General features: G+C 39.0%; 1 protein-coding gene and 1 pseudogene across 4 annotated transcripts; both read left to right on the top strand.

The window, feature by feature from the left end:
- The first annotated feature begins 3,888 nt into the window (after positions 1-3,888).
- Positions 3,889-4,588, top strand: LOC125350846 (annotated as a pseudogene).
- Positions 4,589-18,156: 13,568 nt separating this feature from the next.
- On the top strand, positions 18,157-71,435 carry Zdbf2 (zinc finger DBF-type containing 2). Of its 4 annotated transcripts, none has more exons than XM_048344886.1 (8): positions 18,157-18,374; positions 23,376-23,430; positions 24,323-24,399; positions 27,669-27,773; positions 43,542-43,669; positions 57,301-57,560; positions 59,556-66,652; positions 71,083-71,435. In XM_048344886.1, the coding sequence occupies exons 4-8, from the start codon at positions 27,714-27,716 to the stop codon at positions 71,110-71,112; spliced, it is 7,575 nt and encodes a 2,524-aa protein (XP_048200843.1). In that variant the 5' UTR covers positions 18,157-18,374; positions 23,376-23,430; positions 24,323-24,399; positions 27,669-27,713; the 3' UTR covers positions 71,113-71,435. The 4 variants fall into 4 exon arrangements, with proteins under 4 accessions (XP_048200843.1, XP_048200845.1, XP_048200846.1 ...); XM_048344887.1 differs by lacking the exon at positions 18,157-18,374 and adding an exon at positions 19,785-19,901; XM_048344888.1 differs by lacking the exon at positions 71,083-71,435 and having other exon boundaries at positions 59,556-66,661.
- Positions 71,436-72,089: the final 654 nt, after the last annotated feature.

Genomic DNA, 72,089 nt, shown 5'->3' with positions numbered 1-72,089 from the left:
AGGGAAACAGGAGTGCTGATAAACTAGGAACATAATCGAGAATCCGATTTGGATTCTTTTAGCTCCGGCCTCATCTGAGGCTGCTGACCTCTCTCCTGGTTTAAGCTCTCCATTTTCTGCAGGTAAACCTCACTTTTCCTGCTTATCCCCTTCAGCCTGTTTTCCCTTGCTCCTTTTTTTCCCCTCTTCCTTGCATTTGTCTTGTTTAAAGATTTATCCTTTCATGCTGCCTTCTTTGGCTTCACTTCTACTTTTGCAGGAGTGGATTCAGCTGAGAGCCTGCTGGCTTTTTTTTTTTTTTTCAAGTTTCTCCACCACTCACAGTTAAATTGACCTTCAACTTGGGTGTCCAGCGGCAAGGAGGAGGCACAATGTGAGCTCCGAGATCATTTTGTGTTGTTCATTGTTTCATTATTTATTTGTAGTGCTGGGAATTAGACCCAGAACTGTGCACACACGAGGCAAACCCTTTACAACTGAGCTACATCCTCAGCCCTTGTTGCCCTCTCCCCTAAACTTTAGCAGATGTATTAGTTATACAATTCTATCTAGGATATATATTAATTGTACAATAATGGGGTTCACTGTGACATTTTCTTTCTCTTTTAATATCTGCGGCTGAAGCAAGCACACTTGTGACGTTTTCACATACGCATATAACACAACTTGATCAGAGTTACCCTTCCTGTTACCGTCTACAGTTCCTGCTCCCTCCCTTCTCTGTCTCATTCTTTCCGAAGAATCCTCCTATGTTTTTGTATCTTAAAAAGCTTGAGTTTAGTGTATGAGGGGGGAAAACCCACAATCTTTGTCGAAGTGTGGTTTATTTTGCTGCATGTGATCTCGTTCCAGTGGTTTCCTGAAAAATGACACCATTAAATAATATCGAACAATATTCCAGTGCATATATTGCAGATGCCGTGGTTTCATGATCCATTTGTTAGTTGGTGGGCAACTAGGCCGATGCCATAACTTGACTTCTGTGAATAGTGCCACCATAGTAAACAAGCATGGGTTACATATGCACTTTCCTTCCTTCATATACCTAGGGATGGCATACTCAGCCCTTGGTTTTTAAGATGAGGTCTTTCTTTGTATCCCAGGCTATCATTCCCCTGCCTCTGTTCCCAAATACTGGTATTATAGGTGTACACTACCATAATTGACCGAGACTGCTATTGTAGCTGAGTGCCGTGTCTGTAAGGAAAAGGGAGGGAGTAACTGCGGGGGTGGGAGGTAGAAACGAAGAACTGGGGAGTTTGAAAGTTCTACGAGGGGAGTGCATCTAGCTATATTTTTTTGACAGAATAACTGTCCTGGACTAAGTTGTCCACAGCAACTGAACTCAGCGCTTAAGGAGATGTGTGCAATGGGTTCTTTCCATTTTCTGGAGCTCTGCATTGAAAAGAGCTGTTCGGCACAAAACAAATTTCTGTGTCCAAGTTCCTGAGAAGATCCCTTCTGTTCTTCACTGCATCCTCTGATGGGTCCTATTGGCCATCCCTTGATCAGTCCCCTACACCTCTTGGTTTGGCTGACCATCATTTGATCAGTCCTACGCTAATTTGTTTTGGTGACTATAATTCGATCGGTCCTATACAAATCAGTCCTGTTGGCCATTGTCCATTGGCCAGTTGGTTCCATTGCCCATTTGATCCATCAATTAGCACTGTTAGATTGGTATATTTGACCATCCACCTCTTTGGTTGAACTAGGAAGTTCTTATTTAGGTTCATATCTTGGCTTCAAATTTACAGCAGCATTAGCACTGAAGGGGAAAAAAAGTTGTATAGAGCTAGAAGAGATTTTCTAGAAATGATATGAGGTTTGGAAAGTAGCAAATCATGAAGCAAATGATTAAAACCAAGGCCCATTGGTAAAGTTGGAAATGAGTTGGAGGAACTGAAAAAAAAAGGTATCAATCACTCCATTATGAGTATCTATAACAGATGTGGTGGGCACCCTTCAGTTGTGCATGTTCTGTCTTTGTTTGCATTTAGCAGCAATTCTGGGACCTATTTGTGTGGGATCTCAAGGTTTTCCCCTACTCTTGAGGATAGCAATTAAAAAATAATAATATTGACAAGTGTCTGGATCAGTTGAAGCACACAGTTCTGGAGCTCACTATTAACATTTAAGGTTTTAGAAGTTGCTTTTAATTGCCTACATTTTGTATTGTCCACTAGTTTGTAAATACTGTACTGTACAGATGATGTATTAACTGACCCTCTGACACGTCTGCATTTTATCAGTCAATATTTTTTTGTGTGTGTGACATGAGCTCTGATTTCAAGCCCATTTATGAAGGTTGTTTTAGAAATCAATTCTAACTCTAAATGCCCTTTCCCTGTTTGCTTCAATCGATCATGACAAGTAGGGACAACTTCATTTGAATACATGACCAATCAGCTTGGTTAGGTTAGATATGAATCATTCCTCTCATGAGTCTTTTTTTTTTCTTATTTCCTTCAATCTTCCTCAGGAATCAGGGATAATTTGAGACCCTTAGAGTTCCTTCGATACAGCAGCGTATTTGACCTTTTCAAGCCAGATGACAGCACCTCTAGGTCCCACCAATTGGTGGATAAGTTTAATATTGGTCAGACAATCTTGAAAAATTTTGCTCTCAGAACAACTCAGTTAAAATGCTTGGTAACATTTTACCCCCTTTCCTTTGGGGGCTTTGAAGAAGTCTTTGGTGATACAATGTCTAGCAGACCAAGAGGAAGTGAAAGTGTTATTTCTTCTGTTCATCTAGTGTGCGTCTGGGTGCCTGTGGTACCTGGGGCTTCCTCTGTATGAGGCAGGAGTCTGACAACGAATCCTTACGAGTGAGGATGAAGGGGGAGATTGAAGTGGAGAGGGAGAAGGGTTAAAATGGAGTTACTCTAAGGCTTATTAGGTCAGAAAAATGTTTCTGAAGTTTGAAAGCCTTGATAATTTGCATGAGGCTTGAATTATATAGCTACTTATTTTTTCATACCAGGTAAAATAAAAAAAAATTGTGTCTCAGATTTTTGTTTGTTGTGCTAAAGGAATCTCTTTTGGTGAATTTATTCTGGGGTTCTCAGAAACCCCATAAGGATAGGTATAATTTGAAGTTTCGCCAAACAGAAAAGAAAATGAAAGATATTAGGACCATATTAGTGAAGTGATAGCAGGGGTTTGAATTGAAAAAAAATTTGAATTGACGGAAGTTCTCATGAGAGCAACTGAATTACATAGAAAGTCCTTATAAGGAATCGGGTAGGGGAGAGGATCTCTAGCTTATTATTATTCAGGGAATTAACCCAACTCAACACACAGAACCCCAAGGAGAATTTCAGCCCAGCAAACACTTTTGGGGAGAAGCCTGTTATTCAAACCTAACCTGAGAGCGGGAGGACACTCAAAATGTTAAGAATCAAAACCATTCTTATCAGATGCTTTTCCATCGAGAACACTGGATTGAGAGTTGGATGCATTACCAGACACTCAAGACACCCAAGTGAGTACCACAATTAGTTCCCCTAACTATCATTCCATTGGTCTTGCTCAATCAGTCCAGTTAACCATCCACCATTAGTGGTTCTGATTTAGATCATTGTGGTTATTTGGATCATTTAGATCCAGACTGTTTAGGTCACTTAGTCATATCACCAGTTACTGTGATAGATTAAACATCGGATGGAGTGCTAGTTGGAGGAGGTAGGGCAAGTAGGGAGCTGATCTCAGCAGGCTCCTTAGCTACCTACCCTATCACAGTCTCTCTGCCCTGGTTACAGAAGAGATAGAATAGGTGCATGAAGTCTCTTGCCTTGGGTACAGGGTCCTGGTTGGCCAAGCTATGGGTCCTAGTCATCACAGCTGATGGCTGCCAGTGATTGAGAGCAGAGTACTCCTTTAGAAATGAGTTGCATAATTGAGAAGGCACTTGCTGATCCTAAAGCCCTTGTTGAAAGATTGAGAGATCATGCCGATGCAGCAGAATCTCTGATTGAGCCGACTACAGCTAGCTCTCTACAAGCTAGCAGAAGCAATAAAGCAGTACCAGGAAGAAATTCAAAGAACTTAATGAAGTTGCAAGACATCAGTCATAGTCCACATTAGTTCTGGAAATCCAGTAAAAACAACAACAACAACAACAAAAACAAACAAACAAACCAAAAACAAAAAAAACCCACCACAGACAAATCAGAGAATTGCATCAAGAGAAAAAAAAAATCATGAACATCCCTCGGAGAGCATCAGTCTGCCTTGGAGCTTATAATGAGCAAGTATCGAGAACAAATGTTTAGATTGCTAATGGCTAGCAAAAAAAAAAAATGTGATCCAGGTACACTAATGAAGTTAAAAGAGCAGCATTCCAAGGAGTTGCAAGCACATGTTGACCAGCTAATGGAAATGGAAGCAATAATGAGGAAAGCCATTAAAACTGACAAGCAGCTAGGTTGCAAGGACTAGGAACAAATATTTCGATTTCAATAAGAAAACAAAGGCTTGAGAGATTCTTCAGATGACTGGAGAATCATTTTTGAACCTTAGGATAGAGGATGCATCATCCTCAGCATTAGGGAAGAAGAGTGACCCAAGTCGGAGGAAAAGCTGAAGCACTTCCAAATCTGGGGCTTTGTACATGTCTCCGCGTAGTCGCTAGGACCAGCCTATAGTGAATGAAGAGATGAACACAAAACTCCATTTCAAGTTATCTTTGCTTCCCTTCTATAAGGGGTGATAAACCTATTTTTTTTTCCTGCCAAAGGCCATTTGGATACTTATAACATCATTTGAGGGTCATACAAAATTGTCAGTAAAGGCTGACAGACTGCAAGTAGCTGATGAGAAACATGTTTATGTCCAGTCATGTACCAAGCAATTTTAAGGGTCTCCCACACTGACGTCTGTAATGTAACATACCCTGGCTAAGAGGCAGCAATGAAAAAATATATATAGTTAATGGCCATAAACTTTATTCCAAGATAATTGAAAAGTAGAAAATTGGGCCACTTGAGTTGGTGAACAAATGAAAGTTTTTTCTACCAATACTTCTAACTTAACAAGATTTTTCTGCAGTGGTATTGGATGGTATGTAGATAAACTTAAATGTTCCCAATACATGTTCATGAATTTATAGAATTATCCCAATTTTAAAATGAATTTGAATGGAAGATCCTCATATTGGAATCTATCCCGGTTTTGCATCAGAAGTAACAAATGGCTTATGTACTGTGAAACTTTACTTTTAGTGATTGTTTATTTCTCTGTGAATTAAAATTTTTGGTTAAAGAAAATTCAGGTTAACAGCTGCAGGAATGTCTTATATGTACTGCAAACAAGAGGTAATTTAATTATAACTAATTTACCATATGTAATATTTAGCTCACAACAGACCATGCCTCATTTAAGAAGGAAACTATCATTTCAAGAAGGAAAGAAAACGAATGCTACTTTTTAATGAAAAATACAATGAATTATATAAGAAATACATAAAAGAAATTATAATAAATATACCTTATAACAGACATCTAGTAGGTCAAACTCCTCTGTTGGTAGAATAATTTTTGGTTCACAGTCAGTAATGAAAACAAGACTTTTCTTTTCTCTGGTCAATATCTAAGTATGTTACATGCTTAATTTATCCAACAGAGTAGACATGTTTGATATAGCAACTTAAGTATGATCATTTAAAGACAATTCATAACTCAACTGGCCATGGAATATTAAAAAAATTAGCTGCATTAGTCATACAAAGAGGTTTCATTGTTACCTTTTCCACACCTTTACAGTATATTCCAATCAGTCTCACCCCTCTATCACTCTCCCTGTCTGCCTTCCCCTTCTCAAAGCAGTTTCAACAGGTTTCATTATTTATTTTCATAGTTGCCAATTGATGATCTTATTCAACCTTCCTCCCTCATCCTCCTTTGTTAGCACAACTCCCGTCTGCTGGAACCCCCCCCTTTTTTTTTTAAAGTAATTACTCTTGAGATAGAGAAAAAGTAGATTCAAGTTTCAAAAAAAACAATCACTTGATCTTTTTTAAAGCCCCATCTGGTCCACATAACCTGTAAGCTTTTTCTTATTGCCTTTCATTTGGAAAGGGAGGTAGAAAGCTGTAGATTTACAATATGTGTATTTAAAAATATGTATACACAAAATGAATTATTTATAAAAAAAAACAAACCCACCAGATACAGAAATGTGTTTTGGTACCTTATTGAAACCTGGTTTTTAAATTTCATAGCAATTAGGATAAGATGATGTGTAGAAAATATGATTAAATACTCATTTATAATTAAATACTCATTTATATTTATTACACATTCAACTGAACACAAATAGAAAATACTACTTTGGGGTATATAATTTGTTCACTAAGATGTTTCTCAACATGGTGACTTTTCGGTATAAGTTTAGATTGGTAAAACTTAAACGAGTTTTTACATTAGCAATTTTCTAAAGTTTGAGCTGTGCGACTGATTGATTTTAATCATTAAATAGATTTCCCACTCAGAGGCCTTAATGAAGATTTATAAATCAATGAGGCTTTTTATTTTTAAATGTTTCTATTGGTTTTTAGTATTTTTCCATTTAATGGCATGTTCATTTAAATTTTAGTTTTTATTCCAAGTGAGAATTAAGGAGAATAAACTACATGTCAAGACTAAATCTGACACAATTCACACGGCGGCTCTATTATAAAACATCACTTGGTAATTATTTTTGTAAACAAATAGGTTGAGTGGATTTATTCTTGGTCCTTTTACTTGGATATAATTTTGACGTCTTGCATGTTTAGACATTTTCTTTGTTTTTAGCAAATTTTCCATTTCATTAAAAAAAAAAAAGAAAAGAACCGTAGATTTCAATTGGAGAGTATGTAGGAACTTATTTTATCAATAAAGATAAGTGATGAAAATTGAAAAGAAAAAAGAACACCCGCAGTGGTTCACTAGTTAAAGCGGTGAAACAGATTTTGTTCAGTTGCTACGGACAGAAGGGGAAAGAGCGAGGCCGTGTTCCGATTTCAGCTGCGTTGGTTTGGGAGTCTGAAAGAGAAGGGAGTAAAGGGCATGTGGGGAGTCTGAAAAGTGAAAAAGGACAAAGGGAGCTTCGGGCCCTGCCTGGAGGGCTTGGAACTTCCACACTCCCCTCTGCATACCCAGTCCAAGGCACTGCGTCCGTCCGTCTAGCGGACTGTTCATTTGTACCCTTTTCCTTTATGATAAACCAGTAAGCAGAAATCTGCAACCGTCATGAAAAACTTTTCCTGAACCCACCTTTGATTTTTTAAAAATGGTGTTTACTTAAATGCTTTGGTTTATAATAACTGAAGGTGAACATAGGATTCCAAGTTCGTTTTGCAGGTTTGGAAACTGAGCTTGGCTTTGTTGCAGGTATTTCAGAAAAATATGTGAAACAAATGCCATGTATGTGATTTCTCAGGAATATCTATGGAAAATTTATTTCTAACCTTTTAGACATATTGTATGTTAGAAGTTATTTGCCTAGTGAACATGGAATTAGATGGTCCCGAAATTGCTGTAAGAAGATCCGCGATCATGTTGGAAATCTGAGAACTAAGGCAGTGTTGTGCCGCTCACACTGATGTTGCTCGCGCCACTTAATTCAGGTACTCTCAGATCTGATTGTGTACATCCAGCAAGGAATTTCATTTTGCATGATTTCTTGGCTGTCCTTTTCAGAGAGGCCCGTTTTAGTTGCCATGGTAACAGGCACACAGCTACTTGAAACACTTGAAAATGAGGTTTACAAATGTCCAGCTGTAGATGGGAGATTTTCTCAAGTTGCTGGAATAGAATTAGGATTTTTTTTTTTAAGAGCCCAGGTCAATGCACACACTAGGTAAGAGTTCTAATACTGAGCTACATTTGAGCCCTAGAAATTTTTTTTCATATATCTGCAGAACTAGGACATCACATTATACAATATTGTACAAAGTTCAAGAATAAAGTGGAAGCTGGTGATTCTAGCTGTGGTAATCCTAGCTGCGGATCCTAAGACTACAGAGCATTGTGATTTGAAGCCAGTTTGGGCAGAAAAATCCCCAACAAACTAGCAAAAAGCCAGGCAAACATGAGTGCAGCCCCGAGTACAAACAAACAATCTTGTTATTACAGTGCGTTGCCTATAGGAAGAATGATTGTCTTATGCATACAGATTTTACACAGTAACCACGTAGGTTCTTTCTCCTGTTGTCATGAATCGTTTGTAATTAGTGTAATTTTTACAGGGAAGGAAGTACTATTCTTCAGGCCGTTGAATGCGTTTAATTATTTTTACACACATACACATGAGAAGAAAAACCAGACAAAACACCAGTAGTTAGGGTAGCTAGCACTGAGGAGGAGATATTTGCCATGTTTCTTAGGACATTAAAAAACACACACTCCAACTTAGAACCGCAGAAACTGGTTAGAAAACCAGCATTGAGAATTTCCCCAACATTAGTGACAAACTGATAATTCTCCTTCTGATCAAAATAACTGTCAGAGTAATCTGACAAATTAATATACAGCTTTAGCACTGTCAGACGGTCACTCGATGTCTTTTGTATTGTCCTAGAATGTATTTAATTCCAGGAATATCACTCTAATTCAGGCTGGGGAAACATCTGGCCGTATAATACATGCCCGACAAATACGTATGTCCTGCTCTGACTGCCCATGCCCCATCTGCCCATATTAATATTTAAGTTTTAGCCCTAGAATGTTATCAATAGCCAAATGGGAGCCAGATGCCCATGGCCCACACCAATAATAATAAGCATTCAGGAGGCCAAGACTTGGAGGATCGATGTTTGAAGCTAGCTAGGGCAGAAAAGTCTGTGAGGCTTTATCTGCAGTTAGCCAGCAGAGTGCCAGGTTCAAGGCATGGCTGAAAAAAGGAAGAAAAAAAAAAAAAGGAAAAAGTAGCACGCTGACACCCGTTATCTAAGTGATTTGGCTGCCTGTGTTTGCTCCCGGAGATAGGCAGAGTCCTCAGCCTTGGTGATTACATCAGTGACACTCAGGTTTGAGTGAAAGAGAAGCTTTTGAGATACAAGAACTCCCTTCATATTTATTGTTCTGAGTTGCTTTACTAAAAGGCACCCAACAAGAGCAGCTTCCAGGGCTCGTCAGATCAGGTGTATTGATTAGAACAAATCAGTGGGAGACTGAGATCTAGCAGTGACATTCAGGAATCATTCAGGGCCATCTTCATCCGTTAGGCTTTTTGGAACCCTTTGTGGTCAATTTCTCCCCCGTGTTTCTCATTTTGGAACTTAGCATGGCAGTGCGGCCGCGTCTCTCTCCCACCCGGCTGCACAGGTAGCACTCCACATGGCTGAGACGGCGGCACACGGGGATTGTTCTGGATCCTGCAAGAGGCCAGCAGGATCTGTGCAAGGACAAAGCTTTTCGGCTCTCACGAATCCCGTATTTGAGCTTGGGAGATGAGAAACAGTACAAATGGTAGCAGTTAGGCAGCAGGCTTGTCCACACCAGCGGTGCAGTCTCAGGCAGCGGCGGGGTCTGTGGGGCCAGTTATTGAGCCTAGAGCAGCTGACAGACTCATTAGTGCCTTCTGCTTCCAATTATTCTGCTCGCTACACCATTTATCCTAATGTATCATCAGACATGTTGTAAGCAGGTAGAGTAAGATGCAAGCATCAAAGTGATCACCAGGAAGGAAGAGGCATATTATTATTATTATTATTATTATTATTATTATTATTATTATTATTATCAAGGTCCCCAAGACACAGGAGGTTTAGGGCCAGGTTCAGCACAAGGAAGCTCAGTGCCCGCACTGGGACAACGAGGGAAGTGCCTCTTGTGTACTCCGGGAGTAGACAGAGAGCAGATCAAGACTTCCCCATGATTCTCAGCAATGAAGGAGTAAAGTGAGGGAAAGCCGTGTAGCGTTAGGATGGAGTAGTTTGAATCGTTTCAGTAGCCCCGGGGGCGTATCTCCAGGGATCCAAAGTTGTCTGGCACCTGATTCCATTCATTAGGGAAGAGGATAGTGTCCAGGGAGTATAGTGGTCTAATTAAAGGAGAGTTTTGGGAATGGTTGCTTTGCATATCAGAAGTATGCTGGTAGTTAAATTAACAAATTTAATTAAACAAATAAATTCCTCGCTATGTCTAGGAATTAGTTAACCCTGGGAGAAGTGCTTCCTCAGGTCTGGGTGCCTGCAGCTGCATCAAGAATATTTTTTAAAAAATGTTCGCCAAGAATGTAATCAAATCCTAAAAGGTAAATACACAAACCTCGCAACCAGTTTACACATTCCCCCACCCACCCAATGTGAAAAACGAATGACTGACTGATCTGGGCACTGGTGGCTGAAGCTGAGATTTGAGGATGAGTTTCAAGTCTGTCCTGGAGAAGGAAAGTCCTCAAGATCATCTCAATTTAACCAGGAAGAAAGTTGGACTGGAGTATGGCTCAAGCGGTAGAGCACAGGCAGGAAAAGCCAAAGGAAGCTCTGAGTTTAACTCCTGGTTGGGGCAAAAACAAAACCAAGAACAAAATAGAGGAAAAAAGGGACAGGAATATAAAACAGGTTCTGCTTCTGTGTGTGTGTGTGTGTGTGTGTGTGTGTGTGTGTGTGTGTGCACGCGCTCAAGCACATGGGCGCGCGAGGAAAAGAAATTGAGCACAAGTGGGAGGGAGGGAGGGGATGGACACGAGGGAGTATGACAGATGGGGTGAGTGATTAAAGGGTATATTGTATGCATAAATGGATGTGTCAAAACGCAACCCAATTGCACAACTAATTGATGCTAATAAAAATGTGGGGGTGGGAGAAAGAACATAGAACACAGGGTGAGGATGCACTTGCCTAATATTTTCAAGGTGAGAGGTGCTGCAAAGAAAGTTAACAAAAAAAAGGACCCAGTAACATGGCTGATACCTAATACCGTAGCATTAAAAGATATATGCCCTTTGCAAAGCATAATATTGGAACACCATTTACTATTTTTTAAAAATAGGGTATGCAAAAAAAATCAAATGATTGTGTGAGGTTTTTCCTCACAGCAGCGTATATTCAAATGGGATAATCTGCTGTCATGCAAGGTGCTTTGGAGGCAATTAGCTGCTTCCAGATAAGGCTGAGCATTTTTCCCCCCAAACAACCGCCTGAAACTCATTGAGGCAGATGACAAATGCAAAATTTGTACTTTTTTTTTGTTGTTGGGGTTTTCCCCCACATTTTGTTAAAGTGTTTATACAAATTATTCCACATAAATAAAATGTAATCCTCCTCCTCCTCCTCTTCTTTATCTTGGTCAATCGGGAAGTAATGCAATTAATAACTCTCTTTGCCTTTATCATCTATGTATAATCGACCTCATAGATTCCTATTAAAAGGTTTTTTTTTGTTTTTTAGTGGGGTGAGATATTTCAGACAACCTTTTTTGAGGGGCTGGGGGGGGCAAAAGGCATCTCAGACAGACATTACAATAGTTTTAAAACAATCTTTATTTTTTATCATAATGAAAATATTTTAGTTACAAATTTTATTATTTTTAAGTAGTTGTACAAAGGACTTTCAATCCAACATGTAGTTATAGTGATCTTGCCTCTCCTCCTTCAGACTTTCAGCCCCTCCACCAAGATTCCGGGATCACTCGTTCCCTTTGGGTCTATCTTGGAGAAACTGCTCAAAAATTATCTGTAGCTTTTACAGAGTAGGTGCAGTCAAGGGTGAACTTGGAGACCCACTTCTTTTTCAGTTTTGATTCTCCCTATCCTCCTTCCCCAGGCGCTTTGTCAGGGGCCCCTAGCAGCAGTAACAGGAGGCAGAAAGCGAGTTCGTACTTTCCATGTATAGTGTATGGCTGCAGAAGTTGCTGCTGATGCTGAGTGCAGAATGGAAGGGTCTGTGGCCTGGGTTCCAGGTGGTAAGGATGAACAAGGTTTCCCCATAAAACGGGGCCTCCAGCCCCGGCTCCACCCGCCTCCTACTGAGGAGGGTGAGCAATCCAGGTACCCACGGAAGGGAACTTCGGCAAGGGCCAGTGTGCTTGAAGCTATGGTTTGCATGTTCAGTTTGGTTATTGTAAAAATAAAGAAGAGACCTGGGCATCCTGGACTGACTGATATATCCCGATTGTAGTGTGTCCTTGCTTGGAACTGAAAGAGCTAGAAGAATTTTCAGTGTTTCAAAATTTTTTCTCTAATGAAGATGATGTTTGCCAGTAAGTTGTCAGAAAACCCTTAAACGAAGAAGGTAAGAAACCCAGGACCAAAGCACCCAAGATTCGGTTTCTTGTTACTTCATATGTCTTACAATACAAATGCCAGATGTTGCTGTGAAAAAAACAACAACGTACCAAAAAAGAAAAAAAAGATAAGGGAGAGGCTGCAGAATATGTTAAAACTTGTGGCCAAGATCAGCCCTCCAAAAGAGAAGGGAGAATAAGTCTGTATCTTTCTTTTTTTTTTTTTTTTTTGCAAGTTAGCTAGTAAAGGGATTTTAAAGAGTGAGAGACATAAAAAGTAGTTTTCAAGCAGGGCACTGGTAGCTCACACCTGTATTCAGGAGGCTTAGATCCAGAGGATCACAGTTTGAAACCAGCCTGGTAGAGAAGTTCAGTAGAGACCATCTCCAAAATAACTAGCAAAAAGCAGGGCTGGAAGTGTGGTTCAAGTGGTTGAGTGCCAATGAAACCAGCAGAGGCTCTGAGTTTAAACCCCCAGGACTCCCCCCCCCCCGCCAAAAAAAACCCCAAAGAGTTTATGGATGACTTCATTGTATGAAAAGACTGCAGATACGGTGCATTTTTATTTAAAATACATATGGAATCTATGAGCAACTAATAATGCTAAAAGTAACCATTGCTAATCTGCTGCTGGATGGCAATATTGTGTGTGGATAGCAGAGACTTAACCTTATTTAGTCCGGGCCAGAGACTTATTATTCGGAAGGCTACCTATAGGAAATATGTTTAGGGGTTATATTTCTGAAATTATATCTATATCTAGGATCTGGCAAATACTTTCAGACTCTTAAAACATAAATGAAATTTCAATACTTCGTACAAATTCACCGATCTTTCACCATCAGCGTCATTTCCCTATACAGTAAGCCACGGTGATCTTATTACTACCATCGGAGTGGTAACTTACTTTAAAAATCCTTTAGCATAACAAACCTGTGGTATATGTGCTCATTTGCACTGATATGGATAGGTAAGGTGTTTATTTAGCATTAAACAAACTTAGCCATTCATTACTCTCTTAGGTTTAGAGATTTAATGTGTCCAAATTTGATTTTTTTTTTTAATATAAGAAAGGAACAACCTGTCTCATACTTTGTCCTGCCCCAATCTTGAGAGAGAAACAAGTGTATTTTCAGAATAAGACAAAATGTTGTTTCTGGGGGAAAAAAAGAAACAAAGTTTGAGGTTAGTAACTTTTCAGTCTCCATTATCCCCAGAAGTGTAAAGGGCTATTTTGAGGGCTATAGATAGCATTTCTGCTAAAAAACAGCAACATAAAAGGGTGAATGTAAGGCAAAGGAAGAATGAAAACAAAAATGGAAAGGAATAGGGTATGTTAAGAATTGGTGAAGAAGTGTTAGAAACAAACAGCCAAACTATCTTTGTGTAAAGAAAGCCTATTGTACGTAAAAGAAGCCAGGTTCTCTTATGCACAAAGTATCAAAGTGGAAAATGCTAGTTTGAGGAAGAATAAGCATTCAGAGACTATAGCAGGAAAGTTATACATTTACATTGTTCATGCTTTTATATCTATGAAGGAAAAGATATTAGGATGTTAACATTTTAGCTCATTGCCCATCTACGGCTTGCCTTCTCCTTTATGTACATCTGGCATGTTGAAGAAAAATTTTATTTTTTTGGTATTGGGGATTGAAATCCATGCATTATACACTTTTTAGGCAGGTACTCTATCTCTGGCCTTATGCTTCTAAATAACCCTTTCTCCTACATTTGTTTTCAAGTAGGGTCTCACATGTATGCCTGGGCTGTAATTCTCCTATTTATGTTCCCATGTGACAGGTACGCTACCACTCGGACTCTTTCTGAACTGTGATCCATCCTATCTGTGACTCTTGAGTAGCTAAGATTATAGGTGTGAACCACTGGTACATGGCCAGGAAGTACTATACTAAAACTTTTTCATTCAGGAGGATCATCTTTGTCTATAAAGATAAGTTTATATTTAGTGGTTTGCTGACTTTGAGGGTATTAGATATTAAATCTTAAGATAGATCAGGATTTAACTCATTTGCGTGATCACCTGAACATGGCTTTATAATCTTGCCCTCTACTTTGCAAATGGTTTTTGTTTGTTTATAGAGAGAAGCCAAAGAGGGACACATAGGAAAATTATTTACCTGCAAAGAGAACATTCTCTCTCTTTCTTTCTCTCTTCCTTTCCTCCCTCTCTTCTTTTCTTTTGAGTATTTGGGATCAAACCTAGGGCATTCTAGGCTAACACTGAGGTATTTAACATAGCTTGACATCTGCTCTAAAGAGATAAGATGCTAGGCTATTTGGAAAAGGTGTCATAAGGACGTCACCTGAGTATAAGTATGTAAAATAAAATGCCTAGTAATGTAACCTGGGGAAAAACACCCTCTCCCCCAAGTTTGATGGGATCTAAGTTGTTTTATCAATGAGATCTAAGTTTTCGCTACAACTGTTTCTTTACAACATTATTAGTTTAGTGTTATCTTAACTGTCTTTACCCTGAAATGTCTGCATTATTGGAATGTAGGCATTATTGGAATGATTTAGGATGATTTTGAGTAGGCTATTTTCCCTTATGGAAGAAAGATTTGAGATAACTCTTACATAGGATCCTTTTTTTTTTTTCTACCCCAGATTTAATATGTTGGAAGAAAATGGGATGAATACAAATCTGCTTTTGATCACTAGAGTTGGTTAGATAACTACTTGCTGAATAAATGTGTTCAGACTTACACTATGTTAAAAATAAATGGAGAAATTAGAACTTTTAACCTTAAGCCTCCTAGATAATGAAGTTCTACCCCTAAGTAGACATCTCGCGTTGTGTGGCATTTCCTTTAATGTTTTGATAGGATTGTGTTGGAAGAAAAATTCTCTCCACTCAACCATAGCATAATGATTTATTATAATTGAATTTTTCATACTTGTCAAAGAACTCTTTAAAACTTTGAATAGATTATTTCTATGTCAATCTTGTAAGCGAATAAAAGGAAAATATAGGTGAGATTGGCTAAAGTATTACAAAAGGCATTTTCAGGTTTAGAGTTCAACTTTTCTGTATTACTTGTGGAATCACTTGTTAATGGCTATGGTTTTTCATACAATATCGTTTTTCTTACAATATTATTCTTTTATGTGCCAACAAAAGTGTGGGTGATGTATCAGATTGAAAGACTGTTCCCCTATTGAATCCAGGATTTTCTTTTAAGCAGTTGATCTTATTCTGTTAGTTTTGATACTAATACTTTTTTTCTTTTCTTTCTTTTTTTTTTTTTTTGACGCCTATCCTGGGGCTTGAACTCAGGGCCTGACCGCTGTCTCTGAGCTTTTTTTTCCCTTGAGGATAGCCCTCCACCACTTGAGCCACAGCTTCACTTCGGGCTTTTTAGGGTATTATATTAGAGATAGGAGTCCCATGGACTTTCCTGCCTCAGCTAGCTTTGAATCAAGATCCTTAGGTCTCCGCCTCTTGAGTAGCTAGGGTTAGATGTGAGCCACTGGCACCTGGCTAATGTAACCAGTTGTCAATTTCGAGTTACTATCCAGGATTCATTTCCCTTCTTCAGTGGTGTTTTAACCCAAAACACAGAGGGAGATTTGGTTGACTAGCTTGGCCATCAACAGTAACAGTCAAGAAGTCACGCCCCACTCACCGCTTTTTTTTTTTTTTAAATTCGGAGCTGGAGGATTAGGTGTCTAGTTTAACTGTTCACATACAGATTCCCCAAATACACTATTAACTAATGTACAATAAAACAATGAAACTCATGTGCAAGAAACAAAGGACTCCCAGAAGTCCACTAGCTCTTACCAAGTCCCATCACTCTCTCACTAAAGTGCTGAGAAAATCTTTTCGGTCCTTGGAAAGTTTGCTTTCTCTAGGAAAATCTTTATTCTTTGTACCACCAGTTAACCTTTTTATTTTTTTTTTAAAACACATAATTTTGTTATTAAGGTATTGTATAGAGGGGTTACCATTTCCTAAGTCTGGTAATGAGTACAATTCTTAGACAATGTAACCGGCTTCCTTTTCTTTCTCCATGTTTCTCCCTCCTGTCCCTGCTCACAAATTGCATAGTTCATTTTCCACATAGTGTCTACTGAGTACCATGAAATCTCTGCTCTTTTCCCAGGAAAAACCTGTTTTCAAGTTTGAGCGACTCCATTTGAAATGAGGATGATCTGACTGAACAGTAGCCATCTATATATTGTATGTGGTGGCAATGCTGCCACCAGGCAGGCAAACAACATCAAGAGTTCAGGATTTGAAGGTGCCTCTTGATTTCAGAGATGTTTAAGTGTGGGGGCTAAAAAAGTGTCTTAAGCTGGGTGCCAGTGGCACGCCACTGTGCTTATAACCCTAGTTACTGAGGAGGTTGAGATTCAGAGGATTGTGGCTGGAAACCAGTGGGGGCAGAAAAGTCCAGGGGACTCCATCTCCAAAATAATCGCCGAAAGCACAAGTGGAGGTGTATATCTTAAGTGGTAGAGTGCAAGCAAGTTCTTGAGTTCAAATCCTGGTGAGTCTTAGTGACTCATTATGTCCTAGTGTCTGGGTTTTCTTTCGATAATTCTAAGTTTGAGGCCAGAAAGGGTTTGCCTTAAAAGAAACCAGTACATTTCCGATTTAGTAAAGCAACCTAGAGGTTTCAGGATAATGCGATGGCTGGACGCTAGTCCCTGAGGTGGGTGGCCTGCAAGGTGGAAGCAACACACGAAAGAGCAAAGCTCTTGTTTCACACTCCAAAGCCATGTATTTTACACAAAACCTAACTCTTTTAGTCCAGTGCAATGGGGCCCTGGCTGAGATCCCAGCATTTGGGGATCCCAGCAGAGGCAGAAGGATCCAGAGATTGGAGGCCCGTTTGGGTTACACAGTGAGTTCAAGGCCGGCCGGTGTGGGTTACATTGCAAGTCTCTGTCTCAAAAACAAACAACAACAAATAAAAACAACTTTACTGCTACCTACGGATGGAGCAGGGGTCCCTTCCATTTTAGACAAAGACGATTTTTCTTATGGTAATTATATATTGCGTCGTGTGATTGATGGAGGTTTTGGTTCCTGGTTACCTTTATAAACGGCTTGCTTTTTTGCTCGGTGCTGCATTCGCAGGAGGACTAGCCGTGCGTGTCACAGAATGACAAATGTATATCTGTTAATATTAGTAACCCTTTCCTGGTGCATTGCTCAGGGGATTTGAATCTGCCCCCCCCCCCCCCCCAGTGTCTCTAAAGGAGCCCCGGGCTTCTCCCTCGGTGGAAGGCAAGGTCTGGGTCTGGTGCTTTTTATTTTTTTTTCTTTTTCTTTCTTTTTTCTTTTTTTTTTTTTTTTTACAGCGACCCTCCACTCAAATGCGAGGCCGTGCAATCACCTCGTGGGCCGGGCCGAGCCGGGAAGGGAGCGTTAATTAAAAAGCAGCTTTTGTGCCCCTGTACCTCTCGGTGCAGACACCGGGGAGTAGGGCAGCGCGTTTAACCCTTCCCGCACCACGTCCCCCCGCCCCCCCGGCTGCTTTTTTCTTTTTCTTTTTTTTTTTTTTTTCACATGTTGCTTTGAATCACCACTTCTTGTTGGAAATTCATCTGGCCATTTTTGTTTTATGCATCTCGGCGCTCAGAGCCACGGTCTCCATCCCCGCGACCCGAGAGCCCCAGTCGTTCCGGTCGGTGCCAGATTGCTTTTCCAGGGCTGAGGAGTGGGGCCCCCGGGAAGGGGAGGAAGTGTCCGCTTTAAGAGAGGGGGAGGCAGGGGCTCCGGCGGGGCGGGCGCGGGCGCGGGCGCGGGCGGGCGGGCGGGCGGCGGGTGGGCGGGGGGCGGTGCCGAGCCCGTGCGTCAGAAGGGGCCCGGTTTTCGCACCTTGGCTGACGTCAAAGCTGCAGCGGGGCTGCGACGCCGTGGCCCGCCGGTGCGAGCGCGAGCCTCAGTCGTGACTCGGAGCCCGCGTCTGCAGACTCGAGCTCCGCTCTCCGCTCCAGGGCAGGCGTGGCTGGGGGCTGCCGCCTCTGACTGCGTTCGGCTCGGGACGGCTCACGACCCCCGGGGTCCCCGGCGTCGCCCGCCGCGGAACCCGGTCGAGAGGGAGAGAGCGTGCGTCCAGGTCCAGACTTCGGTCTTCCCTTCGGGGGCCCGGACCCCGGGAAGGCATCCCGTTCGCCTCGGCGGAGGTGAGCTGAACGTGGGCCGCCGCGCCGCGGGGGCGGGCCGGGGCGGCGCGCGGCCCGGGGCCCGGACGACGCCCGCAGGCGGGGCCTGCTCGGTCTCCCCGCCGAGCGTCCGGAGGCGCGAAGCGGCCTCCTCCCCACCCTCGGGGGCTCCGCGATCCACTCGCCGGACTCCCGCTCGCAGGTCTCCGGCTTCCCGCTCCTCCGTGTCCCTTCCTCCCGCCCCGGGGGGCTAGCGAGAGCCGGGCGGGCGGCCCCGGGCCGGGCTGGGGCGGGCTGGGCCGGGCGGCGGCGGGTTGCGGAGACAGGGGTTGGGCCCGGGGGTCCCGAGTGGGGAGCGGGGTGGCCGCGGGGTCCCCGGGAAGGTTCCACGTCCGCCCTCGGGTCTCGTCGGGGCACCTGCGTGGCGGAGCCCGCGGAGCCGCCGTCCACACCCCCTTGCCCGGGACGGGAGCGGGGTCCCCGGCCGAGGCCTTCTCCAGCCGCGCGGCCCGGAGTGCGTTTTGGAAACGTTCGAAGTGTGGAATTGGTGAGTGCGCGCGTGTGCGCGCCCGAGTGTCTGCTTGCGGTGGGTTCTTTTTTGGGGGGTGGTGGTGGTGGTGGGAGAGTGCGCGAGCGATCCTTTGGACGATCGTCGTGCAACAGTTGTGTACACCCGGGCAAATCTGGCCGTGGTCCCGACTTGGGCTTTCAAGGCCGCTTTCCAGGTTTTCGGACTCGGCGAGTGTAAGGTAGAGCCGCGGACCGGCGCGGCTCCCGAGCCTCCGACCCGGCGTTCGTGCCCGGATGCAAGTGTGAGCGCTGCTTGTTGATTGCACTTATTTACTCTTGGCTGCAGTGGACCTCCGAGCGGGGCGTGAAAAAGCCCGTGGAAATCTCAGCCGAAGGAGGCAGCTGAGGAACAGTTTCGGGGGGCGGGGAGGAAGGGGGTATATCTCTCATCTTTTTTTTTTCCTTTTTTTTTTTTTAAATTTAGCGAAGACATAAATTTATGTAAGTGCTTTTTAATCATTTCCCAAACCTTATCTTTTTCCATGAGTGTATACTAATTTGTACAGAGGGGCTGCATTGTGATTATTTCTGTACGTGCCTATCATGTACTTCGGCCAAATTCAGCGCCCCCCCCCCCCCAGTCACAATTCTATATGCGTGTCTCACACGTACGTGGAGTATATATTTTCTGCGTGGTTTTTCTTTTTAAACTAACATATTGGTGACTTTTTCTCCCCCCCTGTTTTGTTTGAAAGCCAAGCGTAACCGGGCAGAGAGAAACTCGTTGAAGATTTGATTACGTATCACTGCAGTGGCCAGCCTATTGGCTGGAAAACTAAATTCAGGGTAGCAACCGGTTTCTATAAAATATTGTTTACTCTGCTTGATAAATTGAAGCAGTGTTGTTTTTCTTTTTTTTAACAGTGCAATTTGCAACCAGTTAGTGAGTTGTGAAATTAATTTAGTGGCTCACGGCTTGCATTTATTAAAAATGAAGTATAAGATAGCATGGAAAATGCCAGAATTCATTTTTTGAAGGTATTGTTTTGAAAGCCTTGTTTAAACTGCGCATGTGTTTCTGTGTGTGTGTGTGTTCTGTGCGCGCGCGCGTGTGCGCACCCACACGCGCGCTAGCTTTTAATATAAAATGTATTGTTCCTATGGTGTCATGCTTAATAAATTTTGAAATCACTAATTCAAAATATTGTCAGCACTCAACGGGAATGATGCAATTAAACTAAAGGTTAGTTTTACACTTTTTCTTTCTTGAATAGTGATATTGTGTATTGCACCCGAAATTTGGTTTCTGGTTGTTTTCTCCTAATATTAAAACAATCCACATTTGTAAGAATACACAAACACTTAATGGAAATTGGGAGTTTAAAGCTGGGTAGATTGACCAGCTTACACTGGCTATATTGAGCCAGGAAGAATATACCTGGTCAACTTAAACCTCAGTTTCCTGGTTCGTTAATTAGGAATTACCTTGCTTCCAATCTTTAAGGCTGTTTGGCATTTAAGTGAAGTAATTTGAGTGAAGCTGTTGTCTGGGGTGTCCTGCTTTGATTAACTATTCAAGATTAGCTATTATTATTTTATTTAGACTGAATAAAGATGTCCAAAATGCTTGTCACCAAGGAAGAGCCTGCATAGCATGGATAAATAAAAAATTAAAAAAGGAAGATGAAAAGTGAAAATTAGTGAATAATGTTTGTGAACATTATTCACTATTCATTATTGTGAACTAATGTTGAATTATGATGTTAAAAATATTTGGCTGCTTTTTTGTGATTGCTCCCTAATTGTTTTTCTGCTGCTGGACAGGTAATTTTTTTTTTTTCCCCCTGAGGAAAGGAAAAAAAAAAAGACCTTCATGATAATCTTGCCTCAGGAATACCTTCCTGTATTATAGGCATGTGCCCAGCTCAGATTGTCCCTAATTTTTTTTTTGTAAAAATAAGATAATTTTCTTTTGTTTTTTATTTTCTCTCAACATGATTTCTTTTTTGGTGGCAATTAAAATATTTTCGGTGAAAATTCTGGATTTTGTCAGCTTTTGTCACAATGTTATACACTAAAACTCCAAAGTCATTTCAACAATATTTTTGTATTTATCTCTGGACCCTGCACAGATATCAGATGTGCACGAAATAGTCCTTAAAAAAAAAAAAAGCACTGAGGGAGTCGCAGTGCTGATATCTTTGTTCAGTGCCCTGGATTGGCTTATGAAATTTTAAATGTTACAAAAACCAATGAGAATGTGAACATTGTAATTTTTAAAGTAGCATTCTAATTTTTTGAAATGGAAAAATAAAGGTTTTTGTTGAAAAGGCTTTAACTGGATGTAACAGCTGTAAGAAGTTGGGGGGAAATATCTTAAGCATTAATCATAATTCTGCTCTTGAATTTGAAAATGTCTTTGGATTCTTGCTGTGCTATAGAGCAGCAAAAATGGAAACTTGTTGAGGGTGAATTGTGATGTGGCTTGTGGAAAAAAATCACTTGGAATTTAATGTACTCATTAAAATAAAACAAAACATACCAGGCTAATTAAAATAAAACAAAACATCCCAGGCTAATTAGTCAAGAACACCCAGCCTAGCCTTAAGCACATGTGCATTTATGTGTTTAAGGTATCAAGGTTGTGTGTATATGTGCGTGTGTGCGCACTCATGTCCTAAAAATCCTTTATCTTACAGTCTCACTGCTATTTCTTACCAGATAAGAGATTGCATCTTACACTGATAAAAATTAAAAATTAAATTCCATGTGAGCATTAAATATTCTGTTCTAGAATTACATATAATGGTGTGTAAAGGTGCTGTCACATGCTTAAATGAGAGTGGGAAAAGAAAGCGCAATACATTATGTTCTTAAAAAAATAGGTTTAAAACAAAGAATACATGACATGTTGATGGCAACCTGTGGGATATACAGCTGATGTTTATTTTATTGAACTTTTCCATAAACTGATTATATATATGTATATATATATATGATTGTGCTACTCTAAGCACGTTTTAATCTTGTAATCGAAATTAATAAAAAGCACTTTAAAGGAAAACAATTAAAATTCTTGTTTTCCATTTAGGAGCCTAAATGAGACTATTTGAATTTGAATATTTTGATTAGTAACTAATTTTCCAATAATGCAGGAAACAGCGCTGAGTAGTTTTAGCTAATTCTTAAAACCATTTCAAAGCGTCTTTGAGTAGGAGGTAGCCATTGTTCGAGAATTTTCGTAAAGCACGCTTTGAATATACCTCTTTCAAAAAGGAAAATAATTCACACACTAAAATTACATTTAAATTCTTTAGTCTGCTTTTAAATGTTGCCACGTCAAAGCTCTACTTTGCCTTTTAAATTCTCAAATGAAACCTTAGGTTCAGCCAAACTTGCTTATTTACTGTTTCCAAATGTATCTGTGCTTCTGGTACCTACGTTGTTCCTTTGAATATCGTTATTTCCCATTTTCCAGAATTGGCTTTAAAAGCCATATGTCCTCACTTTTGAACTCCCTGGCCACTCTTGCTGAAGCTAAACTTTTCAATTGAATCTGTTATCATATTGTTTGTTTATTATTTATATTTATTCTTTTTTACTGGAAGTGGTAGGGAGGTCCAACATAGGACTTCCTGAATGCTAACTCTGCTACTAAGCTGTATCTTTACTCCTGCATTTATTTGTTCAAGCATTTTTCAACCTCTCCTTCATACTTGAATTGATTTTTTTATTCCTTTTTCGATTTTATGGTAAGAATACTTGTCTCGTATTTGTCTATTTTCCAAAGCTCCTAGCACAGAGAACTCCGCACAGCATAGGTGCTTAATAGATATACTTGATTAAAAAGAGGTGTCACTGTCTTTTTTTTTTAAATTGGATTAAAAAAAATAAGTAGGTGTGCTTGAAGTTTCAATTCATTAAGTCAAGTTATGAGTACAATACATCTTGTTCAGTGTTGGAATTGTTTTTAAACCAGTGGGTTCTGGGAAGGATAAACAGTTTGCCAACAACAATGCAGAGGAATACAAAAACCCTGATCATTCTGCTTAATCATCTACTGATATAGATGGACATTGAAGAATTGATAGTATTTTTCATTGAAATGAATACTTTAGCTGGTAGTTGAGTTGGGGACCCAGATTCAATTTTACTTACATATTTCTTGTAAAAGAATTCATTTTGGGATGTGACAGCACTTTTGCTCTTAACCTAAATGTTGGAGCACAGCTCCTTACATTCTTTTACAATTACTGTTCCCCAGACTCAGAGGTCTGAAGTGTTGGATGGTGAGTTAGATAGACCAATTGCGGTACCGCTTAGGAAATCATGTTGACACTCAGTGAGTAATAGTATGTAAAGTACTTCAAAAGTTAATATTCTTTTTTAGTATTTAGAAACATGATTTTTTGTTCAAACTTTAATGTGGCTTGGGATACTTGTTTGGTCTGTTGAATATACACATGGGAATGGAATTTAACATTATTAACATTTTTTTATTTTAATTTACAGGTGTTTATCAAGACTCAATCCAGTGAATGAAATACCTTCACTTTTTCTGCTTCGGGTAAGTCATTTGTTATTTTATTAAAAAAAAAGTCAAGTTCTAGTAGAATTCAGAGTTTGCATAAAAAGACCTACTCAGTTATGCCAAATAATATAGTCCCAGACCTGAAAGAAATGATCTTTTTTTTTTTGGCCAGTCCTGGGGCTTGGACTCAGGGCCTGAGCACTGTCCTTGGCTTCTTTTTGCTCAAGGCTAGCACTCTGCCACTTGAGCCACAGCGCCACTTCTGGCCCGTTTTCTGTATATGTGGTGCTGGGAATTGAACCCAGGGCCTCATGTTTAGGAGGCAAGCACTCTTGCCACTAGGCCATATCCCCAGCCCGAGAAATGATCTTTATGCTAAGAATTTTATTAACTCCTATAAAAAGTGATAGCTTATATTATTGAGTAAACTTTGAATTGCTTGGGAGTATTTTCATTGTACTTAATGTGCGCCTGCCTGGCCTTCCTCTCTGGCCTCTAATGGGATTTGATTTGCTAAGTTTTCAGGTAGAAATCAGGCATGTTAATTTTTTAAAATATCAACACATGCTGCTGGTTTGTTATAACCCATTGTCACGGCAGGAGAAGTGATGGACATGACAGGTGATCATGCTAAAATGCTTAAAGGCCATAAAAGGCAGTATTTCATTTGTGTGTAGACTCGTTTTATTTTGCCTTTCATTTATTGATGGTTACATTTTTAATAAATCACTAAAGTAGTTGTCATGTACTTATTTGTCAAGCAAAAATGACTAAAAATTAGGTTTAATTTTTAGAATCCTCTTAGTCTAAAAATTGCCTTAGCTATATAACTCAGAAGTTTTGTTGCATCTTATATCTTGCAGATTATTAAATGAAATAAATTAATAGAGAAAAGACCAATTTAATGTAATTTCATATATTATTTCAGATGCTGATTTAATTGACTTCTTTTCCTCGTAAGTGTGAGAAGTCAGAAGAACCAAGGTTCTCCACCGAAAGTAATAGGTAAGAGAATGTTATGTTGGATTTTGACTTGATGACGCTGTTGTATTCTCATCTTACTGGTTTTAAGGCTGTGATTTCATTTTTCAATCATTGATGTTAGCTTAAACTGAAGCTTTTAAACTGCTGTATTATCTTATTTAGAAGTACTCATTGGGAAGTGGCACTGTGGCGCAAGTGGTAGAGTGCTAGCCTTGAGCTGAAGAGCTCTGGGACAGCGCCAAGGCCCAGAGTTCAAGCCCCACAACTGACCAAAAAAAAAAAAAAAAAAAGATGTACTCGTTGGTAAGCACCAGTGGCTCATGCCTGTAATTATAGCTACTCAGGAGGCTGAGATCTGAGGATCGTTATTCAAAGCCAGCCCGGGCAGGAATGTCTATGAGACTGTTGTTCCCGATTAACCAGCAAAAAGAAGCAGAAATGGAGCTGTGGCTCAAGTGGAAGAGCAACTGTAGCCTTTAGCAAAAAAAGCTGAAGGACAGTGCTCAGGCTCAGAGTTGAAGTCCTAGTACCAGCACGACAACAACAAAATCCTCAAGTAATGGAGCCAGGTGTGGTACAAGTATGTGTGGCACGTACTTGTAATACTAGTGCTTGGATGGCTGAGGTAGGAACTTCTGAAAATTTGAGGCCAGCCTGGGATTTATAGGGAGACTTTGTTTCAAACAAAGAAGTACCCAAGGCACATAGGATTGTCACATATTTTATGATAGACAAGAAGGTTTAAAATAAAATTTAAAACTTAACTGGGAGGCAGAGATCAGGAGGATTATGGTTTGAAGCTAGCCCTGGCAAAAAGTCATCAAGAGGAGCTGGGAATATGGCCTACTGGTAAAAGTGCTCGCCTCATATACATGAAGCCCTGGATTCGATTCCTCAGCACCACATATATAAAAAAAGCCGGAAGTGGTGCTGTGGCTCAAGTGATAGAGTGCTAGCCTTGAGCAAAAAGTAGCCAGGCACTGAGTTTAGGCCCCATGACTGGCAAAAATAAGTCACCAAGACCTCTTCCCAATCTCAGGGAACAAGCTGGGTATGGTGGTACCTGTCTGGGATCTCAGCTATGTAGGAGATATATAGGTAAGGGGATCATAGAATAATCTGAGCTAGTCCAAGGCAACAGCAAGACCCTATCTGAAAAAAGAAAACAAAAAACCAGAAGCAAAAGGAACCAGGGGCATGGTTCAAGTGGTAGAATGTCGATCTAGCAAGCAGGAATACCTGAATTGAAATCCCAATACTAGAGGAAGAAAAGCCCTTGAAAAAATTATTTATAGCTTTGTGGTTTTAAGAAACCAATAAGAGGGCTGGGATTGTGGCTCAGTGGTAGAGTGCTTGCCTAGCATGCATGAAGCCCTGGGTTCGATTCCTCATACCATATACACAGAAAAAGTTGGAAGGGGTGCTGTGGCCCAAATGGTAGAGTACTGGCCTAGACCCTGAGTTCACAAGCCCCAGGACTGGCAAAAAAAACCCAGTAAGCGGTGGGAGGTGGGAGGTAGCTCAGGCCTGTAATCCTAGCTACTCAGGAGGCTGAGATCTGAGGATCACAGTTCAAAGCCAGCCTGGGAAAGAAAGTCCATGAGACTCTTATCTCCAATTAACCACTAGAAAACAGAAGTGGAGCTTTGGTTCAAAGTGGTAGAGCACTAGTCTTGAGCAAAGAGCTCAGGGCCCAGGCCCTTAGTTCAAGCCTTATCACCACAAAGAAAAAAAAATAAACCAGTGAGAACAGTACATTGAAGCTTTTACTTAAAATAACCATAGTTATACATGCATTATGTCAGTAAATATATTACCTGTTTATGAAAGTTATTTGAAGAGAATTTAAAATTCTGAATCCTAGGCTCTCCTGTTCAGGTCTACTAACTGAGAATTGTGATTTTTGGCATTTAGCGTGGTTTGGTTTGGAAAGTACTGCAGTATGTAGTGGTAAAGGATTATAATTTTAGGTGGATGGAAACTAGAAAACGATTTATTTGCTGAGATATCTCTAAACACTAGCAGGAAACATTTTTAATACATTTTTGATTTATATACTTGTCAGAAGAGAATGGTCTTGCATTTGAGCTGCGATTTTTATTAAGTTGGTTGGATAAATTCTCCTAACATTTGCCTGTTTTATGAACTGAGCAGAAACTGCCTTAGATTCCTGGACTGTCATATACAGAATTAGACATGGAAAATTTAAATAATCTCAAGTTTTGCATAGAAACATCATAGGAAAAATTAACTCCATAAGAGAAGAGTAAATATACTGTCATACTATCTTACTGACACTGGCATTGTACTCACAAAGTGAAATTTTGAATTGAAACCCCTTTGCACAACTATTTAAGGATTATGAAAAATAAATTGTTAAAAAAAAGTAATTTAGCCAGGCTCATGCCTATAACCCTAGCTATTTAGGAAGTTGAGATCTGAGCATCACCATTCAAAGCCAGCCTAGCAGCAAAGTCCATGAAACTCATATCCAGTTAATCACCAAAAAAAGCAGTAGTAGAGCTGTTGCTCAAGTGGAAGAGTGCTAGCCTTGAGCACAAAACTTCAGGGACAGTACTTAGGCCCTGAGTTCAAGACACAGGACTGGCACACAAAGTAATTTGTCTTTCGATAGTGAGTACTGCATTTTTTGTTAGCGAATCAGTTCCTAGTAATGTCAGTAAGCCATCAGAAAATGGGTAAGAAGTTTCATCATTTACGTCTTCAGATACTGGCAAAAAAGATGATTAATTCAGTGTCTCATATCTGCTTTCTGTACTTTTTTGACTGCTATTAGAAATAGGCCTTGTTGGGCTGGGTACTGGTGGCTCATGCCTATAATCCTAGCTACTCAGGAGACTGAGATCAGTTGATCACAGTTCAAAGCCAGCCCGGGCAGGAAATTCTGTGAGACTTCTATGTCCAAGAAACTACTCAGAGAAAGCTGGAAGTGGCACTGTGGCTCAAGTGGTAGAGTGCTAGCCTTGAGCAAAAGAAGATCAGGGACAGCATCCAGGTCCTCAGTTAGATCTAGGACTGGAACAATAAAAAGAAATAGCAATGGGTGGAAGCTGAGCAGGGTGGGGCACACCTATGTCCTCAGATTCAGAAAGCCAAGATCAGAGAACTTTGAGTTTAAGGCTAGTCTGGGCTATGTAGCAAGACCCTATCGCAGAAAAAAACAAATAAAACAAAAACACCCCCCCAACTGGGCTTTTGAGTCATTTTTCTCATAGTAGTAAGGAATTTTGATTTTTTTCTACTTTCAAATAGTTGCACTTTTTTTGCAGTTTGGGGGTTGGAAGAGAGTAGCCACCTGCCTTTGGTTACTCAAGATGCAGAAGAGTCAAGGATATTGCAGCTATTGCCGTGTGCAGTACAGTAACCTGGAACAGGTGAGAGGTTCCACTAATATGATGACACCTTAGAAGATCTTAGTTGTGAGCCTCTCTTCTTTTATACTTGGTTAAATTCATTTGCTCATTCATGGAACAGAGTAGATGGAAACCCAGCTCATTTGCAGATAACTGCTTAAATTCTAGCACTGTGACCATGAACAAATTGGAGTTTGATTTTTTTTCCCCCCAGTGCTTACAGCCTAGTACAGTAGGACAGAAAATGAGTCATATGAACTCAGCACACAGTGTGTCAGGTTGTAAAACATTTTTCAAGTAAAAGAAAATAAAGGGGGTACTCATTTAGGTCAGGTGGCCAGGAAAGGCCTTAAAAAAAAACCAGACAAACCCAAAACGTGACATTTGAGTTAATATTTGAATCAGGTTTGGTGCCAGGTTTGCATGTATATGGGAGAAGACTTTCTAGGTAGATGAAAGTAAAGGATAGAGACTCTCAGGCAAGAGTGTTTGTCACCCAATGGAAAACCAAGAGGTAAGGCCAGTGTGGCAACAGTGGGAGGGGAAAGTTGGGTCAGGAGTGATAGGCAAGGAAGGCCAAGGAAGAGCTACTCTGAAGCTGCAGGTTAAGGTAAGGACTGTACTTTATTCCAAGTAAAATGGGAAGACATGTCTATGTTCTGAGCCCACGTGTTAAATCCTCTAACTTGTGCTCTACAAGGATCATTGCTGCTACTGTCGGGGAGAAAAATGGGTATGTTGGTTCTTTTAAATTAATTTTTTTATAGAGATAATTCGTACACTGTCAACATTTCTCTTTTAATATGTGAAATCTAGATATAGGTTCAGCGAGTACACAAAAGTATGCTAATTCCAGAACATTTCCATCATCCTAAAAGGAAACCCTCTATACAAATATTCTGTATTTCCTTGTTATCCTTAATTCTTGGTAAATACAAATCTACTTTCTGTTTGAATAGATTTAACTATTATATATATTTCATATTAATGGAATCATATACTTTTAGACCTTTTGTGTACGGCTTCTTTTTTAATAAGCATGAGATTTTTCAAATTTCATCCATGTCATAGCATGTATTCCTACTTCATTCTATTTTATGACTGTATAATATTCCATTATAATGATAGCATCATATTTTGTTTATTCATTCAATTAATGGGTGTTTAGGTTGTTTTTACTTTTTTTGGCTACCATGAATATTGCTATGAGTATTTGCATACAAGTGTTTGTGTGGACTTACATTTTCAGTTCTCCTGGGCTTATATGTAGGAGTGGAATTGTTGGGACATGGTAACTACCTTTTTTGAGGAACTGCCTCACTGTTTTCCAAAGTAGCTCTACTATTTTAATGTTACCACCAGCGATGCATGAGGGTTCTAATTTTTCCTGGTTCTTGCCAGCACTTTTTTTTTTTAAATTGTAGCCATTTTAGTGGATGTAAAGTTATATTTCATTGTGACTTTGATTTGCATTTTCTTAATGTCGTTGATCATGCTTTCATGTGCTTATTGGCCATTTGTGTATCTTCTTTGGATGAATGCCTATTCAAATCAGGTGCCCATTAAAAACATTTTTAAAAAACATTGTTGAGTTGAAAGTCTTTTATGTATTCTGTGTACTCTAGACTCCTGGCAAATACTCTCTCCAATTTTGTGGGTTGTCTTGATAGTATGCATTGATGTATAAAAGTTTTTCTGAGTATGGTGGTACATGCCTATAAGCCTGTGATCCCAACAAGGGGAGGTGGAAGCAAGAAGATTATTCCAAGTTAGCCTAGGCTACATAGTGAGACCTCAAAAAATCTTTTTAGAAGCTTTTATGTATTTTTTGAGGTCTTACTATGTAGTCCACGCTAGTCTCCAATTTTCCATCCTCTTGTGTCAGCCTCCTGTGGGAAGAAGTGTGAGTCACCACACCCAGATGAATTATTGATTTTGTTTTGTTTTGTTGTGTTTTTTTGTTGTTGTTAATGTCAGAGGATTGTTCAGTGTAAGGTCATGAAGGGGTATGCCTATGTTTTCCTCTAAGAAGATTTATAATTGATCTTACAATTAGGTTTTTCATCCATTTTGAGTTAATTTTTGTGAATGCATAGAGGTAGGAGTCCAGTTTTATTTTGTAGCTTGTGGCATCTAGTTATCTCCACGTCGTTTGTTGAAAAGACTATCCTTTCTCCATTGAATTGTCTTGATATCTGTTGAAAATCAAGATTGACTACATAAAATGTAGGAGTTATTTTCAGTTCTATTCGGTTGGTCTCTATATATCTAAACTAATACTGGTACCACATAGTCTTTAAAAAATCATGTTTAATTGACACATAGTAATTGTATATGGTATTCTGTTTAAGCACTTGTATTCAGTGTTTAATGGTCAGATCATTGGAGTTGGCATATCTATTGCCTCATTTGCCATTTTTGTATTGGCAACATTCAAAATCCTCTCTACTGTCTATTGTGAAACATGTAATAAATTGTTGTCAACCATAGCTACCCTGTTGTGCTATAGAATGTTAGAAGTTACTCTGCCTACACATGTACACTCCTGTATCTGTTATCCCTTCCACTCCACGCCCTCCTTAGGCTCTGGTAATGATTATTCTACTTTTCTTTGAAAAATTGTGCTTTTTAGCTTCTACATGTGAGAAAATGTAGTATTTGTCTTTTTGTGGCTGACTTATTTTTACTTAACGTAATATGCTATGTTCTATGTATGTTGCTGTAAATGACAGATTCTGTTTTTTGGGGGGCAGTATTGGGGTTTGAACTCAATGCCTTGTGTGTGCTAGCCGAGCACTTTACCACTTGACCCATGTCCTATCCCCAGGATTTCATTCTTTCTTATGGATGAACAGTAGTCCATTGTGTATATCAATTAACATATATACACATACATGTAAGTTTTATGTACATGTATATTTACATAGTATATATGTGGGATATATATGATATATATGTGTCACATGTATCACATTTTCTTTATCCATCTGTTGACCCCTAGGTTAATTCTATATCTTGGCTATTATGAATGGTACAGATAAACATGATACACGTGTGTCTTGAATTTATTGATATCATTTCATTTTGGTATGTACCTGGTAGTGAGATTGCTAGATCATAGGGTAGTTCTCTTTCTCATTCTTTGAGTCTAGCTTTTTGTTTTGTACATTGTTTTCTGTTAAGGCTATACTAACATATTCACATTGATAGTATGTGGGAATTTTTAAAATCTATATCCTTGATAGCATTTTTTTGTTATCTTTTTGATGATCTGACTGGAGTGAGAAGATATTGTGATTTTGACTTGCATTTCCCCACTGATAAGTAATGTTTAGTAATGACTAAGAATGATTAGGGATGTTGAAGGTTTTTTCATGTACTTGTATGCCATATTCTTTTTATTTATTTTTTTGTCAGTCCTGGGGCTTGAACTCAGGACCTGGACACTGGCCCTGAGTGTTTGTGCTCAAGGCTAGTGCTTTAGTACTTGAGGCACAGCTTCACTTTAAGCTTTTTAGTATGGTCTCATAGACTTTCCTGCCGAGGCTGGCTTCAAACTGCAATCCTCATTTCTTGGCCTCCTCAGTGGCTAGGATAACAGGAGTGAGCCATTGGTGTCCAGGTAGCCATGTTCATTTTTATATCCTCTTTTGAAAATGTCTGTTCAGGGCATTTGTTCATTTTAAACTTAGATAATAATAATAGTATAACAGTTGTTATTTTATTGTTGAGTTGTTTAAATACCTTATGGATTCTGGAACTTTATCCTCTGATGAATAGTTTGTAATTTTTTCTCTGGTTCTACAGGTTGTTTGAGTCTGTCTCTCTGCTAGGATTTGAATGCAGAGCTTATACTTTCTCCAGTCGCTTGAGTCAAGCCTTAGGCCTTTTTGCTTTAGATATTTAAAAATTTTAATTACTTAAATTAATTTTTCTTAGCAGTAGTATGGCTTAAACCCAGGGCCTCCCACTTGTTAGGCAGTCTACCACTTAGGGCATGCCTCCAGCTCTTGCTTTAGGTACTTTTTTTGGACAGAATCTTGGGATTTTGCTTGTGGTACATTGAAACCACAGTCCTCTTATTTATGCCTCTCAGGTAGCTGGGATTATAGTTGTGTACCACCAAGCCTAGTTTATTTGTTGATATTGCCAACTATTAGCAGTTTTTGTACAGCTATTCTCCCATCTCCACCTTTTGAATACCTGGGATTACAGGTAGTGCAAGTCACTGGCCCTGTACGATGTTTCTTCTCCCTTTTCATTTATTTCCTTTTAAGTACAGAAACATTTTAATTTGACTGAATCCCATTTGTCAGTTTTTGCTTTTTGTTTCCTGTGATTTTGGTGTCGTATTCCAAAAAAAAAAAAAAATCTTGGCCTAGTTCTGAAGCAGTTCTCTTATATTTTCCTGTATTAATTTCATAGTTTCAAATCTAAGACTTAATTCTGTGGTTCTTTTTGTATGTTTTATGAGACAGAAGTCAGCTAGGCACCAGTGGCTCACACCTGTGTAATTTTAGCTACTCAGGAGGCTGAGATCTGAGGATCATAGTTCAAAGTCAGCCTGGGCAGGAAAGTCTGTGAGACTCTTACCCACTGTTAATTTCAGAAAGAGCCAGCGATAGAGCTGTGGCTCAAGTAGTAGAGTATTAGCCTTGAGAAAAAGAAGCTCAAGGACAGCACCTAGGCTCTGAGTTCAAGCCCCAGTCTGGTAAAAGAAAAGAGACAAGTCTCTTTTGCATATACTCAGTTTTCTCAGTGCCACATAGGGTTTTTTTTTTGTTTTTTTTCTGTTCTTCGTTGCCTGAAGGTATGTGGATTATTTCTGATGTTTTCTTTGCTTTAAACCCAGTACCATGCTGTTTTGGTTACTATAGCTTTGCAGTATATTTTGATAACATTTTTCTACTTTTATTTTCGCTCAGGATTGCTTTGGCTACTTAAGGTTTTTTTTTTGTGCTTTCACATAAATTTTATGTTTTTTTCTATTCAGTGAAGAATATAAGTGGTATTTTGATAGGAATTGCATTGTATCTTTAGGTAGTGTGGAAATGTTAATATTTTTTCAATCCATGAACATGAGATGTATTTTCAATTTTTGTGTCCTCTTCAATAATTTTCTTCTATTTCATAATTTTTATTGCAGAGATCATTTATTTTTGATGAAACATAGCATTGTGAATAAGATTTCTTTCTCAGCAATTTTGCTTTCTGATCCTGAGGCTTGAACTTAAGGCCTTGTGCTCTCATTCAGCTGTTTTGCTCATGGATGGTGCTCTACTGCTTGAGCCATACCTCCTCTTCTAGCTTTTTTGCTGGCTAATTCTTAATTTGTCTATCTGGCTGGCTTTCAGATGTCAGCCTCCTGAGTAGCTGGGATTATAGGCATGAACCACTGGTGTGGTGCTTGTTGTTCTTTTTGTTTTTTCTTTCTTTTTTGGCCAGTCCTGGGCTTGGACTCAGGGCCTGAGCACTGTTCCAGGCTTCTTTTTTTTTTGGCCAGTCCTGGGCCTTGGACTCAGGGCCTGAGCACTTTTTTTTTTTTTTTTTTTGGCCAGTCCTGGGCCTTGGACTCAGGGCCTGAGCACTGTCCCTGGCTTCTTCCCGCTCAAGGCTAGCACTCTGCCACTTGAGCCACAGCGCCACTTCTGGCCATTTTCTGTATATGTGGTGCTGGGGAATCGAACCCAGGGCCTCATGTATACGAGGCAAGCACTCTTGCCACTAGGCCATATCCCCAGCCTCCCTGGCTTCTTTTTGCTCAAGGCTAGCACTCTGCCACTTGAGCCACAGTGCCACTTCTGGCCGTTTTCTGTATATGTGGCGCTGGAGAGTTGAAACCAGGGCCTCATGTATAGGAGGCAAGCACTCTTGCCACTAGGCCATATCCCCAGCCCCGTTCTTTTTGTTTTTTGAGACTGATGATGTGTGTGTGCATTCCAGTCTTGGGGCTTGAACTCAGGGCTTGGGCACCGTTCTTTTCTTTTCTTTTCTTTTCTTTTCACTCAAGACTAGTGCTGCAGCTTTTTGGATGGCTAATTAGAGATAAGAGTCCTGCAGACTTTCTGCCTGATCTGGCTTCAAACTTCAATCCTCAGATCTTAACATCCTGAATAGTTAGGATTATAGGTGTGAGCCACTTGTGCCTTGTTTGGCATTGGCGTTTTGAATTCCTATTATTATACTAGATGTTTTAGAACTATTAATTTACTTTACATGATTTTATATTCTACTAGTGTCTTGTATGTTTGTTATTTCATTTCCTTTTCTTGAATTTACCCCTTTGCCATTATACAGTGATCTCTCTCTCCCTCCCTCCCTCCCTCCCTCCCTCCCTCCCTCCCTCCCTCCCTCCCTCCCTCCTTTCTTCCCTCCTTTCCTCTTTGTCTCTGTCCCTGTCTGTCTCTTTTAATGGTTACTGGGGCTAGAACTCAGGGTCTTGAGCTCTCACTAGGCTTTTTTGCTCAAGGCTGGTGTTATTCCACTTGAGCCACTCCTTCACCTCTGGCTTTTTGCTGGTTAATTGGAGATGAAAAGTCTCCCAGATTTAGCTTCTCAGGCTGACATCAAGCCATAATCCTCAGATCTTAGCCTCCTTAGTAGCTAAGATTACAGGTTTGAGCCACCATTGCTCTGCCTTCAGTGATTTTTTTGTCTTTTTTTTATATATTTCGACCTAAAGTCCATTTTATCTAATAGACGCATAGCTGCTTCTGTTTGTGTTTAATTTCCATCTAGATAGTACATCTTTTTCTGTATTTTCATTTCTAGTCTGTGTTACTTTAAGGTGAGTTTCTTGTAGCAGCATATCATTGAGTCTTAATTCATTTAGTCTGTATCCTTTATTTAGAGAATTATTCTGTTTAGTAAATATATGCCCCTGTAATTTTGTTGATTTTTTAAAAATTTTATTTGTTTCTGTGTCTTTTGTGTACTTTTTCTATGTTCTTTTGCTGCTAGTATAGGACTACTTTAAGCCTTTAGGGCTGACATGATACTGGGGAATTCTGGCAGGTTTTTCTGCTTTTCTAAGAAATATTCTATTTCTTTTTAATTTAATTTCTGAAGGATAGCTTTGATAGATGAGGTATATTTTGGTTGACAGGGATACCCCTCCCCTCACCCCCATCCCTTTGGACTTTGAATACCTCTCTTAGATGGAAAAGTTTCTGCTGATAAGTGGAGATTCCTTATGTGACCTGGTGCTTTTCTCTAGATGCTTTAGAATTCTTTTTTTATTTCTGGCAATTACACTATAGAATAACCTTGAAAGTGTGTTAGTTATCTTTTCCATCACTACAACAAAATACCTGAGGTAATCATCTTATAAAGAAGAAAGGTTTATTGTGTTCTCTTTGTTTTGATAGTTTCATTCTATGATTGCTTGCCACTTGATGCTTTTTTCCCTTGTGGTGGGGCAGCACATCATGGCAGGACTGTGTGGTGGAGCAGAGCTGTTCATTTCATGGCTAGGATATGGAGAAGAAGATAGAGAAAGCAACAGGGAACCCACAGTGCCCTTTGTGAGATACTCCCAGTGACCTAAAGCCTTCCAATAACTCCTCCCATGTGAAACACTACCACTTCTGATAGGCAGAAGGGCATCCTTCCACACATGGGCCTTTAGAGTACACTCCTGGTCCAGACTGGAGTGTAGAGGACTTGTTTTGGTGTAATCTATTGGTAATTCCTGAGCTTTTGGAACCAGAATGTCCATATCTTGTCCAGGATTTTGAAAATTTTCAGTAGTTATTTCTTTGGATAGGCCTTTTTATCCTTTTTACCTTTTCTTCTTTTTTAGAATATCCATAGTGCAAATAGTTCCTTGATAATAACTTCCTCTCTTCTAAGACTTGTATATAGGCTTTCTTTGTTACTTTTTTTTTTCTTTGTTTTTGAGACAGGGTCTTGCTATAATCCAGGTTGGTTTTGAACTTGTGATGTTCTCTCTCTCTCTCTTTTAACTTTTTAACAAAGATTTAAATGCATAACAGGGTTAAAGTGGAGAGAAATAGAAAGAATGCAAGACTACCATTTATTTTGAGTGAATGAGCTCTCTAGATGATATTTTTCAGGAGATGATTGGCTAAGAAATGGTACAAAGTGAGGTCAGTTCTTTCTGTGCAGTAAAACTGGTATGGCAACTTAACAGCTCCCCAACTGAGCTTAGGACCTGTTAGAGCTGTAAGCTTCTCTTGTAGTAGCTTTTGGTTGTAGTTTGGTGATCTTGGAAGTTGTGGAAGAAACTATGAGATGAGGCATAGTGAGAGAGATCTGATCATTGGGAGCATATTGTTGAGTGGAAGAGTGGGACCTCAGGTCCTCCCTTTATATATTCTGTCTCTCTGTCTCTGTCACTCTGTCTCTCTCTTCCTCTCTCTTTGCTAGATGCTTCCTTTTACTATGATTTGCTTCTTGCCACAGGTCTAAAAGCCACTGGGCAAACCAGTCATGGACTGGAACTTGCAAAACTTTGAGCCAAAGTAAACTCTTCCCCCTTTTAAGTTGATTTATCTCAGGTAATGGAAAACTGACTAATGCACCTTCTTTACAAGGTCACTAGAATGTCTGTGCTCAACAATGTGACTGCCATATCTCTACTTAACTTAGTAGCTCTTCTCTCAGACACTCTAGTGAAATAGCTATTGTGTTTTATTTGTTTTGGTCATTTTTTTTTTTATAGAGAAACACTTGTTGTATATGTCTAGGGTGCTGTCTTTTTTCACCACTCTCATTGTTGAGCACTATATTTTTGTATAATTTTTTTTTTGCCAGTCCTGGGACTTGAACTCGAGGCCTGAGCACTGTCCCTGGCTTCCTTTTGCTCAAGGCTAGCACTCTACCACTTGAGCCATAGCACCACTTCCATATTTTTCTGTTTATGTGGTGCTGAGGAATTGAACCCAGGGTTTCATGAATGCTAGGAAAAACTCTACTGCAAAGCACATTCCCAGCCCTATGTATTAATTTTTTTTTTGGCCAGTCCTGGGGCTTGGACTCTGGGCCTGAGCACTGTCCCTGGCTTCTTTTTGCTCAAGGCTAGCACTCTGCCACTTGAGCCACAGCGCCACTTCTGGCCATTTTCTGTATATGTGGTGCTGGGGAATCGAACCCAGGGCCTCATGTATATGAGGCAGCCACTCTTGCCACTAGGCCATATCCCTAGCCCCTATGTATTAATTTTTGAAGTCTGAAAGTTTGAGTCCTCTAACTGTGTTTGAGTTCTCTAATCTTTTTCAGGATTATTTTGGATACTCTGGGTCCCTTGTATTTCCATGTTCATTTTAGGTCATTTTCTTAATTTCTGCAGGAAGGCAGCTGTAATTTGACAGGATTGTGTTGCTTCTGCAGATGAATTTGGAGAGTATCTATCTTTTATTCTATTTTAAATACAGTTAACTTAATAAATTTATTTTTACCTGACCATTGCTCGTATAAAGAACTACAACAGCTTTAAAAATACTGATTTTGTATTATGCACCCTTGCTGAACTTGCATAATAATTTTTTGCTGATTCCTTGAGATTTTAATTCCTTGTCTTCAGCAAGTTTTCCGATTTCCTTTCTAATCTAAATACTTTTATTTCTTTTTCTTGCCTAATTTCCCTTGCTGAGATTTCTAGTAAAATCAGTATTGAATAGAAGTAGTGAGAATGGGCATCCTTGTCTCCGTTAATTTTACAGAGAAAGGTTTTGTTCTCTCACCATTAAGAGTGATGTTTATTAGGTTGAGAAAGTAGCCTTCTAAACCTAGTTTTAGTTTTACTATGTATTCTTTGTCAGATGCCTTTCGACAGTATGTTTTTTCTTTAGTCTGTTTATATAGTATATTACCATATTAGTCATCTTAGGCTACCATAATAAAATACTATAGACTGGTGGTTTAACCAGGTTCAATTTATTTCTCAATATTTTGAAGGCTAAGAAGTCCAAGGTCAAATGCTAGCTGATTTGGTTTTTGTTGACGCCTCTTACCTAACATAGATGGTAACCTTCTTATTGTATCTTCACTTATTGAGGGAGAGGATGCTTTATCTTTCTCTTATAAGGCCATTAATCCTATCTAATTAGTATTGTATCCTAAAATTTCATTGACCTTAATTACCTCCTGTAACAAAGACCCTGTCTCCATATGTAGTGGTTAGAACTTCAGCCTATGAATTTTGGTCTGATTTTGAATGTTAAATTAAGCTTGAATTTCTAGGATAGCTCCCACTTGGTCATGGTGTATAATCCTTTTTATATGTTGTTGGATTTGGTTTGCTAATATTCTGTTGAGGATTTTATTTATGTTATCACAAGGAATGTTGGTCTGTAGCTTTCTTTTCCTGTGATGTCTTTGTGTGGTTTTGGTATTAGGTATTACCACTTTCATAGAACAAATTGAGTAGTGTTGTGTTCTCTTTCTGTTGTTAAGAGTTTCATGGAGATTTTCACATGAATTTTTATGGTACTTGTAGCTATAGTTTTCTGACCAAGGTGTTGTTAACTTAGAAGAAACTCGAAGTTTTCCTTTATGGTCCATATCACAGAATTGTGTCTCAGGTTAAGTGGTAAAATGATGTTCCAGTTCTATTATGCTAAACTATTACATCTTAAGTAGTTAAAGTAAGTGTATAATATGTAAAAATCCTGCTGTGTGGTGGCATTTGTTTTATTTAATTAATAGTAATCATTTAAGTTCATATTAAGAAAAAGTTTTCATTATTGTGATTTTTCCCCCCATTTACCCTTTTTAAAAGAAATACTTTTTAATTCTGGAAGAATATAAATCTCAAGACTCTCTTTAGTATTTCACTCATAATTGGAAAATTATTTAATTACCTGAATTGAAGATTACTTGTTGAACCTCGGACAGTGGTACAACATTAATTCTTCAGCTTCAGGTTCTAGTCAATGAGCATTTAGTGCATTTTTTTTGTCTCACATTTTAAATAATTTTTATTCATTTGGATACTCTTGCACTAAATTGACATTTAAAAAGATTCTGTTGATGACAGATAGAGTGATTTATATTAATTATGAAAGCTTGGGAAAATACGTATTTCACGGCTTTGGAAAACTATTAAGGCAGTGAAGAAGCACGGGGTTTAGATCTAGGGGAATATCCAATAGAAGCAATGGAAGCCAAAAGAAAGAAAACAACTGCCAACCTAGAGTTCTCTACTCACTAAGTATATCTTGTAAAAGTAAGGTGAAATAAAAATATTTTCAGGAAACAAAAATTAAGGGAATTTGTCACCAGCAGACCCCCACTAAAGGAAAAACTAAAAGGAGTTCTTCAGGCAGAAGGACAATGATTCCAGATGGAAGCTCAGAGATAACAGGAAGTAATGAAGAACAATGGAAAGGTAAATATGTAGGCAATCTAAATAAATAATGCTTTTGGAATTAATAGCAATGCCATTATAGGTTGGGAGGGCAGTAAATGGAGTTAATTTCTAAGGATCTTACATTGTTCATTAAGATAAAAGTTAATTTTAGACTTTGATAGTTCAGAGTTGGTTATTGTAATTTTGTTACTATAATAACCTAGAAATATATAATATATATTACCATATATATTATGTTGTGTAGGCAAAAACATTTGAAACTAGATTTTAAAAGATAAAAGATTTAAATCCATGTATATCCAAGCATTAAGTAAAAATAGACTTAATGCTTGAATTAAAACAATATTTAGTGCTGAGGCTGGGGAGGGGCTGGTAACTCAGTGGCATAGTGCTTGCCTAGCATGCGTAAGGCTCTGGCTTCAATCTGTAGCACCAGTAAAATAGTAGTATTTTATCAGAAGTTCTATACACAGAAATAAAGCAAAAGATTAAAATGAAAAAAAATCAGATAAGCAAAAAGGCTGTGATTTATGTATAATATGATCATGGATGTAGAGAACCCCAAAGATATATAGATAAACTATTAAAATTAATAAGGACACTGAAAAGACAGTTGAAGATGGGTGTGGTGATGTGTGCTGGTAGTTCTACTTACTTTCGAGACCGAAACAGAAGGATTCCTGATTCCATGAGAAATGGAATTTCGAGACGGCCTGGCAACATGTGGGACCCTTTGCCTTACAAAGAGAAACCTCCAACAAACCATATGTGCACACCGCTAACAGAACTGTTGAGCAAACAGAGAAAGCAATTGGACTTTTACATGTAAATGCCATGTATAAAGTAAGATTTAAAGATTATGTCTTTTACAGTAGCATCACAGAATATTGAATCCTAAGGAATAATTATAACAGAATATTCCTAAAATCCTTATTTAAAAAAATCCATAAGCATTGGGTTGGGGAATTTAGCTCTGTGGCAGAGTTTTTGCCTTAACATCGTCCAGGTCCTGGGTTGATCACCAGCAAGGGAGTGTGAGTCTTGTAAACATTGAAAGAAGTTCTCATGTACTTCCATTGGAAGAAGAATTATAAACATTGTCTCAGATTGTTATTTTTATCCATTGAAATTCAAATAAAAATCTCGGAAAAGTTTTTTTTTTTAAATGAAAATGAAGTCAATCTAAAGATAAATAGTGGGCCACATGCCAGTGGCTCATGTCTGTAATCCTAGCTACTTAGGAGGCTGAAATCTGAGGATCACCAGTAGAAGCCAGTATGGGCAGGAAAGTCCCTGGGACTCTTACCTCCAATTAATTACAGAAAAAGCTGGAAGTGAAGCTTGGCTCAAGTGGTAGAGTACTAGCCTTGAGCAAAAAGCAGCTCACAGACAGTGCCCAGGCCCAGAGTTCCAGCCCCAGGAACAGCAAAATAAATAAATAAATACAATATTGGAAAACCAAGACGGTTGTGAGAGGGTGTATGCTGCCCGGTATCAAACTTACTAATCTATAGTCACTGAGACAACGCAGTCTCAGTGCAAAGTTAGGAGAGCCATTGAAACAGAAGACAGACATGGCAGTTGGATTTAAAGGTGATGCTACAAAGCAGTGAAGACAGTGCTTCCTTTTTAGTAAGTGATACTTGGCCAATTGGATATTCATTTGTGGAAAAATGAAACGTTTATTGCTGAATCACCCTGTAGAGAAGAATCAATTCCAGGTCATATAATAAAGAAACACATAGGTGACACTCTTCATGACTTACATAAGGAAGATTGCTCTCTGGCCTCAAAAAGTACTGAACGTGGGGTTGGGATTTAGCTTAGTGGAAGAGCACTTGTCTAGAAAGTGCAAGGCCCTGAGTTCAATGGTAGCAATGCCCCCCCCCCAAAAAAAAAGTACAGAAAAGTAATGATATACTAGCTTGCTTCAAAGTTAAGAAAAAGTGGGAAATAATGTAAAGGGTCAGCAGAAGAGAGGAAGATGAGGCTTGAAATGTGTACGATTGAACATAAGGTTTATGTCCAAAATAAATAAGGAATTTCCACAAGCTGATAGATAAGAAGACCTGTTTGAAAAACAGGAAGAGGCACCAGGGTTTGGTAGTGGATGCCTGTAAATCACAAAAGTATGGAGTTCGAGGCCAACCGGACAACTGCAAGACTTTGTCTAAAACAGCAGCAGCAGCAGCAGCAACACACAGAAACCAGGAAGAGATTTGAACAGATCCATCATAAGAAAGACTATCCTATTGGCTAATACATATGAAGAACTATCACAAAAATTGGAGTTTAAGGGAACATGAATACACCATTGAACATCCCTAATAGCTAAAATAAAGGACTGACAATACTCGATGTTGCTGTATTTCAAAGGGCATTACTATGATACAAACTATAATAGAGGTAGAATTGATGCAACCATTTGGACGACGGATCTCTAATGAGTACTAAAGCTGCACATACACACAGTTATGCTCCAGAAGTTTTACTCCTAGTAATATGCCCCAAATACATATGTATTGACACCAGAGGATATACACTGAAAAGATTCTTTGAGCATTATTTGTAATGATCAAATGCTGGAAACAACTCCAAATCCAGCAAGAATAGAAAGAGCTAATTAGGAAAAACGTCACAAACAAAAGCTTGAATGAGAAGGCATATACAAAAGAGTATTTGTTGTAAGACTTCACCTTTCAAACCTACAGTATTAGGGTAATACTTCGGTGATGAGGGAAGGAGTATTAGATTGGTATGGGGCATTGGATTTCTTAGTGCTTATTAATTTTCATGGACAGATGGTTATGGATGTGTTTACTTGGTGATAATTGGAGCTATATACATATGATTCGTAATTTCATTTGTTATTATGTATCAATTCAAAATTGTAGCTGGGCCATGGCTCAGTGGTAGAGCACCAGCCTATCAAATGCGAGACCCTGAGTTCAAACCCCAGTACTGCCAAAAAAAAAAAAAAATTCTAAAGGAACTGACCCATCTGGGATATATAGTGTGGTGGTTACTGTAATTCCTGTAATTGCAGTTTTCCATTCACATTGCTAGTTTTTCTTTTGGCCTTGGTAGAGAGAGGACAAGGTTGGATTTTCATTGACTCTTTATTACCTGTGTGCACTCATTACTTCAACTACCGGTAGTCTAGCTCTGGTGATGGAACTGGGCAGTGGGGAATTCTGTAGCAAGAGGATTTTTGATATTGTCATACTTAGTAAGACCAAGATAGCATTATAGAGAAAGCCTTTGAAGTAAACATAGATGGAAACATGAATAGTGCCAAGGAACTGATTTTTCTTTTATCATTTTTGCTATGAGATATGTAAAATACTACTTGTTTCAAGTTATTGTTAACTCATGTTAATAAATGGTAACATGTTAGAGACATGTCATTAGTGCTAATGTAAAACAAAGAAAAGAGCATAAGCTTTAGGATGAGACTCAGATTAGTAGTATCCTGGCTTCTTTGCTGCTTGCTGGGTGTGTAACTGTTAGGAATTGACTCTTAATTTTTTTGTGCCCCAATTGCTTCCTGTCAAAGTGCCCAATTGCTTCCTGTCGAAGAGGGCTCTATTCTTGACTGGATCACTATGCAAATGGACTACCTGCACTGTGTTTGTTTGGTACATCGTATATCTCAGTTTGTTAGGCTTCTTTCCCACCCTGTTTACTAGTTATTAAATAATTAGTAAAGGCAGAATTTTTCTAACTATGGCAAGACTGAAGTATTTACTGTTAATTGATTCTAATAGTCTGCTTAAGGCAGAGTTCTTTGAAGGAAAATAGAAAACTTATTGTGAATTTGTTTTTTTTTTTTTTTAGTATAAGGATCCAACCCTGTTCCTCTCTTTTCACAGAATTTTATTATAAAAATATTTGCTCATTGAAAAATACAAGAATTTATAAGAAAAATTATCCATAACCATATACCACATATGTAGATGCTTTTAGGATTTTGGTGTGTTTCCTTCTTTTACTTGTATTTACAATTTAAATTGTAGTTTGAGATAAAGCCATACATGTGGTTTTTGTTATTTTTCTTTTGCATCCCCCATTTTTCTTTTTAATATGTAATATTTCTTCCTAGTTACTAAGTTTTCTTTGTGTATCTTAGGTGGCTATATTGTATTAAACACATTAGGGCACAGTAGAGTCCAAGGATTTTATTGTTGGACAAGGAATTTCCAGCTTTTTGTAATAAGAAATCTCTTTATCAAGTCATCTACATTTTAAGTAATTTTCTTACATTTAGAAAAATATAATTATTGTATTATAGAGAAAAAGATACTTTAATTTTTTAGATATGTGTTTTAGAACTGCTGTTTGGGAAGGATATCAATTTATACTTCTACCAAGAATACATAAATGAATCCATTTTGTAAAATTCTCACTAGTAATGAATATTACTGACTTAAACATATTCCCTTTGCTTTTTTTTGTAGCATTTGTTCAGTGCTCAGCACCGAAGTTCCACCAGACAGAGTAGAAGTCGTATATGTTCCAGTGGTTTGATGGAACGTTTCTTGCAGGATGTACTGCGACACCACCCGTACAATTACCAAGACACCAGGTAAGATTGCTGAGGGAAATTATACTAAGCTCTTGGTTACCGTTGCTTCTTGTATTAATGTTTAAAGACTTTCTAAATCTATCTTAAAGTTAAGAAATACAAAGTCAGTTGGTAGAGTGCTAGCCAGTGAGCAAAAGCATCAGGTACCAAATTCAATTTCCGGTCTCAGAAATAAGAAAAAGAAAGAAATATAAAGTAGAGCTGGTTATCAGTGGCTTATACTTGCAATCCTAGCTACTCAGGAGGCTGAGAGCTAAGGATTACAGTTGGAAGCCAGTTGGGGCAGGAAAAGTCTGTGAGACTTTTCATCTCCAAGTAACCACCCAAAAAGCCAGAAGTGGTGCTGTGGCTCAAGTGGTAGAGTGCTAGCCTTGAGCAAAACAGCTTAAGGACCTGGAGTTCTAGCCCCAGGACTAACTCCCCCCCCCCCCCCACAGATAAAAAAAATTGGCTTTTGCAGCCCTAAAGTGAGGTATTATCTACTAACTTCCATTTGCAATTTTAGTTTTTCTAGCTTCAGTAGCATTACAGGATAAGAATATACTTCAGTGGTAGAATACAATCTAATATGTGCCTGGTTTCTAGCCCTAAAATCATAAGAAGGAAGTTTCACTAGAAATAATGTAGGCTACATGCTTATTCCTAAATAAAAGTCTTAGGCCACCAGGCAACCAGTTACTCATGCCTATAATCCTAGATGCTGAGGTTGAGGTCTGAGGATCACAGTTCAGAGCCAGCCTGGACAAGGAAAGTCCATGAGAATCTTTTATCTGCAATTAGCTGTCAAAAAAGCTGAAAGTGAGAGGCTGAGAATGTGGCTTAGCAGTAGAGAGCTTGCCTGGCATGCATGAAGCCCTGGGTCCGATTCCTCAGCACCACATAAACAGAAAAAGCCAGAAGTGGAGCTGTGGCTGAAGTGATAGAGTGCTAGCCTTGAGCAAAAGGAAGTCAGGGACTGTGCTCAGGCCCTGAGCTTAAGCTACAGGACTGGCAAACAGAAACAAAAAAGCTGGAAGTGGAGCTGTGGCTCAAGTGGTAGAATGCTGTGCTTATGCAGAAAAGCTCTGAGACAGCACCCAGGCCCTGAGTTCTTGCTCCAGGACCAGCAAACACAGACAAGAATAAGTCTCAGAGCATTAACTAGTCATATATCTTTAGGAAACTTTATGTGTGTCATAGAATTAAGTAGGGGTGAGATGTAGAATGGTGGGAGCAAAATTAAATGTAGAAGATGAATAACATGAAATCTGGGTCATAGTAGCAGAGTAAGAACAAAGTAAAAAGCTAAATCAATTCCTGTGAATGGAATTGCTTACTTATGAACCCTGGGTAGAAAAGGAACCAAAGAGAAACAGATGTCTATAACCTGTGAATGTTTGGATATATTTTTAAAGAATCAATTTATTTTGGTTGTTTTTATAAGAATACTTTGGTTACATTTAAGGGTTCACATCCTGATTTAAAAAAAAAAACTGCTAGAAAATCAGATTTCATACTACAACAAGTTTGTAGCCTCAGCCAGTTCAAGATAAAGCAAAATAGTACTGTTCTCTTGTTTATTTTGTAAGTAACCTGCATAATTAAGGACTGGATTTTTAAAGAATTTGGGGTTTAATCTGTTACTATTTATTTGGTTACTCAAATTTTTGTAAACTTGTAAATCCTTGATAGAGGCTAAAACCTGCTAGGAGGCTTTAACCAATTTCTGAGGACACCAGTAGTGTCTGAGGACTGTCACTTCATGTCTCTTGCCAACACTAGGATTCTCAGCCTACTTTCCCCTCTTCCAGAATGATAGGCCAAAAAGTCTGCACCTCTCCTCATTAGCCTTTCTTTGGGAAAGAAGAGGTTCTTTGGTATATTTGTAGGTCACATTTTATCCTATGCATTGTGTGTTCATATACTTTTCTATTGATGTATTTGTATATTTTAGATCTGTGAGCAATATTTAAGTATGGTTAGTAGGGGCTAGAGGCATAACTTAAGCAATAGAATGATGGAATTCCTGGCAAATACAAGCCCTGAGTTCAAACCCTATCACTGCCAAAAAAAGTCTTTGTTCAAGTATTTTCTTATACTCTGCTGTCTTTTTTTTGTGTGTGCTTGAATTTAGGGCCTGGGCTCTGTCCTTGAGCATTTTTACTCAAGGCTAGCATTGTACCACTTGAGCCAGAACTCCCATTTCTGGGTTTTTGGTGATGAAATGGAGATAAGAATCTCAGAGATTTTCCTGTCTAGGCTACCTTCAAATAGCAGTTCAAGATTTCAGCCTCCTTAGTGGCTAGGATTAAAGGTGTGAGCCATCAGCTCCTTGCTATGGAATAGTTTTCATTATCTTTTTTTTTTTTTTTGCCAGTTTTGGGGCTTGAACTCAGGGCCTGAGCACTGTCTCTGGCTTCTTTTTGCTCAAGGTTAGCACTCTACCACTTGAGCCACAGCGCCACTTCTGGCTTTTTCTATATATGTGGTGCTTAGGAATCAAACCCAGGGCCTCATGTATACAAGGCAAGTACTCTACCACTAGGCCATATTCCCAGCCCCCAATTATCATTTTTTTATGGCTGAACATTTGTGCATCTGTAGTCATAAAAATGGTAATCAAAAGAAAAAATTACAAGAACCAAGAAATGACCTAAAGAAAATCTTCATCAGCTATTCAACATTTAAAAGAATGTAAATAAAACAGACAGCTAGGGGAAAAAAACAACACAGCAAAAGAATAAACAATTCGATTAATAATTGAGCAAGTGAACCTAAGTTCTCATAAAGAAAATACAAATGGCTTATAATTGTTTCTTTTGTTTTATAGAAACTCTTAATTTTACATAGTCCTATTGTCAATTCTTTTTCCCGTTGAATGGACTTTGGAAACATGGAAAAAATGTATCTGTGCCTATAACTTCCAGGTTTTTTTTTTTGCCAGTCCTGGGGCTTGAACTCAGGACCTGAGCACTGTCCCTGGCTTCCTTTTGCTCAAGGCTAGCACTCTGCCACTTGAGCCACAATGCCACTTCTGGCCATTTTCTGTAAATGCAGTGCTGGGGAATTGAACCCAGGGCTTCAGAATGTATATGAGGCAAGCGCTCTTGCCACTAGGCCATATTCCCAGCCTCAGGGTTTTTTTTGTAGTATATTTTCTTGTAGTAGATCTAAAGTTTCAGGTCACACTTTGAGCTTTTTAAAAAACCAAATGGAGTTGATTTTTGCACAGATAGAGAATTTCAGTTTCCACAGGTGTATACCCAGTTTTTTGGCATTTTTTTGCACCATTTTTTCCATTATTTATTTTGGCTCCTTTGTGTTTTTTTTTTTTCAAATTTTTATTATCAAACTGATGTACAGAGAGGTTACAGTTTCATACGTTAGGCATTGGATACATTTCTTGTACTGTTTGTTACCTTGTCCCTCGTACCCCCCTCCCTCCCCCCTTTCCGTCCCCCCCCCAGGTGTTCAGTTCACTTACACCAAACAGTTTTGCAAGTATTGCTTTTGTAGTTGCTTCTCTTTTTTTTACCCTGTGTCTCTCAAATTTGGTATTCCCTTTGAATTTCCTACTTCCAATACCAGTAAACACGGTTTCCAATATACTCAGATAAGATTACAGAGATAGTGTAAGTACAACCACAGGAATGTGATACAAGAACATCATCAATAATAGAAGCTACAGATACACATAGAACATTGAAAGTAGTTACAACTGTGATATAACAATTGTTTCCATAACATGGAGTTCATTTCACTTAGCATCATCTTATGTGTTCATTAGTGTATAGCTGTTGGGCTTGTGATGCTCTGCTATGACTTGCCTAAACCTGTACTAATTATTCCCAATAAGGGAGACCATAGAGTCCATGTTTCTTTGGGTCTGGTTCACTTCACTTAGTATAATTTTTTCCAAGTCCTTCCATTTCCTTACAAATGGGACAATGTCATTCTTTCTGATAGAGGCATATAATTCCATTGTGTATATGTACTATATTTTCCTGATCCATTCGTCTACTGAGGGGCATCTGGGTTGGTTCCAGATTCTCGCTATGACAAATTGTGCTGCGATGAACATTGTTGTGCTGGTGGCATTACTGTGATTTTGTTTGTGGTCTTTTGGATAGATACCCAAAAAAAAGAGTTGGCTGTCACCATATAGTTTTATTCCTGGGTCTGTCTTCTGTTGTGCTTCATTGTTTTTTTAGGTCTGTTGTTGTGCAGGTACCCAGCTGTTTGCATTACTATGACTCTGTTGTATAAAAATTGAAGTCTGGGATGATGATAGCACCAGTCATACTCTTTATTTAGAATTGCTTTTGCTATTTAGGGTCTTTTATGATTCCATATAAAATAAGGATCTATTTATTTCTAGGAAGTGAAACATTGAAATTTTAATGGGGGATTGAATTGAATCTGTAGATTGCTTTTGGAAACATGGCCATTTTCACAATACTAATTCTTCTCATCTATGAATGTGGGCAATCATTCCATTCTCTGGTGTCTTAGATTTATTTTCTCTTCTTTCTTTCTTAAAAAAGTTGTGTGTGTGTGTGTGTTTGTGTGTGCACACTAGTACTGGAGCTTGAACTCAGGCCTTAGCTTTTTCCCTCAAGCCTGGTGCTCTACCACTTGAACACTCTCAGTTGAATTTTCTTGCTCAGGTTGGCTTCCGTCTGTGATCCTCTATCCTAGTCTCTTGAGTAGCTAGGATTACAGGCATGAGCCACTGGCACCTGGCTTTTCAGTTTTTCTTTAAGGTTTTATAGTTTCCACTGTAGAGACCTTTTAACTTTTTGGTTAATACCTAGATATTTTATTGGTTTTGAGACTTGTGAATGGAATTGTTTTCTTGATTTCTTCTCAGTCTGTACTTTGTTGGTATATAGAAAAATTACCGTTTTTTTTTTTTTTTTTTGGCCAGTCCTGGGGCTTGAACTCAGAGCCTGAGCACTGTCCCAGGCTTCTTTTTGCTCAAGGCTAGCACTCTACCACTTGAGCCACAGCATCACTTCTGGCTTTTTCTATATATGTGGTGGAATCAAACCCAGGGCTTCATGCAAGGGGGAGCACTTTAACACTAGGCCATATTCCCAGCAAAACTACTGATTTTTGATTGTTGCTTTTGTATCCTGCTATTTTTCCAGTGGAATTTAGTTTCCTGGTGGAGTCTGTAGGGTCCTGTTAAGTACAGGATTATATCATTACCAAGTAGGAATAATTTGATTTCTTCTTTGTCTATTTAAATCCTTTTTATTTTTTCTCTTATTCTTCAGGCAAGGAATTCAAGTACTATATTGCAGGGCCCTCGCTCCCTCGCACGGGTGGAGTAGCTGGGGAGTGCCCTAGTGTGAGAAGCTATGGACGGTGTGTAGTCGCGAATACGCCCACCTAGTCCCTTTACGTTTAAATAACGGGCTCAGGATGCCAGGCGTTTTGGGGAGCACGTCCTGCGAAAATCCAAAAGATTTTAATTCAGGGCGGGGTTTATATAGCAGTAATGGCGGTAGGAAAGGGAGGGATTTGGAGTGGCTCGCTAGGCACGGCAATAGGCTGATATGAGCTGTCCATCCAAGAGTGCCGTCCTAGGACCAGGACCGCCCTCTGGGTTCTGTTCGTTGCCATCTTGGCATACACGCCGTCCAAGGCGGGAGGCGGGGCTGGTTAGAGTCACCCTTTCCGGTTCCTGACCGGAAGAGGGTAGGAGTGGTTAACAGCCACAAGGCCCCAGGGCAGGAGAAGAGGCAGGTCTCTCGGGACCGCCCCTTAAAGCCATAGCCCGAGCCCAACACTATATGAAATAAGAATGGGAAGAGTAGACATCTTGTTCCTGATTTTAGGGAAACGATTGGTTTTTTCCCATTTAATAGGACATATGCTGTACGTTTGTTAAAGTAGCTTTTTTTTTGCCAGTCCTGGGCCTTGGACTCAGGGCCTGAGCACTGTCCCTGGCTTCTTCCCGCTCAAGGCTAGCACTCTGCCACTTGAGCCACAATGCCACTTCTGGCCGTTTTCTACATATGTGGTGCTGGGGAATCGAACCCAGGGCTTCATGTGTACACTCTTGCCACTAGGCCATATTCCCGGCCCTCAAAGTAGCTTTTGTTAAGTTCAAGTATGCCCCTTCTGTTCCTACTTTGTTCATAACTTTTATCATAAATGTTACTTCTGTGAAAGACTATCTGTATCAATTGAGATGAACATGTGATTTTTCTTTTTTGGTCCTGTTAAGTGATGTGTTAAAACGTATTGATTTATCTATTGTGAACCATCCTTGAATCCTTGGGAATAAACCAAGTGGACCAAGTATATCCTCTTTGTTGTTATATGTGTTGTTATATATATATATATATATATTTTTTTTTGGCCAGTCCTGGGCCTTGGACTCATGGCCTGAGCACTGTCCCTGGCTTCTTCCCGCTCAAGGCTAGCACTCTGCCACTTGAGCCACAGCGCCACTTCTGGCGGTTTTCTGTATATGTGGTGCTGGGGACTTGAACCTAGGGCCTCGTGTATCCGAGGCAGGCACTCTTGCCACTAGGCTATATCCCCAGCCCGTTATATTTGTTTTGCAAGGATTTTACTCAAGAATTTTGCATCAGTACCCAATAATATTAGTAGTCCCCTTTTCTTACCTCTGTTTTTTTGTAATTGCTTCATAGAATGAGTTTAGTAGCATTCCTCCCTTTTCTATTTCAAGAAAGACTTTGAGGAATACTGATGTTAGATTTTCCTGAGAGGTCTGATAGAACTCTGAAGTGAGTACATCTAGCTCTGGGCTTTTCTGTGTTGGGAGGTTATTACCGCATCAATCACATTGCTTGTTATAGCTTTGTTTCAGTGGTTTATATCCTGTTGATTCCATTTTGGTGCATTGACTGTATCTAAAAATTCATCCATTTCTAGATTTTCTAGCTTTTTTTGATTATAGGCTTTCAAATTATTCCCTCATGGTCCCTTTGGGTTACTTTGATATTCATTGTGATATGCCCTTTGCCATCTCTAAATTTTACTGATTGTAGTAGTTTCTTCTCCCCTTTGCATCAAATTAGGCAGGGGGTTTATCAATCTTAAATGTTTTAGTAATCTTACAATTCGTTTTTTATAAAAAATTGAGGCAGTGGTCTATTTTTTATAAATATATATCCCATTATTCTTGCTGGTATAAAATAATATCAGTGATATAACCTAAATCCAGCATTTTATAGGTTTCCGTGTGTTTGTGTGAACTTTATTTTGAATACCTTTTTTTCCTTTCAGTTAAAAAATATTGCCCAGCAATGCTGCATTACTTTAAAAAGTTTTAAATTTTTAATTTTTATGATTTTAAAAGAACCTTCTTTTTCATTCCCCTCCTTGTCTAGACATTGCATTTTTGCATTCCTGAGTATCAGTTTTGCCTTGTTTTTGCTTCTTATTTATTTTTATTTCCTTCTAATCTATTTTATTTACCTTTTTTTTTTTTGGAAGTGCTAGGGTTTGAACTCAAGGCCTTCTACTTACTAGGCAGACATTACTGCCACTTGAGTCACATCTTAGCTCTTACTACCTTTTTAATTTTTAATTTTTTTTTTTGGCCAATCCTGGGGCTTGAACTCAGGGCCTGGGCACTGTCCCTGAGCTTCTTTTGCTCAAGCCTAATTAGTACTGCACCTCTTGAGCCACAGCACCACTCTGGCCTTTTCTGTTTATGTGGTACTGAGGAATCAAACCCAGGGCTTCATACATACGAGGGAAGCACTCGACCACCAAGCCACATTCCCAGCCCCTCTTATTACGTTTTGTTTTTGTTTTTTGGTTGGCAATGGGGCTTGAACTCTGGACCTGGGCACTGTCCCTGAGCTCTTCAGCTAGCTCTCTACCACTTGAGCTACAGTGCCAGCCACTTTTGGTTTTTCTGGTGGTTAACTGGAGATAAGAGTCTCTCATCTTTCCTGTCCTGACTGGCTTTGAACCTGCATCCTCTGATCTCAGCCTCCTGAGTAGGTAGGATTATAAGTGTGAGCCTCTGGCACCTGGCCTTACTATCTTTTAGCTGGGACAGTTTGGTTGTTACTTGTGTATGTCTTTGATTGGATAACCAGTGAGTTTGCTTTAACTTTTTTTTTTTTTGAGGTATTGCCAAATCTGAGTCATGTACTTGCTAGACAAGTACTCTACCACTTGAGCCACACAGGTTCTTTTTCAGTGGTTTTTCAGATAGTCTTATGCTTTTTGCCTGGGGTCAGACTTGAACCACAATCTTTCTATCTATGCCTCCTACTTAGCTGATACTACAAGGTGCACCACTATTCCTGGCTTGTTTGTTGAGATATGGTTTCTTGCTAACCTTATGCTTGTGCTGCCCTTGGACTAGTCTTTCTTATGTCAGTTTTCTAAGTAGTTTGGACTACAGGTATAAACCTCCATACTTGGCCTAATTCTTTTTTTTTTTAATGGATGTATTTAAAGCTATGAAGGTTTTGTCCATATCTCATAGATTTTGGTATACATTTGTCTTATTTACTTACAGTGTTACTTCTATTGTTTTTTTTTTTTTTTTGCCAGTCCTGGGCCTTGAACTCAGAGCCTCAGCACTGTCCCTGGCTTCTTTTTTGCTTAAGGCTAACACTCTACCACTTGAGCCACAGTGCCACTTCTGGCCATTTTCCAGGGTTTCATGTATACAAGGCAAGCACTAGACCATATTCCCAGCCCCTTAGGGTGTTTCTTCAAAAGTTCCTTTTAAGGGCTGGGATGTAGCTCAGTGGCAAAGCGCTTGCCTGGCAAGTGCAACGTCCTGGGTTCGATCCCCAGTACCAAAAAAGAAAAGACAAAAAATACAGTTTAAAAAAAAACAACCCAACCAAAAGTTCTTTTTAAGCCAGGTGCAGGTAGCTCATGCCTATGATCCTAGCTACTCAGGAGACTTGAGAGTTGAGGATTGTGGTTCGAAGCCAGCCCTGGTAAGAAGAGACTTTTTTTTGGCCAGTTCTGGTGCTTGGACTCAGGGCCTGAGCACTGTCCCTGGCTTCTTTTTGCTCAAGGCTAGCACTCTACCACTTGAGCCACAGCGCCACTTCTGGCCATTTTCTATATATGTGGTGCTGGGGAATCGAACCCTGGGCTTCAGGTATACGAGGCAAGCACTCTTGCCACTAGGCCATATTCCCAGCCCCCCAGGAGACTCTTATCTCTAATTAAATCAGCAAAAAAGATGGAAGTGGGACAGTGGCTCAAGTTGTAAAGCGAGTAGCCTCTTCAGCACAACAAGCATTTTTCCCTTCCTTTTTTTTTTTTTTGGCCTGTCCTGGGGCTTGGACTCAGGGCCTGAGCACTGTCCCTGGCTTCTTTTTGCTCAAGGCTAGCACTCTGCCACTTGAGCCACTGCGCCACTTCTGGCCATTTTCTGTATATGTGGTGCTGGGGAATCGAACCCAGGGCCTCATGTATATGAGGCAGGCACTCTTGCCACTAGGCCACATCCCCAGCCCTTGCCCTTCCTTTAATGGTTAAGTTTTTGAAAGTTTTTCCTGTTGTTAGGTTACAAAAATAACAGCAAGTGATAGGGTTTTTTTTTTTTTTAACTTTTGAGGAGTTTATCAACTGGTTTAATTATATGATTCCACCTTTTCATCTCCTTTTCTTTTTTTCCCTTCATTTTGCTGTTCTATGTCATTACAAGATAATTTTTGTTTTTAGTATCCTATAATAGTTCCTAGAACAAATGAAGGTAGTTGGTTCTGAACGACCTGAAGTAAAACTATGGGTATTGCTCTGCAGTTTCATTGGTTAGGTTCAAAAGTATGAAAACTTAAGGTTTTCTTTTTTTGGCTCTTTCATAATATTTTATGTCAAGGTTAACTTTTATTTTCCAATTCAAAATGAATACTAGTTTATATAGTAGCTTTTTGCAGAAGTGGAAATAACAGTAGTACTTTATTTTTTCCTGTCAATACTGAGGCTTGTACTCAGAGCCTGGCCTGGGCACTGTCCCTGAGCTTTTTTTGCTCAAGGCTAGCACTTTACTACTTGAGCCATAACTCCACTTCCAGCCATTTTTGGTGGTTAGTTAGAGATGAGAGTTTCATATAATTTCTTGCTCAGGCTGGCTTCCAACTGTGATCCTCAGATCTTAGTCTCCTGAGTAGCTAGGATTACAGGTGTGACCAACTAGCTCCTGGCCATTAGTACTTGTTCTGGATGGTACTTCTAGCCCTCACTTTTGTCAGAGGAATATTCTATCACTTGACCCATGCCCTAGTCCTTTCTGCTTTTTGTGTTTTTTTAAAAATAGTTTCTCATGGATTTGTTTGGGCCAGTCTTAGATTGAGTTCCTCCTGTTTTTGCCCCCCAAGTAGTTGGGATTATAGATGTGCACCATCATGCTCAGGTTATGTTTGAGGCAGGTTTTCTCTTAGACTTTTTTTGTTTTGTTGTTTTTTTTTGGCCAGTCCTGGGGCTTTGGACTTAGGGCCTAAGCACTGTCCCTGGCTTCCTTTTTGCTCAAGGCTAGCACTCTACCACTTGAGCCACAGAGCCACTTCCAGCCTTTTCTGTTTATGTGGTGCTGAGGAATCCAACCCAGGGCTTCATGCATACTAGGCAAGCACTCTACTGCTAAGCCCCTCTCTTAGACTTTTTAAAAGCAGCTTTAGATGTACAGAGAAATTGAGAAGTTATAAAGGAAATTCCTGTAGCATTTCATCATTCAGTTTTTCTAGTGTTAACATCTCATCCTTAATATGGTACCATGATTATAATGAATAAGCTCATATCAATGCATTAAATTCTCTGATTTATTCAGATTTCTTTTGTTTTAACATAAGTTGTTATGTGCCTGTTCAGGTGGTTGATATCCTCTTGGTTCAGCTTAGACTGTATTTCTCTAGGAATCCACCCATTTCTATGAGACTTTCCATCTTATTTCATGAAGGCTTGAAAGTAGGCCTTCATAAACTTTTGGATTTCTTGAATGCTTGTAATGTTCCTTTTGGCACCTCTAATTTTGTTGATTTGAATCTTTTCTTCATCAGTTTAGCTAGCCGTCTGTCAATTTTATTCATTTTTTTTAAAGAACCAGCTTTTTGTTTCATTGATTTTATGTATAGTTTTTTTTTTAAGTCTAGTCCATTGATTTCTGCTCCAATCTTTACTATCTATCTCTGTCTGTTAGTTTTGGGTTTTTGTTCCTGTTTTCCTAGCAGCTTTAGTTGCATCATGAGGCTATTTACTTAAGTGGTTTCTGTTTTATGTGTGTGCTTAGAGCTAACAACACTGTTTTTGCTTTATCTCAGAGGTTCCCATATGGTGTGTTTTCATTTTCATTGAATTGTAAGAACGTTCTGATTTCTTCCTTTATTTCTTCAGTGACCTACCTATTGTTCACCATCATGTTGTTCAGTCACAGTGTGTTTGAGTGTTTACTATAGTGTCTAGTGTCTTTTGTTGTTGAGATTGTTGTGATCAGATTGGGTGCAAGGAGTTATCTCAGTCCTTTTGTATTTGCTCATGCTTCTTGAGTGTCCTAGGATATGATTTGGAGAATGTTCCATGGGCTGTTGAAAAGAATGTGAATTGTGTGATTGTTGGGTAAAGTACTGTGTAGATAGTCTGTTAAGTCTATTTGGGTTATGGTGTCATTTAATTCAGAGGCTTTGCTGATCTTCTAAGTTAAGTCTCTTTCTGTTTTAGGATCTTATCCTGGATACCACCTTACATTAATTTGTCATCTTTTCTTAGGTTATTCTTTGCTATTATACTCAAATCTTTTTTTTAAAGTTTCAGATATGATACTTAGCACTTTGAATTGTAATTATTTTCTGTACTACCATTTGCTGGTACTTGATTACTTATTGAGAAGACTCTCATGCTTTGAACCTACCATAGGACCTATTGCTTAGTAGAAAGTTCTTAGTAGATAGTTTCTGTATGGTTGAATTTTTGCTTCTCAATGAATTGAGAGCACAGGGATGGGTGTGATGGCTCATACCTGTAATTCTAGCAACTCGGGAAGTAGAGGTTATGAGGATCATGGTTTAAGGCCAGGTAGAGGAAAAGGTGAGGGCCCATTTCAACTTATACAGTAAGATAGGCATGGTGGTTCATGTCTGTAATCCCAAGTACATTGGAGGCATATTAAGAGGAGTCTAGGTCAGCATAGGCAAACAAGCATAAGACTTTATGTAAAAATGAAAAGCAAACAAAACGGACTGAAAATGTGGTTCATGTTAGAGTTTAAACCCAAGCCTCTCCCCTAAAGTTCTCTCTCCCATAACATGTAACAAAACCTGTATGTCAGCTGCTTATACAAGATAGAGTAAAGAATATTTTCTTGGTTATAATTGAAGAGATACATTGCCTAATTTTTAAATATGAACTTTCAAGTAACTTAAAAAATGATGGTCTGGGAATGTGGCCCAGTGGTAAAGTGCTTACCTAGCATGCATGAAGCCCTGGGTTCAATTCCTCAGCACCACATATACAGAAAAGGCCAGAAGTAGCGCGATGGCTCAAGTGGTAGAGTGCTAACCTTGAGCAAAAAGAAGCCAGGGACAGTGCTCAGGCTATGAGTTCAAGCCCCAGGACTGGTGAAAAACTGACATCATTTAAAATTTTGAATTGGAAACATATGCACATTGGCATAATTCAGAAGGCATATTCAAAAGTAAGTCTTAATTGAGGTGTAATGGTACCTGCTTGTAGTTCCAAGTATTTGAAAGGCAGAAGCAAAACAGTGGCTTGAGCACAGATAATAAAAGGCCAACCTGGGCAGCATAGCACATCCCTATCATTATTAAGTCTGAGAGCATGTAACTTTCAAGTTTTAATTGACATTGTCAAATTGTTCTTTGTAGAGGATGCTAGTCTATATAAAGATTAATAATCTCACAAGTATTAATAATCTACTCAAGAGTTGGTGGCTTACACCTATAATCCTAACTACTTAGGAGGCTGAGACCTAATCACAGTTCTGAGCTAGCCCAAGTAGAAAGACATGACTCTTTTCTCCAATTAATTAGCAGAATGTTGGGCTGGTGATATAGCATAAGTGGCAGAATGCCATCTGGGAGTGAAGAAATGGAATGAGGACATAATGTCTTGAGTTCAATCCATGGTACTGGTACCAAAAAAAAAAAAAAAAAAAAGGAAAGAAAAGAAGTGAAAAGAAAAAAGATTAATCTGAAGTTGGGTAATCTATATACCTACTGTACTGAAGTGCTTATGCCCTTATCAGCCTTACCAGAATTACATTTGTATTGCTATGTGTCGTGCTTTCTTTTTTAATACTCTTCATGTACAATGGCTAATTGATTTAAAAAATGGTCTCATGACTGAAAAATAGTATTATTTCAGAGATGGAATCTGAGGTATACAGAGTTAGATAACGTGTCAAACTTTTGCTATTAACCATGAAATACTAAAAAATGCTAGTTGTTTAATTTGCATTTTGTTATGTTAAGGAGGCATTTGTGTTTATTGAGTTTTATCAGTTGATGGAACTAGCTGTGTCTTCTACACTGATTATTACCTTTCTGAAGTACAGAGGGTATAATTCAATGTGATCCGTTTGATTCTTTGTCTTCTAATAGGGGTAAGATAGAAATAAAAACATTTCAAATAGGTTCTAGACTTCTTTTTTATGATTCCCCCCCTCCCTTCCTTTTTAGATCAGCGCAAAATGAGACCCCACCAAATCCGGGGTCGCCTGATGTGGTGGTTGTGGACGAGTTTCGTCCTGAAGAAAGGGATGAGGAGACTGAGAGTGAAGAGATGTACTCCGACGAGTCTGAGCCTGCTGAAGACCTACAGTGTCGACCTAGTCAGTCACAGGAATGTGCTAGCGGGTTTTCGTCTCGGCCGTCAGTTATTCAAAAACTGGAGATGGGACAGCAGCAGTCCTTGGCGTTTGGTCATAAAATCGAGAGTGGTATGAGAAAAATTAATCCAGTAGAAATTGCTCAACCTACAGATAATGGAAAAAAGTTAATACGCCCCCCGGTGATTTGTAATGTGTCTGCTAGTTATTTACCTAAAAGTCCTTATGAAAGACCACTGTCAGCTAAGACTACTAGGTTAGCACTAGCTGTCTCTTCAGAGTCTTTTGGCCAAAGTGATGATGCAAATAGATTTGACCAATACTTTGGAGAGCTAGGTGGGGCAGCTAGCAGCCCTATGTCTTCAGATACACAGGAGAAACCTAAAGAAACAAATAAGCAAACCATGTTTATAGATGTAGATAAATTGCTTTCTCAGAGAGGTGTAAGAGCTAGGGAGGAAACTTTGATACCTGTCTATGAATTCCGTGAACTTAGCGATAGTGAGAGTTCTACAGAAGCTGAATCTTCTGAATTCGCAGCAAGCTCAGTGGTAGGGCTGAATAACCCTGACATGTCTTCGGATGAAGAAATCTCTGAAGAGGTCATTCCAAAGCACTGGGAGGCATCTCTTTCCAGGAGGAATTATACCCAAGAAGAAAGGCAGTTAGTTTTTAATAGGCCAGAAGCTTTGGAAGAGGAATATTCGGCAAGTTCTGAAGACGAATTGGATCATGGCTCTCTTCAGTCAACCTCTGGCCAATCCCGAGATGCTGAAAAAGGCTTAGAGGTTTGTGAAGAAGTTGGCCAAGAAGATAAGCACTCTGAATCTAGAGGTTCTCAAATGAGTTTTGATTGTGGTTCCTCTTGTCGTTCATTGAGTGCTCTATCTGACCTGACTATTAAAGAAGAAAACCTTTCAGAGGAAATACCTGATAATTTACAGGATAAGAATAATAAATCCAGCCCTTCTGAAACAGGTTCAGATGATGGTAGTACCGATTCTGTTCAGGTAGTTACCAGCCAGTCTCAAGTGACTGCTGAAAAAATAAGTCCTCAGAATAAAAAGCGTATTAGCTTAGTTGATGAAAGCTATGATTCCAGTGGCTCCGAAATGAATTTTGATTGTGGTAACAAGTCACTTCAGGCAATTAGTGAGTGCTCCCAGAATTCTGTGCAAAAAGTAAAGCCCCTGAACAAAGCACGCATTCAGTTGGTTGATCTGAGCTATGGATCTACCAGCTCTGATGAAAGCACTGATCTCTCATGTGAAGAACCCCCAGTAGTTGCCACAGAAATAAAACGTAAGAAGAAGGCTCGAATTAGTTTGGTTGATGAGAGCTATGGATCCAGTAATTCTGAGAGTTCTGATAGTGATACTTCTCAGGACCAGCTACCAGTGACTGTCAAGGGAAAAAACCTGAAAGCCAGACCTGTCTACCTAAAAAATAAGAAACGCAAACCCATTAGTGCTAAAGCACATCTTGAGACAGTGGATGATGAGCCCCAGAGAGATGTTGAAGAGATAAATCTTCTGAAAAAGAAGAATGCTGGCCTTGTGGATATGAACTGTGAGTCTCATGGTCCTGAAATGGGTTTTCATGCTGATGCTCAATTAGTGGCTGATCGATCTCAAGTAGCAGTTAAAGAAGTAAACCCACAGAAAGTAGATATTGGCCTAGAGATTAAGAGTGTTCAATATAGAATTGCTAATCTAAGTATTGAGTCTCATGATTTTATCTATCAGTCAGCTAATGATCAACCTGAAGGGGCTTTGGGTGAAGTAAATCTTAAAGAGTTAAATGTCGACATGGAAGTTAAGAGCTATGGGTGCTCCAGTTCTGAGTTGACATTTGATTCCGATTCCCCTCTTCTGTCAGTTACTGAGCGGTCTCAGCTGGATTTTGAAAGACTAAAAGAAGATGGCATTAACCTGGAAGATGAGAGCTGTGAATCAAGTAGTTCTGACCTAACTTTTGATTCTGATATTCCTAATTGCTCAGTAATTGACCAACTTGATGAGGAGGAACCTGTTGATCTGGAAAATAAAAGTAATGAATCTTGTGTTTCTGAAATAACTTTTGATTCTGATATTCCTCTTCATTCAGGAAATGATCTACCTGAAGTAGCTGTTGGAGTAATCATTCAGAAAGAAGAATATGTACACTTAGCAAGGAAGAATGACACACCCATTGATTGTGAAATAAATTTGGATTCTCATGCCCCTCTTCGTTCAGTGACTAATCCTCCTGAATTATATGTTAAAAAACTAAATTCTCACAAAGAAGAGCAGGTACATGTAAACAAGAAAAATGAGCCTGCTGAATCTGCATTAAATTCGAATTATGATTTTTTAAATTTAATGCCTGGATGTTCTGAAGATCCTATCACAGACGTAAACTTCCAGAAGAATAAACACATATACTTAGGAACTGAGAATAATGAATTTGTTTCTGAAACAAGCTTGGGTTCTGATACCCTTTATCCATCTGTTATTTGCAAACCTCAAGTTCTTGTTGAAAATACTTGGCTTCAAAAAGAAAAGCATGCTGAATTACCACATACAAGTGCTGAATTTTATCATTCTGAAATAAATTTAGATTCTGATGTCCCTCAGTATCCACTGACAGAATCTCAAGGTGCTGGAAAAAAAGCTAAGAAAAAGACGAAGCATACTGTAGAAAAGAACGATACACTTGGTGCTTCTGAACTAACCTTGAATTCTAATGTCCTTCCTCAGTTAGTGACTGTAAAACCTCAGTTAGCTGTTTTGAAGGAGGACCATGTTGACCCAGAAGATGAAAGTGCTAAACTTAGAGGTTTTGAAACTAATTTGAATATTGATACTGGTCTTCTTTCAGTTCTAGACCAAACTCAGCAGACCTTTTCAAAGGAAGAACATGATGAAGAGCATAGCAAAGACAGCAAGTATCACAAAATGGCTCAAGAAGTAAAACTGTGGAAGGAGAACATTAGCCTGGAAAATAAGACTGAAGAACCTAGAGGCTCAAAAATAATGCATGATTCTGATGTTTCTTTTCAATCTATAGTTAGTCAACCTGACATAACTGTTAAACAGATAAACCTTGAGCATAAAGATCAAATGTACTTAGAAAATGAGAACAGACAATACAGTTTGGCTGCTGACTTCCCAATCCAGTCAGTAATTGAGGAGCCAGAGTTCATTGAGCTACAAAGTGAGGACAGTCAGTCTTTTGGTTCGGAAGCAAGTTTTGAGTCAGATGACTCTCTTCAGTCATTGGCTGTCCAGCTTAGTGACGATAGTAGAGATTCAGATTTTTCGATGGATGAAGATATGGACTTGGAAGGTAAGAGGGATGAAACGGAGGGTTTCAGAATTATATACGATTCTAATGTCCTTCGTTCAGTGGCTTCCCAAACTGATGTAGTTCAGGAGACTAACTGTCGTAAAGAACGTGTTGACTTGGAAGATAAGGTTGTCCAACCTAATGATGCCAATATAAATTTTGATCCTAATGAAATTCTTCAGTCTGTGACTGATAAGATTGAAGAGACTATTAAGGAAGCAAATCTTCTGAGGGAGACACATATTCGCCTGGGTGGTCAGAGCTTTGACCCAGGTACTTCTGGAGCAATTAATCTTTCACGCATCCCTTTTTGGTCAGTGATTCGACCGCCACAAAGTTTGCGGGAGGAGCATTCCAGTTTGGAAGGTGGGAGCCATGATCCTGAAATACCTTCTGATTCCAGTAATCCTTGTCATTCAGTGACCAGCCAAGCTGAAGTAGTTCTGGACAACAGCCATTGTGAAGAACAAGTTGAATTGGAAGATAAGACTGTCCAACCTAGTGGCTCCAAAATAAATTCTGATTCTGATGAACTTTGTCATTCTGTGACTAATAAAATCCAAGAGCCTACTAAAGAAGTAAATCTTCTGAAGAAGGGACCTGCCGCTCATCTGGATGATAAGGGCTATGAACCACATGGTTCTGGAGCAATTTATGCTTCAAAAATCCTTTATTGCTCAGTGATTCAACCACTACAGATTCTGCAAAAGGAGCATTCGAGTTTGGAAGTTAAGAGCAGTGATCCTTGTGATCCTGAAGCATGTACTGATTCCAGTGATCCTTGTCATTCAATGGCTGGCCAAGCTGAGATACTGCAGGACACCAGCCATTGGAAAGAACATGGTGACTTGGAAGATGAGACTGTCCAACTTAGTGATGGCTCCGAAGCAAATCTTGATTCTGATGAACCTCTTCAGTCTGTAACTAATACAATTCAAGCGCCTATTCAAGAAAGAAATTTGAAAGAGAGATCTCTTTGTCTGGATGAAAAGGGCTATGAACAACCCGGTTCTGGAATAACTTACGTTTCAAACATCCCTTTTTGCTCAGTGATTCGACCACCACAAACTTTGCAAGAGGACCAATCCAGTTTGGAAGTTGGGAGCCGTGATCCTTATGGTCCTGAAGAAAGTTTGGATTCCAGTGATCCTTGTCATTCAGTGGCTGGCCAAACCGAAGTAGTTCAGGACAACAGCCACTGGAGAGGACTTGTTGACTTGAAAGATAAGATGATTGAACCAGGTGGCTCAAAACTAAATACTGATCCTGATAACCTTCTTCAGCCTGTGACTAATGAAATTGAAGAGCCTGTTGAAGAAAGAAATCATCTGAATGAGAGACTGGATAATAATAGCTCTGAACCAGGCAGTTCTGGGATAATTCATTTTTCAAATACCCCTTCTTGCTTCGTGATTCAACCACCACAGATTTTGCAAGAGGAGAATTCCAGTTTGGAAGTTCAGAGCAGTGATCCTGGTGGTCCTGAAATAAGTTTTGATTCCAGTGCTCCTTTTCATTCAGTGATTGGCCAGACTGAAGTAGTTCCAGAGGCCAGCCATTGGAAAGATAAGGTTATTGAGCCGGGTCACTCAAAAATAAATAGTGACTCTGATAAGCCTCTTCAATCTGTGACTAATAAAGTTCAAGAACTTTTTAAAGAAGTAGATCATCTGAAGGAGGGATATGCTTCCCTAGATGACCAAGTCTGTGAACCAGGTGGTTCTGGGATAATTCGTGTTTCACATAACCCTTTTTGCTCAGTGATTCAACCGCCACAGATTTTGCAAGAACAACATTCCAGTTTGGAAGTCGGAAGCAGTGATCCTTGTGATCCTGAAGAAAGTTTTGATTCCAGTGATCCTTGTTATTCAGTGGCTGAACAAATTGAAGTAACTGAGACCAGCCAGGAAGCTAAGACTGTCCAATCTTGTGACTCTGAAATCAATTCTGATTCTGATGAACTACTTCAGTCTGTGACTACTGAGAGTCAGGTTCCTATTGAAGATGTAAATCTCCCAAGCAAGGAACCTATTCATCTGGATGATAAAGACTGTGAACCATGTGCTTCTGGAGCAATTTATGCTTCAGATACCTCTCTCCATGCTATAATTCCGCCACCACAAATCTTGCCAGAGGACCATTCCAGTTTGGAAGTTGGGAGCAGTGATTCTTATGGTCCTGAAATAAGTTCTGATTCCAGTGATCCTTGTCATTCAGTGGCTGAAGAAACTGAAGTGTTTCAAGAGACCAGCCATTGGGAAGAACATGTTGACTTGGAAGATAAGACTGTCCAACCTAGTGACTCCAAAATGAATACTGATTCTGATGAACTTCTGTCTGTGACTAACGAAATTCAAGAGCCTACTAATGAAGCAAATCTCCTGAGTGATACTACAGACTATGAACCAGATGATTCTGTAGTATTTCATGTTTCAAATAACCCTCTTCACTCAGTGATTGAACCACCAGAGATTTTGCAAGTGGAGCATTCCAGTTTGGAAGATAAGACTAGTGATCCTTGTTGTCCTATAATAAGCTTTGATTCCAGTGATCCTTGTCATTCAGGAGTTGGACAGCTTCACAATACTGTTGAAGAAATAAATCTGAAGGAAGACCATGTTTACCTGGAAGACAAGAGCTACAGACTAGTAGATGTTGAAGCAAGTTGTGATTCTGATATACCTGTTCAGATTGTGGTGGATCAGTCTGTGGAGGATGAGTCTGTCAAAGAAATAACTTTGGAAACAAAGGACAATAATGATATAGAAAATGAGGACTATCAACCTGGTTGTTCTGAAATAAGGTATGATTCTGATCTTCACCAGCAGTCAGAAATTGACCCACCTCAAGTGGTTTGCCAAGAAACAGGCCTTCCGAAGAAAGAGCTTCTTGGCATGGAAGAAAAGTCCAGTGAATCTAGTGACTCTGAAATGATATACGATGCTGATGTCTCTTTTGAAATAGTAGTTAATCAAGGTCAGACGTCAGATAGTGAAACAGAGTCTCCACAAGTGGTGATTGTAAATGTGGCAGCTAATGACAGTGACTGTGACCGTGAAGTAATTTCTGATTCTAATATCCCTCTTGAGGTAGTGAATGAACCACCTCAGGTGACTGTCCAAGACACTAGCAGTACAGATAGTCCTCCTGTGGTAGGAAGTCTGAAGTGTGACTTCTGCGGTTTTGAAGTAAAATATGATCCTAGTACCTTTCTTCAGTCAGTGACAAACCCGTCCAAAAAGAGCTTCAGAATAATTAACCGGAACAATGACTATATTATTTTGGGTGACTCCACATGTCAGTCTTGTGGTTATGAACTAAATTTTAATGTTGCTCCCTCCAAGCCTGTGACTTTCCAGCCACAGGGACCTGGTCAAAGTGGTGGTGACTCAGGAGACAAGAGCCGTGAATCTAATGATTCTAAAAGGGATTTTAATTTGGAAGGCACTTCTCAGGCAGTAAATAATCAACTGCAGAAAACTGACACAGAAGACAATCGTTGGGGAGATGTAATAAATACTGGCATGGACAATAGTAATCCTGCAGCAGATGAAGCTGTCTCTTCTGCGCCAGTTATTGAGCCTATTTCTCCTCAGGCCAACCCTTCAACGTCAGAACATTCTGACCTAGAAAGAATGAGTGGTTCTGAGAAGGATTCTCAAGGTGATCTCTCTCTTCAGTCTAATCCTGGCAAGCATCAAGTACCTATTAAGAAACGCCGTCGTAAGAGAGCAACTTCTGACCCGAGAGAAGATTCCCAGTCAAGCTATGTTCCCAAGGTAAAGAACCGTAAAAAGGCAGCTTTAGACCGGAGAGAAAATACCCATGATGCTCAGTCAAGCTCTGCTTCTGTTGATCACCAATCCAGCTACATTCCTCAGGTTGATTCTGGAAAGAGCCGGAAGAAAGGAGCTCAAAGCCTGAGAGAAAACAGCTGTGGCTCCCAGTCAAGTTCTGCTCCTATTGCTCGCCAGCCAGGCTATGTTCCTCGGTTTCATTCTGGAAAGAGACGGAAGAAAGTATCTTTTGACCTGAGAGAAAATACTCATTACTTCTATCCAGGCTCTGCTCTTCCTAATTGCCCACCAAACTATGTTCTTCAGAACACAGGTGATTCTAGAAAGAACAGAAAGAAAGTAACTTTTGACCTGAGAGAAAATACTCGCTATTTCCATCCAGGCTCTGCTCCTATTGCTTGCCAATCAAGCTGTGTTCCTCGGGTTGATTCTGGAAAGAAGAAGAAGAAGAAAGCGCATGGCCCGAGAGAAAATACCAATGATTCCCCATCTTGTTCTGCTTCCAGGGCTCATTCTGTAAGGGGCCCGGGAAGAAATGTTGTAGAAGAAAATCCAAATGAACCAGTTCTTGAAGCCTTGCCTCATGTCCCACCTTCTTTCGTGGGTAAAACATGGACTCAGATAATGAAAGAAGATGACGTGAAAATTAATACACTTGTGAAGGAATTTAAGGAAGGTCGTTTCCGTTGCTATTTTGATGATAACTCTGACAACAATGAAGTTTTTTTTAATGAAGAGGAAAATAATACCTGGCCTGAGTTTAACCAAGACACTGAATCAGTTCAGGCTCAGTCAGATCCTGAAGTTACTGAAGGCAGTATTGTGGAGAACAGTGGCATTGCAGAGACTTTAGCTCAACCACAACCTCACTGTTCTCGAGCAGAGGAGCCTCCTAAACCAAGTGAGAATGTGGCTTCTCAGAGCCAGGTGGAGAAAGTCAGCAATGGAACGGAAATCAATTATAAGAACTACCCGTTGAAGAAAAGAAAAATAAACAGACCAGTGGAAGAACCACCAAAAAAGATAAATGTGCAGAGTGACAGTGCCGAAGAAAAAAAGCCCAAAAGCAGAGCTTTTGTATTTCCTACACTAGAATTTAAAGTTGTGGAGCCTAATTCTTTAATCTGTGTTTCTTCTGTGAGTACGAAGAGAATGGAAGAGGAATCCTTCAGCTCACCTAACACAAAGCAGTATAGTTATGAACAGAATAACCCCAGTAACCCATTGCTTAAGAAAACAGCAACTAATTCTCCACAGAACCCAGCAGTACCACACTCTGGCAGGCCTAAGAAAGCTAACACTGGACTTACCAGGCGTAACTGGAGCACCCGTCCAAGAAAGAACGCAAGAAAACTCGCTCCAGCAGCACCAGCAAGATACGAATTAAGGTCACGTTATCGGGCCACAAAGTCTGCGACAGCTGTAGGAAATTCAGAAGATGCAAGTGCTAGTGGTGTTCTGAATGATAACTGCCAGCCAGCTCCTTTAAGTCCTGATGTTGCCAAAATGGCTTCCAAGCCAGTGAGAAATGAATTCTTTGACGTCAAAAGTAAAAAGAAGACTCCAAAAGGGAAGATAACAACTGATGAGAAGTCACACTATTTCAAGAATGCTTCTGAAGCAGTTATTCTCCGACAAAAATTCAGACTAGCTTCGGCAAAACTGTCCGTTCGAGTTCAGATGAAAGCCAATTATGTTATTAGAAAGTATCTTTTGAGATACTCTGTTTTTCTACGTCGTCGTTTCCAACGCAGGGGCACTGTTCTTGGAACCTATCTTAAAAAGAAGATGTCTCTTGCTAATAGAGTAAAGGAGGTGAAGAGAGCAGCTGAAATGTTTTTGAGCTCCTCACTCCTACCAATTGCTGTTGGAAAACGCTTAAGAGCTATTTCAAGTCTTTCTCCAAAGAAATCCATGCGGCATCCTTCCAGTGTTAGAGGAAGAAGGAAGTACAGGAGAAGATACCATCGCAAGAAGTCTGCCCCTATTAGAGAATATGATTTGAGAAGCTCATCTTCTGTACCGAACGTGGTTAGAAGGATGGTAACCCGGCTCACAAGCAAACTGAGAAGCAATGAGGTAAAATAAGATTTTGTGTGTGTGTGTGTGTGTGTGTGTGTGTGTGTGTGTCTCACAGCTAGTTGAGAATTGAACATTTCAATTGAAACACATTTTGAACTTTAGTACGCATAGTTTTCCTAACTTTGGTGGGAAAACTGACCTTAAACTATTTTGCTATAGATATTATTTTTCAGAAATTTTATATTCATTTAAAATTAGTGTTTAGAGTCCTTTTTTTAAGATTCAAAAAGCAATTTTTGTCCATTTTCTGTAGATCTTCATCTTAATTTGTTGTGTTATAATTTTGCACAATATATAGAATTTTGTCCCTTAAATCATGTCCTTATTTTTTTCAGTGCTAATCTTTTGTGCCAGCAAGCTATACCATTGGGAGAATGACCATAGCAAACTTACTGATGCTATCTCTTTAAGAATCGAGACAAATACATATATACTTGACTCTACATGTTTCCAATGGAATTGTCACTATAGTATTTGAACTGGATAATTAGAAAAAGAACTTAAATGATTTGGACTTTTCAGCATAACTGACTTAGATGACCACAAACAAAATGTAATTTTTTCTTTTAAAATTGTTTCAGAGACTGAGAAACCACAGTCTTTAATCTAGTTTTGTAAAAGTGCCTGGTGATTTTATAGACATACCAAAATTCTTTCTACTTCATTGAAATTGGATCTGTAAGTCTGGAACTTTTTCTTATTTGGATATAGGCATACATAAACCCCTTCTTTAACTTTAATAGATCTTAAAAGGAAAATGATTTTGCTGATTTTGATTTGATTAGGCTTTTTTTTTTTTTAACCATCTTTACCTTTTACCTAAAGGGTTAGTGGTTTATTATGAGAATCCAGGTAGTTTTACGGCCTTATTTCAATAATACCTTAGACATTATTACATTATGTTAACAGCTTGAACTGAAATTATTGGCTCAGTATGTGTGCCATTTGGGCAGGCCATTAGTTATGGTCATTAGTAAATGGCATAACATTTCCAACAATTGAATAAAACTACTAGCCTAAGTGGAGGCCCATCTTACAAGTGAAAAACAGTACTTGTACGTTAATTTACCTTTATCTAATCAATCATCCTAGACTAGTTTAAAGTAAATGAATTTGAAAATTTACCTTAAACTAATTGATTTCAATAATTCAGATAAAAAGTGGCAAGATATTCAGTGTAAGCCTACGGAACTTGAGCATATTCAAACTCTTTATTTAGGGACAGCAGTTGAGCTGGTACAGGTGTATCCCATTATCCTGTTCAGCCAAGATCCCTGATCTTTTTCTGTCATTGATGTTAAGGGGAAACCAGAATTTCCTCTATATTGCGTAAGTACTATATTTTATTGACATTAGAGTCAGTGTTAAGATGTGTCTTGTTTTCAGAGGTAAAAATGTGTTACCTTAGAATTAATGAAATTTAAATGTGGTTTTGTTTCAGGGGCCATTATTTAACTTGTGAGTACGTTATGATGGTGATAATGTTGTAATTTCTTCTAAATTTAAACAGTGATTATATTGAAAAGAAGTGGGCAGATGTGTAGTTCTTAGTTACAAAGGCAACATGTATAGTGTTCCTTCAACCTTGCCTCATTATATGCCAACCTATTTAAATGTCCTTTCTCAAAAAATATCATTGTGGGCCACTAGTTCCAAACAATCTTCTGGTTTTAATTTAGGAAGAAAGCTCTGTCCTACTGACTAGGAATCAAACAGCCAATATATACATTCTGTTTATAGGTATTGATGTCAGGCATAGACACATAGTTCTCCAAGGTACTTTCTGTGTTCTTTCGGTTCATGGAAAAAAGTAACATACAACATGAATGTGAGAAATCATATCTCCCAAGACTACATCATATATAAGGAGGATAACACTTAAGATTCAAGTGATCAAATTTAAAGTTAAAAAAAGTGTTATTACCTTTTACACATTAGACGCTCTTCTAAGTACTATCTTAAGAGAGGACAGAGAAGAAGTTTCAGTTTACATTACCAAATTAACATTTTAGATTGTCTTACACATTCTTAACTCATTTTTATTTTAGGCAAGCTTGAAAACTTGAAATTGTAAAAATGTGATTTTAAACTAAATTGGAATTACTGTCAGACTTTGGTAGGATACAAAATGTGCCCCTTTGTCTAAATAAATGTTGGCTTAATTTGCAGATTAGATAAACAATTGGTGATTTCGTGTAGTCAAGAGTGCATTCTTTCAATAGTAAAAAGTCAAGCTACAACCATAATGAATATTTTGTTGTTCTTGTCCTTTTGAGTATTTTGCATAGATTTTTCTTGTAGTTGTCCTGAGTTACATACAGTGTGTGGACAATATTGTGTAAAATGTGTGTGTGTGTTTTGCATTGTGCATTTAAATTATTTATGTAACTAGGGCTCTGAGTAACACTTTTTTTTTTGCTTAAAGAAAAGCTATATTTAAATATTCAAATAATTATATATTTCCATGTAAAACTAATGTGAAGACTGATGTATTTTTTATAATGCAATTTAAAGTGTAAACTTGTTTTTGATGTTATCAAGATAAAATTTATTAAGTATTGGAATTTGTGTTTACTCTCTCCTCATGTGAAAATTTTTTTCTGGAAATACTTAAAGAATCAGAGAATGGCGAAAACAGAAGTACTTTTTATAAATGGTCTGAGAGAAAATAAGTAAGAGAATATAAATGTTGATGCTGGTGAGAAAATAGTTTGACCAAAGATATACAGGTTATATTCAAAGAAGTAGTTATTGCAAAAAGTTAAAATTAAAGAAAAGTTTATTTGTCTGATAGAGTGGTGGATTAGCAACTTTTCACTCTGTATACCTGTATTGAAAGGATTGAGTTCAGGAGATAATGTCTTTATCATTATTTGACATCTACTGGGAAAAGTGAATTCCCATCCCTCCACATCCTCTAGTACCATGGCATATGTTACAAAAGACAGAGTGATGTGGGGAAAATGTGAGCTGTCAGTGAAATAGGTGTTTTTTTGTCCCCACTACTAGTTACTTGTAGAATTCATTGGTCTTGGATATTGCCAAGAATACCATCCTACTCTTTATAATAATAAACAATGCTGTAGTAAAAAAAAACTAGAAAAAGAAGTTTCTTTTCAGTAAAGAAATAGAAACAAGGTAGAGGGACTAGAGAAGAATCCCTTCATTTTTATTCTTTATTTAAATAGACTCCAGATGTTAGAGAAATAAGCTTAACTTAGTTCATTTTCTTTGGGGCTTTTTACACTTTATGTCTATATTATGAAGGTTTTTTCCCCCCCAAGTGTTTTAGGTTATCTGCTTTGATTAAGAAACAGGTCTAAGGTGAAATAGTTTGTTGCAAAACCTTTTTAACTATAAACATCTAGTCCTCTGTTTGTAATTTAGTATATGCATATTACAATAAATTTCTAGTTTTGTTTATTTGAATAAACCTTTACATTAGCTTGGGAAGGAATTTGTTTCCCCAATTTTTCAGGCTGAGTGAGCCTAGAAAGAAATGCGTTGTAACACGCATGTACTAAATTACAGAGCCTGAGTCCTTTCTGTGGTGAGCACATCACTCTTAAGATTTACCTGTATTATCTCATTTGATCTTCAAAAGAAGCCTTATAAAATAGACCACTATCAGATGAGAAAATTGAGGCATAGAACATTTAAGAGTTACCCCCTTATAACTCCTCAGTAATAGGCCATCACTATTCTGATTCTGTCTTTATAGTTTAGGTATCCTGGACATTTCATATTTATGGTTTTGTCTTTGCAGAACCATAAAGTATGAAGTCTTCTGTGTCTGCCTTGCTTTATTTACCATGATGTTTTTTGAGTGTCACCTGTATTGCAGCATGTATGAGTATTTTGTTCCTTTTTTATTACTGTATAACTTTTAGAGTTAGGTTTTTAAAAACCATTTTTTTAAACTTTTGGTCATGTTAGAGATTGAACCCAGGGTCTTGTGCTTGCTAGACAAGCACTCTCCCACAACATACCCACAGCCCTACAGTTTGTTTTTAGTGAAACAAGTAGCAAATGAAATGAAAGGGTCATTTAGAAGCTAGCACTTTATCCTTTATCTTCCCCATTTGTTTTCCTTCTTTTACTGCCCCAAAGCAATACTTGTCTTTTTTGAGTGCTTTTTTCTGATTGTCGATTGCTCTATATCCCCTATGTCTTTGACTCTTTTTATCCATTTACTGCTCATCTTGGTCTTTTTTCCTTTGTTCATAGAATTTTATTTTAGCACAAGACCTTATCCCATGTCCTCAATCCTTTCATGATAGATTACATACAGGTAACTGAATCACGACTAAGTTGTCCATTCTAATCCACAAATCCCACAGAGCCAGGAAGTGTTGATGGTATTCTGGTTTTGGTGAGCACTCTGTCTTTCTCTTTTTAAAAAGTCCCCTTCTATATACCCATAATAGGTACCTTCAGAATTAGGAAACCAGCAGTGATAACTATTTTCAGACCGTACTCAGATTTTACAGATCGTTCCAGAATATTGTTCGTGGGTCCTGGATTTGATCGAAGATTATAGACTTCATGATGGTTTTGTTTGTTTCCTTCGGTGTGGAGCAGCAGCAGTTCTTCAGCTTCTCTCTGTGTTTAATAGCATGGCATTTTGAAGATAAACTGGTTTCTTTGTGGAATATTCCTCAGTTTGAGTTTGTCTGATGTTTCTTTGTAATCTATGCATTTTTGGGAATTCTGTGTTTTTCTCAGTGTATATTAACAGAAGCCATGTGATGTCAGTTTGAATAAATGTGGTGATAGCAAATATCTAGTGTGTATCCTTATTTGGGGGGGGATAAACGTTTTACAACTCAGAAATGGGTTGTCACACAAATCGTTGACACCTTTTTTTACAACTGGCTTGTTGCAGTTTTAACTGAGAGTGTTAACTTATATTTATCACCCAACTCATTATACACAAACTGAAAGTGGTGACACATACCTCTCTACCTATAACCCCAGCATTCATGAGCACAAACAAGGTCTCAAGTTCTAGACCAGCCTGGGCTACATAGTGAGATCCTATATCCAAAACACAGTGGTATACTCATGCTTATTAACAACTCAAAGTTCCATCTTTAACTACTACATTCCTGGCTCTATATTTGCTAGGTATGGAACCAAGGCTCTCCAGTCCTGGAATAGGTATATTCTTTTTTTTTTCTATATCAGTTTCAGTCATGAATTAGCTAATTTTATTTGCCATAGGTGAAAAACTGAGCAAAATGTTCTTTTGTTTATATATATATAAGTATATAAACAAAATAATAATATATGTAGATATGTAGTAGCAACAGCTTAAAAGAATTTTTACTACAGGTTCATAAGTTCACTCTATGGGAAAACTCCTCAGGTTTAGTTTTAAATAATAGAAGCCTTCTCTGAGATTTGCTCTAATATTTAGAGCCTAACATTTCAG

This window comes from Perognathus longimembris, chromosome 4, assembly GCF_023159225.1.
Source record: "Perognathus longimembris pacificus isolate PPM17 chromosome 4, ASM2315922v1, whole genome shotgun sequence".
Classification (NCBI taxonomy): domain Eukaryota; kingdom Metazoa; phylum Chordata; class Mammalia; order Rodentia; family Heteromyidae; genus Perognathus; species Perognathus longimembris.
This window is presented reverse-complemented; position numbering and strand designations above follow the sequence as displayed.

What these genes read in the sequence shown, in the direction of transcription:
- Zdbf2 (XM_048344889.1), top strand. Translation starts at nt 27,714, where the DNA reads ATGCAGAAGAGTCAAGGATATTGCAGCTATTGCCGTGTGCAGTACAGT. An exon ending in AGTACAGTAACCTGGAACAG is followed by an intron (nt 27,774 to 43,541) that starts GTGAGAGGTTCC and finishes TTTTTTTTGTAG; the next exon opens with CATTTGTTCAGTGCTCAGCA. An exon ending in TACAATTACCAAGACACCAG is followed by an intron (nt 43,670 to 57,300) that starts GTAAGATTGCTG and finishes CTTCCTTTTTAG; the next exon opens with ATCAGCGCAAAATGAGACCC.